The sequence below is a fragment of the Metarhizium robertsii genome (assembly GCF_000187425.2).
Source record: "Metarhizium robertsii ARSEF 23 chromosome Unknown MAA_Scf_5, whole genome shotgun sequence".
In the NCBI taxonomy this organism is placed as follows: Eukaryota; Fungi; Ascomycota; class Sordariomycetes; order Hypocreales; family Clavicipitaceae; genus Metarhizium; species Metarhizium robertsii.
Window position 1 is genome coordinate 3029439 of NW_011942193.1, and position 67543 is coordinate 3096981.

Genomic DNA, 67543 nt, shown 5'->3' on the forward strand with positions numbered 1-67543 from the left:
AAAGCGGGCTAATTTACTATTGACCTCCTGCCTCCTGCCTGGTACCGAGCAGCGAGTGCCGGGTACCACCGTCGACCCTTTGCCCGAACATCCGAACACTGGAAAGCAGAAGGCCTGGCATTGTTCCGTGCCGTTTCTAGCGCTTCACATGTGGATTCGCGGCGGAGCAACTGATCCAGCCATCTCAACATCCCAACCATTATCGGCCCAGCGACCTGCACGCTGCCTGCACCTTGCCTGCGACTTGTTCTCCCATAACACCAAACAGCTCATCACGGCCCATCACCACGCATGAACTTTTCCCGTCGCCCCGTCTTGTTCGACGTCATGTGGAGCAGATGAACAGCCTGGGAGCCTGGCCATGCCGCTGAGGACCAAATAGCGACCAGGTACTCCGTAAAGACCCTTTTCCCCCTTTCCCTTCTTCGTCTTAATAATTCCTGGCAATCTAGGGCTTTTTGAAAAGCTTCCTTCCATGGGCGACCTTTCCCTGGAATTATTGAAAGACGGTTCGGGTGGTTGATGGTCGGTGGTTGTCCGTCGCCAGTGAATCCACACAGCAGAGGACTATCAACGCCAAAGCAACATTACATTCATCACACGCCCCCCCCTTCCTCTCTCTGGCCCGTCGCGCAGTCATCGCCTAGTAATCATCTTCTGCCGACAATCTACGTACCTGGAGACTTTTTCTCTCCATCATCTCTCCTACGGCCCCGAATCCGTCTTGCCCCGCCGCAGCCTCCCAGCAAGCGGCTACGTACTAACTACAACACAGGGCAGCAGCCCGGACGGTCGCCGCCCATGGTGCAGTACGTCCTGACGCCTTGGTGGGACAGAAACGAGCTGCTCCTTGTACGGGATCAGTTCTACGCGGCAAGTAGCGACATCTCTTCGCGCCCGAGTCCCGCCCGCCGTTACGCGTCGCATCCTGAAGGCAGCGAGGTTTCGAATAAAGACCATCATGCAAGGAGCCAGCCCAGTCAAAGCGCAGACGGTGACGGTGACACTACCGACCAGCAAAGGCAGGCCGTGGCTCGCGTTTCCATGTGGATGCAGCGCGGGAACTGCCCCCATCTAGTGGAGGCCACCGCTCTCCTGACGGCAGCCGTCTTGAGCGATCATCTTGGGAGTGCTGACGCCGGGGGCAGTTATGCTGTGCGAGCAGCCTACTCAGCTGCCTTTAGTCGGTACGTGGGTTTTTTTTGCATGTGTTTTATACTCACGCGCATGATGCTTTTCTTCCTTCGTCTTTGCTTTCTCGACCCCCTTTCCGTGCCGTCTATGGTTGTTCATCTCGTGTTACTCCACCTTGGCGGTGTTGCATTGCGCCGTGCTGTAACATAAACTGCTTTATGTCCTTGCGCGCGCGATGATGGTCTTTGGTTGCTGGGTGTTGCTCGAGTGATGCTCTATAAACCAAAATACCCGATACTGTGGCGAAAAGGGACGCCATGTTTCTGCTGTTTTTGAACATGGCCCTTGCTTGACGAGGCCCTTTTAGCCTGCTGAACACATGAAACGTACACAAACAAGCGATCATGGCTAACGACGGGCAGCTTTGTCACCGGCCTCCTGGACGGGCACCAGGACAAGCAGCGCAAACAAAGCATGTACTCCATCGCCAAGACCATAGGCCTCCCTGCGACCTTTGTCGAACTACGTCACCAGGCTACCCACGAGCAGTTGCCGTCGTTAGCGAAACTACGTGCCGCGGCTCGCAAAGCGCTCGCTTGGATATGGGATTACTACTGGAAGGACCTGGCTGATGAAAGTAGGGGTTCGAAACATGATGCTTGTAGGGAGGCGGTGCTGGAATATCTCCGCGGAGAGGGGGATGATGCGCAGAGGGAGAAGACGATGCGTAGGTTGGGTGGGTTTGAGAAAGACAGAGTGTTGGCGGTCATTGCCGTCTTGCAGGCGGAATTGCCGGGGAACCAGGTGTATTTGAGATGCTTGAAGCTTTCGAAGGAAATTATGATGAGGGCGGATGAGGAAGAAAATGAGGATGAAGAGAAGGACGACGACGACGACGACGACGACAGAGGCAAGGGAGAAGCACAGAGTCTGGATGGTGCCGCTGCTGAGAGTAGCTGCGGATGGTGGCTGTATGAAGGCGAGTGGACGGCGAAGCCGATTGGCATGGTGTGATAGACAAATGATACCCCTTAGAGAGTTGAAGATGAAGCTCGTTTGGAGTTTTTGGATCTGTATGGATGCTTCATTACAAAGTTCCACTTGAACACAGCGATTCATGAAGAGGCACGAACTATTATCGTATTAGTGCTGTTAGACCAACGTATAGCTCATGCATTCTTTCATTCTACAGCCGCGGGTTTGACAGAGGTTCGCCTCCTCACCCATACACACTACAACATCTGATGATAGTTCTTCTATCGCGACTGACCAACGCCCAGCTCAGCAACCACACGTTCCAGCTTCGGACGCAACAAGTCCTCCGTCTGCTGCAGTACATCCTTCAGGCCCATCTGCAGGCCCCCGGGCAAGCCCGACTTGAGCAATAGTGACGGCGTGCTGTATCTGCTTGCATTCGCTACCCTGCGAATAACACAGACGCGGGTTAGATTGCCGAGTTCTGCGTACGTGACTATATCTATATTGTATTCCGGTCTGAGAACCCGCATGTTGGCTGCGGCAGTTTGAGAAGAAATCTTGGTCAAGTGTCTTTGCTAAAATTGCAGCTGTGCGAGCCCCGTACATACCTCTGATCATGTCCATGAGCACGACGGAATCTGAAAGTGAGGTGCTCATTACGTGCTCTTCTTCTCGGGGGACCCGCGGAATCGTGTCATCATAGAAGGGAAAACAGGACTGGGTGGAAGGGACGTGAATGTTGCCATGGGAGAGGAGCTGAAGCGGGATTTTGGGGAGTGGTGAGCCCAGCGTAGCTGAGGCCAATCATCCTGGCTGTCTATACCGAATATACCGCTTCACTGCACGCCATTGTCTACAGACGCGCTACGGCTAGTGCATAACGTGTGCAAGAAAATGGAGGAATAAGAAGCTTACAGTCGTGGGTATGGCTTCGGTTTGTCAAATCTGCCAACTGGGCATATCCAAGTGCTGAGTTGCCCATATCACGATCACGTGAAGCCATACATGTAACGCCATGCACAGCGGCGGAGTTTAACCTCCCGCCCAAGCCGCCGCCAGCCATTACAAAGCACGCCTTCAGGCTTCTCGCTTGGCATCTTTCTTCATGCTACAATTCATGCGTAGGGCGCCGATTACCAGGCACAAAGTGAGCTTTTATAATTCTGTATGGTGCAAATTCCTGCCTCTGTCAACAATGAGGTGGCTGCTGACTTGTTTGTCTAGTTCGTCCGGTACAACAAGTACAACAAGCGCAGCATGCATATCCAGTCGATCCCCATGTGTGCGTCTCACGCCAGTTGCATCTCCGTTGAGGGAGGGAGCTCTTTATGAAGAAAAAGCTGGCATGAATGGCTGATACTGTGTATTTAGGGGTCGGGAGTAGTAACAACTACGCTTACCTCGTTGTCGATGACAAATCCAAGGATGCCGTGATTATCGACCCTGCCAATCCGCCAGAGTGCGTATCATCTTTATGTATGACGAGGGGGTTGTTTTTTAAATGAATCCTCGCTGACAACGTTAGGGTTGCGCCTATTCTGAAGGAAGCCATCTCTTCAGGCAAAATCAACTTGACGGCCATTGTCAACACCCATCAGTTAGTAGCGGTAGGAGAGAGCGAGGGTGTATCGATTTTTTCCCCCCATGTTTCCAGTCTAATGAGTTTGTCTTTGTAGTCACTGGGATCATGCAGGCGGCAACAAGAAGCTGGTATGGTTGCGAGCCCGAAAATCAACCCCGTTGCAGAAAGCTAATGATGCATGGTAGCTGGCCGAGCTCGGGACGCCGCATTTACAAATTATCGGGGGCAAGAACTGCGAGGGCGTGACCAAGACGCCCGCACACGAGGAGACGTTCAAGCTGGGCGATATTCTGGTCAAGGGCGTTCATACGCCGTGCCACACGCAGGATAGCATCTGTTTCTTCATGGAAGACAACTCGGGCAAGGCCGTATTTACGGGCGACACGCTCTTTATCAGTGGTGCGTAGGATCGGAAAACTCTGGCAGATTGTGGCAGGAGACACTGACGGACGGACCCGGATGGGTTCCTGTGACAGGATGTGGCAAGTTCTTTGAAGGAAACGCCGCTGAGATGCACGAGGCATTGAACAAAAGACTGGGCGCGTTGCCGAACGACACAGTCGTCTATGTAAGATGGAGCCATTGAGCGATCAGACAAAGATTGAGAGAGTCGTGCTGCTAACACACTTCCAGCCCGGGCACGAATACACAAAGTCAAACGTCAAGTTTGCCATTTCTGTACTGCAAAGCGATCCCGTCAAGAAGTTGCAGGCCTTTGCAGATACCAACCAAGTCACCACGGGCAAGTTTACCATTGGCGACGAAAAGGTACGCATTGCATCCAGCAGGCATTTGACTCCGTACCGCAAACGCACAGCTAACTCCGGCCAGCAACACAATGTATTCATGCGTGTAAATGTAGGAACCCTCCCTTCTCCCGTTCATCAAAGGCCCAACTCACACACGAAACTAACACTCCCCAGGACCCCATTGTTCAAAAGGCCACAGGGGCAACAGACCCCGTCGATGTCATGGGCAAGCTCCGCGAGATGAAGAACAACTTCAAGTGAGGAATGCATCTTATACATCCTGCACTTGAAACGGGCCTGACAAATTCAGTCCCCCCCCATCCAAAATGTAACCTGAGACCATGTATCTACTACATTCATTCACACAAGGCACATAGCACATGAGAAAAGAAAGGCAGGGCACTTGAGCAAATATAAGAATGTCTCCAGGGACAGCTAGGCACCGTATGAACAGCACCAACAAGCTGAAACCCCAGGAAAATCAAAGTCGTAACAATGACCGTATTTCGCTATCGCTTCACTGTCCACACTTGCTCGCTCTGGGAAAAGATAGACTGCGGCAAGCTCTAGCAAATTTTGAAGCAAGCAACACTTGTCGCGATTCGTAACCAAGGGCGTCCATCGCAGCGCGAACGTACTCAACAACACGTCAATTGTCTGTTCACCGCAAGCAACGTCCTTGGCTGTCAACCCGGGGAAAAAAAAAAAAAAAAAAGAAAACCAGAAAATTCTCCATCCAACTCCAGCGGTTTAAGAAACCCGCCAATGTGGGGTTCTTACCGTGCGAAAAACTCACCATCCGCGCATCCGGCACTGTTCCGTGAAGCTCCTCACCCCCAAGTGACATCAACCACTCTGCACCACAACGCGCCTCAAAAATATCAAAAAAAATCACAATGGTAATAAAAATCAATCCCCTTCCCAAGGCTCCCCCCCAAAAACAAAAGCTAACAGCTCCCCTAGCCGAAGCGCAAAACAGCCCCATCATCAGCGGCGCGGCCGTCCAAACTCGCCAAGGAGCACAACATAACGGCCCAAGAAGAGGGCGAGATCAAGGAAGCATGGGGCCTGTTCGCGGAGCCCATGGACGGCGAGAAGAACGGCGTCCTGCCCATCGACGACGTCAAGTCCGCGCTCACGTATGTCTCTCTCTGTCTGCCAATGGCCAAACCACCAGACTTGACGCTAACGGCTTCTCGTTTACCATATCCAGGGCGCTGGGGGTGCCGCCGTCCCCGTCTGAACTCGCAGAGTTTGTGTCGATCCTGGACCCCGAGGAGGAAGGGTACGCCACGTACGAGCCCTTCTTCGCGATATGCGCGCTCAAGTTCCACGCGCGCGACGAGGACGACTCGGACGCCGCGCACCGGGCGCAGGTCGACGAGGCGTACCGGCTGTTTACCAACGGGACCGAGGGCCCTATTACGCTCGCGCACCTGCGGAGGGTGGCGGCCGTGCTGAAGGAGGAGGTGGACGAGGAGGTGCTCAAGGACATGATTCTGGAGGCGAACGGGGGCGCCGGCGTCGCGAGGGGCGTCAGGGAGGACGAGTTTGATGGGGTCATGAGGAGCGCTGGGGTTTGGAGGTGACAATTACTGACGCGGCCGTGACTTTTTGGCATCACGGACATGGTGAGAGGCAGGAATAGGGGGACGGGGAGGGTTGGTAAAGGACGTTGGGAGATTGCTGGCAGTGGTTACTTGGAGTGGATTGGTATTTACAAGGCGCGGAGTTGGGGCTATTGGCATCGTCATTGGCATCGTCGCCTTTGATTCGTTTTGGCGCATTGTTTCTTCTGTTGGGTTACGTGGGCTTTTGTGGTCACGGCCCTTGCATGGCTTGGAATCGGCGTAGGAAGCCAAGTCTTGTTATTTTCATTCAGCTAGCGGAATCATAATAGCCGCGTTGGTTTAGGGGGTATTTCCCCATCATGTTATATGAAAATACTGCAGTGTACCCTCTGAAACGCCATAAATCCATGCAAAATTCAATAGCCATCCTTCTTTTTTCACCCTAGGTTTTGACTGGGTGGGTCACATATGACAACTTGGCAGGATGCGGATATGTTTCCTCAAACATCCTGCTAATACCTGACTGAAATAACATATAGTTGGAGCACTGTCTGTGTTTCATTGCGCCGAGGGCGGATCGACTTTGACTACGGGCTGATTGGCCTCTGTGACAATTGACTCCTCTGCAGGTTGCCCCGATTCGAGGACGGCCTGCGCCTCTGGAGGCGTCTTGAATCCAGCGTGGTCGCGGTGTCGTTTGTAAAAGTAGTTTTCGGACTTGGGTAGAAGCTCCTGGGGCAGATTGTCCTTGATGCAGGCAAGTATGCCATCTACGGATTTTTGCTTGGATGACTCGCGGTGCCAGATGGTGATGAGATGTGCGCTGAAGCGGGCAGAAAAACCAACACCACATAGCTGGTCGTCTGTGATTATAGTCAGTATCAAGTATCGCGGCAATTCCCGTACACAGGCGGGAGCAACAGAAGTCCGTCAAGGCTTCAGGAGAGGGCATCTCACTTTCGTCTAAAGCTTCTTCCAATTTCTCGCCAATAGCCAACAACTGAACCTGGTTCCAGAACTCGGGACCAATCGACTTGGAGACTCGGAAGGTCCAGCTGCCACCGTGCATGTTTCGGCGATCCTCCCAAATGGGCTTGAAGCCCTCCTTGAAAAGATAGATGGACTCGCGCATCTTTAGCTTATCCACAGGCATATTATTGTTGTATCGCCAAAACGCCTGGACGCTTTCGATCTGGGAGCCGAGCTGCTGAAGCTGGACGTTGTATTCGCCATGGCCGGACTCGTCTTGGGGTGGCCTGAGGAGAGAGGGCTTGTTAGCTGTGTCGTGCTTGTGCTGGTAGTTGCAACGAGCTGCACATCATCTTGGGTGAGACGCAGCGGCTCTTTACTTGCCTAGCAAAGTACACCTTCCAGACATGATGGGTGGGCAGGTCCCGCATTGTCTTCAAGAAGTTCTTCTTGGCACTATCGCGCTGTTCAGCGGGAGACTGAGCGTCATTGGCCGAGGTGGCTTGCGACAAGCCAGACAGGCCATGGGTGAAGAGCTGCGGTCGTCTGGACATGGTATAATTGCGATTCAAGAAGGGCGCTTGGGCTGGGGGCGGGAGACGGTTGTTTTCGAAGGCAGGGTGAAGGAGAGAAGGCGAGCTGGTGCGGAGATGAAATAAATACGTTGGCTCGATGCCTTTGTGCAAAGCGCTGACTTGTCGCAGGGCGATGGGCGGCTATTGCGCTGCGGCGGGTGAGCAGGAAGCATCAATCAATGAATCAATGAATCGATGAATCAATGCATCAATGAACAGCCTCCAACAGTCGACAGCTTGGTCAAGTCGACATGGACATGGCCTTGAGATTGCGGCTCTCGAGTAAGCAGGATGGAGGAGGTCGCACAAGGTCGCCCGAGGAGGATCAATACTACCACATGGAGGGGTAAATGCTATTTGAAGTAAATTAACCCCCCCTTCCGTGTATGTCGGACGCGACGGCGGAAATTTGAGAATCAAAATCAAGACCAGTCGAATGCTGAGCCGGGCCAGCTGAAATGAGAAGCTGGGTGACCAGGATCAAGACCAGGGACAATGGCGTTGCATGACTGGCGGTAGCAGCAGTTCTCAGCAGCCAGTGAGTGAGTCGTCATGACTCCTTATCCAATACTTGAGTAGGCAGGTATGAGAGTCTAAGGAGACCAAGGCTGGAATGGCACGGCCTTCAAATGCAGTGATTGGGCGACAATGGCCAAGCCCGATACAATCGATAAAGCTGATACATTTAGTCTTGGCCCGCCCCTCGACGTGGCTTCTGCCCAGCTTCCATTGAATCTAGTAAATGCCCGCGTACCTGACGGCAAAGGCTCGGCTTCCATACATAATCGACCCGGTTTGGGAATTTTGGGGCCTTGGGGCGTCGGGACTTGCGCATGGGCGCTGCTTCGCTCCTTCCACGTCTTCGCGCCCGCTGATGCGTCAGTTTGCGTTTCAATCTTCCATCAATGTCGATGAATCCGATCCGTGCCGGCGTGCAGGCGAGTGTCGCATCTCCCAAAAGAAACCGCTTGTTTAGTTGCCCTTGCCAATCATTGCCATGCAACAAACACATGGCCTTCACAACTGTCTGAGTGGCTCATTGCATTGTGCAACAGTCTTTGTCGACAGGAAACCGCCCGCTTTGTTGTTGCCTTTCTTCCAGATGGAAACATGTGCATCCGTGCTGTTGACAAAGTGTGACAAAGCCGCTGGAGAAGAGTCAATGCAAGCGTCGAAACAAACCAGGCAGCCAATTGCGCCCTCAACGACGCTGCGCCTCTCAGTAATCGGGTTGTTCAACTTGGATTTAGCTGTGGCTGGCCCGTCCCGTGTAGGCATAGACTGGATGGATGCTCCAGAAGGTGTCGACTCGTAGAACCAGATGCGCAGCCGTCATCCAACCCGTGGTGTTGGGAATAGTAATCACGATTCGCGCCCATGATTTCGCGGAGCTCGGTGAAGAAACGCTCGACATTCCGCATGGCTTCCGGCTGATGACGCACAATGAATGTATCGACGTTACCTGTAGTCAACGCTCCATGGACAATGAGCAAATCAGGACGTGGACCTGTTCGCACTTCGGGCGCCGCGCCTTTCTCTTTTTGTCTTGCTCCATGTCCGTATTAATTCCCGTACGCCCACCATCTACTACTAGTTACTAGTACCAGACTACATACATACTGCACAATAGGCAGGATCCCACCCAACCGAGCTAACTCCTTCCTTGTACGGGGAATGCCATCTCTCACCGGGTCTACACGCATTGACTAAGCCAATCTCCTCGGTATCCTCACTTTTCTGCTCTTGCCCGTGCGATATATTGATGCAACCGCATGTCCATAGTCTCGGCCGACTCTGTATCGCTGCCAACAACATTTAGCATCGCGTTTGAGGTGTGTATATTGTATTCCGAAGTCGCCAGGCGCCGCTCAACTCAACGAGCCCCTTTCCTCGCCACGCCAAAACGTCTGTGGAATCCCATTCTCATGTCGGACCAAGTCACAGGACCAAGCAGGACAAAGGGACCTGAGCCGCCACCGCGCGCCCATGCTTCTGAACAATGCCAAGGGTAGTTTTGGAACCTTTGACTCGTACCTTGCGGCCTTGCGAATTGAAACACTAATACTCATCTAAACGCAGGTGGCATGACTTGATCTATTGTCTCTACCCGGGATGCCATTCACAAGGATTCCAACAAGGCATACATCTCGAAGAGCACTACAAATCGGAGCACGCACAGTCCGCCTCCATGTTGGGTGACGTGTCTCCGACAATGTCTACGGTGCTTGATCCATTTGATCGACTCGAGGTCTTTCTGGAGAGCTTGCAGAAGAGCGCCGATATTGATGAGAAGACGGTAGACAAGGAGAGTACCGAGAGCACAGACTCCTTACCGAAACCCATCAAGCGAACGGGACAGGCTGGCTGGAGGTGGAGATGTGCCGAATGTTCGCAAATCATCGATCTTGATTGTAACGGCTATGTCTGTCCGTTCTGCCGGCAGACTTGACGAGTGCCGACTGTTGGTTATTGATGCTGGCAAACGACGTGCAAGATGGGAGCTTCATAAAACAACAGGCGTTGGGATTTGGGATACCACTTATTAGAGAGATACACGCACTCACGAGCAACTAATTCGAATACGACGACACGAGCACACGAGCACACGAGGATATGCTGAAGTCATTTAGTTTAAGAAATACCTATTGTATACCACGAATAAAGTTTTATATGCTTCATCATTTGCGGCTTTGCATGCAAGTGCTCGCAAAGTTCATGTACTTCTGGACGCTTACTCTGCGGCAACCCCAAGCCATGGGACGAAAGACATGCACACAGCCTCGCATGTTTATGTACGCGCTACAACCACTTGTCACAGATGCCTTACTGCCAGGTTGCCATGCCACAATTCACACCCGCTCGGGCCAGTTCATGTCGGTCCAGCCCTGCGGCCAGCCGATCTTGACGGGATATATGTGGAGATTTGGTGCTCTGGCTACTGAATATAGGATCTGCTGTGCATGCATAGTACACCTTTGCGAAATCCCTTGATGGCTTTTCCCCAGGGCCAACAGCCGGGTGCCATCTGATGGCACGGAGCCACATGTAGGAACACGGCCTCCCTTTGCGGATGTTGGCAAAGACCAGGTAGCTAGGTAGCAGCCATGCCCGTCGTAGCTAAATGGACTCATGCTCTCCGAGCACTCCTGCTGGTGAAGTGTCTGAAAATTAAGCTCGGCCCTAATGTGATGTCTTCTGGAACTAAAGCCCGGCGGAACACTCGTGTAGCGATTATACTTTGCCAAAGCACGCGGTGGCTGTTGAGCGGAGGCTTTGAAGTTGGAACATGGCCTGTTTTGGGGCATGAAGACGTAAATTTGAGCATTCGGTGCGTGTCTGTGCCTGGAAATCTGCATGTATATGCGGGTTGATTCAAGATTTGTATGGATGCTGTAGTTTTTTTTTTGGTCAAGACCTGCTCTGGCAATGATGAACCATGTCACGATGTAGTCGTGGTGTAGTGTGTATTCGATTCCGCGCTTTATTTGCAGGACACTATGTACTTGCAGCGGCTATTCCTGGAGACTAAGAAATAGGCGTGACTAGTTACAATTACGAGAGCGTCTAGCTGCGGATGGCTGACTTGGACATCAGCCCGACTGTGCTTTTAGAATACAAGCTTTCATCAAGCGGCGTTCTTCTACGCGGCAGTTGCACGCCAAACCAAGTCCTAGGAAACTCAGACACGGGAAAGATGTTGAGTAGTAAAAGTATAATTTCTTTAGGTCTTTTTCTTTAAGCCGAATCATGATCAGAAACCCAACTGTATAGTATATTTAACAAACCTGTGCCCCCCTTTGTTCACCACCAGTTACCAGTCACCAGCCACCACTCATAGCACAAGTCCAACAACCAAATACAACACATCAGTTATATACTACTGCAAGCCATCACGGGGGCCACGGTCGAAAATGCCTTCCCTCTCGCGGCTAGACCGCTCGACCTTCACCCCCTTCAACCCAAGCCCATTGCTGGACCCTAACAACTTCATGTTAGCCATCACCGTCATCATCGACTACATCAACTTTGGCAACACGAGGCAAGAAGTAGTCCAGCTCCGCGACCTCGCCCAAGCCTGGTGCGAGAGATACTTCAGCACGCCGCAGTTCGCCCGACACAAGCTCAACAGGGTGCTCAAGCACCACCCCAACTTGTTCAACTTTTCCATCATATCCCGCGCGCGCCTGGACTCCCTCCCCGCCGTCGCCGCCGCCGCCGCCAACACCAACGACGACAACGACAACACCGCCATGGACGTCGACGGGTTCCCCACCTACATCGAGCCCAGCCTCTTTGAAGACCACGTCCTCTACGAAATGCTGGACATCGTGGCCGCGAGGCAGCAGCACCTACAGCAGATCCACAACGGCGACCCCTACGCCCACCTGCGCCCGCAGGTCTCGGCGGCGAGTCTGAAGAATACCCATATCATCTGGAACCTCCCCGAAGTCATGGCGAGCCTGGCGAGGCTCAACATCGCGGCCCTGGACGACGGCACCGGAACCCCCATGTTTGTCGACCCCCCTGCGCCGACGGCGGCGGACAGCTCCATGAACGCGGGCGCCGCGCCGGCGCAGCGGGCATCCGTGTCCGGATCCGACATGTCCCCGGATTGCAGCAGCGGCTGCGACTGCATGTCGCTGGATGGGACTCCCGACGAGGACGCAGAGGCAGAGGTGTTGGATGGGACTCCCGAAGAGGACGCAGAGCTGTTGAATGGGACTTCCGACGAGGACGCCGAGCTGTCGGATACTTCGTTCCTGACGGCCGAGTCCGACGGCACGTTTCAGACGGCGCGCACGTCTCCCGAGGCCGCCGACCTGGGGGCCCTCACCCGTGACACCTCCCGGATGGTCTTGACTGATTTCGAGGACGCTACGGCCGAGCAGGACGCTACGGCCGAGCAGGACGTCCCCGGGGAGGCCATGGAGGGCGTTGAGCAGCAAAGGCACCCCGTGCTCCGGGGGTACTTCGCCATGATTAGGAGAAAGATGGAGGAGGCCAGGTTGCGGCTCCTGAATGAGGATGCCGAGGACATGTCTTGAAGGATGGGTGTTGCCACGATGGCGTTGCGCTGAGCTGGGGTTTCATATGTATTGTATAACACTAGACATGTTTGGGTGACGATTCGGCGTCCGTGGTTGGGATTTTATGGTGAGAGAGACATTGATGGCAACTGCCAAGTGCCAACTGTAGTTCGAGCTTGAGGTCTGTACTACTAAAAGTGGGGAACTCTGCTCTTTATCTCTCTCTGTACGGAGTATCACAGGATTGTACAGCTAGACCGCAGATCCGCTCCTCCGATGAGAAGAGGACCCTGCATGTTTCTATGTACTAGCAGTTCTTGATAGAAAATTGCATATTTTGCACAAAGGAACAAGCTCTGTGCCCGTGATGCATGACGGTGTAAACCTCGGCCTTGGTCAACTCGCAAGCAAAACAACATTCTCGTCCAAGTACTACGTTGCCGCCGTCCGCACCACCTCTCTCGGCAGCAACTCGACCTGTTGAAATTTGGACTTCGTCGTCGTGGTTCGTATCAGCTGTCGTGTCTTCTGTTCTTACCTTTGGGCATTGAGCCCCAGAGCATGGTGGTTTATACCCCATTCATGACAACTATTGTCTTTGTTTACACAGCAGTCACTATTGAACCTCGCATGTCTGCTGATGAGTCGTATAAGTATTCCCATGTAACTCTTCACTACAATCTTTAAAACGAAAACGAGACCCAATAACACATGCTCCCAAACACCAGCGCTTATTCCGCGTGACATGCTGCTCAGCTATCCGCGCCCTTGTTCTCCTTCTCTCGAATCCGTTATATGCCAATCCTCCCCGTATCCTCTCCTTCACACATTCTCCCTAACTCCTAGCGGCATTCTCACACTCTCCTCGTTCTTGAATCGCGACAAGTCCCCCCCAATCAGCTTTCTCAGATTTCCCATATCCTGCAAGTACCGATGCATCTCCTCTTGCAAATCATCTACACCTGCAGTGCTTTCTGTGTCATATCCATCATCGTAGTAGTGATCGTCTCCGTCCTCGTCGTCCTCGTCCGAGAACTCGTCCAAATTCTCTCTTTCCGCCTCTCCCGCTGGCTGGGGCTTGATGCTGACTGCGGGAATAGGGTTCTTGAGGCTCTCAATGGCCAGCTTGAGGTGCAGCTTCAAGGCCTCATTTTCTGTCTGCAGTTTCTTGATTTTGCTCTCGGCCACCATGCTGCGTTCTTCCATCATGCGCTGCATAGTCGTCACGCGGGTCTGGTATTCTTCAAGCCTCTCTTCGGCTTCCTTGGCATTCTTCTCTCGCTGCCGTGAATCCGACACTGACAATTGCAGTTTTCGGATTTCCTCTGCCATGGCGGCAATCTGAGCATCCCTCTCCGCGGTGGAGATGTGGTCTTGATTGACCACAGCACGTGTGCGGATGCGCTTGGCCTGGTCAGCATATCGGAGGGTCGAGAGCGTCTCATCGTAGTCGGACGGCGCTATGCAAGCAATCATTGCTGTTTTGCTGTTGCCGCCAAGTGAATCCTTCAACAGCCATGTAAGGATGGAGTCTCGGTATGGCACGATATCCTTCCGCTTGCCAGATCGCAGAGCCTTGGGGTCGGCTAGAGCAGCAATCACCCGGCCAAGTGTCGTGAGCGACTTGTTGATGTTGCTGCCCTCACGGAGTCGAGCGCCGGTGGCCTCTGTTGACTTTGCCCTCTCACTTCCCGCCAAATCAACCAATCGAATCCGAGAGCTTCGCTCCGTTGTCTCATCCGTCTCCATATCGTGATGAATCTGCTTCAGCATAATTGTGAAAACGGCGTGACTTCGACTGCTGGTATCGTTCATTTTTGTGCTTGCCGTTGTTCGAGATTGGTCGCCATTCTTCATGTATCGCAGAATCTCGTTAATGCTCCGTACCGGAACCTCGGTCAGATCCTTTACGTACGGTCCCTCCGTTGGCGATTCCCGGATTTTGAGGTAGTGGGGAGGAGCGTTGGGGTTTACGGGGACCAGCAAGTCACGGACGTGTTCGTTGTAGACTTCAAAATACGAAACCCGGACGTTGTAGGCAATGTTGGAGTTTTCGTTGTGGGCAGCGTCGATACGCTCAAACAGGTCCTCGCAAGTCCGTGGAATGAGGCCTGGTTGGTCAGGAGTTCCCATCATTGTATAACTCTTTCCCGACCCTGTCTGGCCGTAGGCAAAAATGCAAGTATGATATCCCTCAAAATTGTGGTCGAGGAACTCTTCGCCCAGACTGTTGTATACATCTTCTTGGTGGGCGTAGTGAGGATCCTTGATATTGTGGCTCCAAAAGGAGTTGTCAAAGGTGAATTTCTTGTCCTCAATGACTTTTCGCGACTTGAGTATCGGGCTATCGAATGTGTCTTGATCTGGAGCACGCAAGGTGGTGAGTTGTGTAATGGGGTCCATTTGAATCAAGCACCGTGCCTGTCGATCGAGCTCTATCCGCGTCCACGACAAGGAAATCAGTACACCGTCACCATGGACTCATTGAAATGTCAAGCTGCAAAGCGAGGAGGCCGCCTACCTCTTTTCAAAAAGGCCCTCACGCGGACAACGACCCTTACATTTCCTCCTCCTTCCATCCTGGACAGCAGAGGTACATTCCCATCTCTAGAGCGAAGCGATGGCGTCGAGGCGGAAGAATGAACCTGGCGGTCAGGAGTTCCAGATGGCATCAACCGTGCATCAAGAGCCATGGTACGCAATATCTCGTGGATGTCAAGAACAGTTTCGTGGAGTCGCAGGCGGAGAATGCACTACATTATCCAGCCCCGGAACAGCACTAGACGGGGGTTCTGGGTAGCTCTTTTCTCCTCTGAATTTTTAAGTTTGCCAATTTCCAAGGTTGCAAGATGCCCAACTGCGCAGATGTGTTGGTGCTCAAAGGGATGGTTGGGCAGGAGCATTGTTTACTGGCGTCATGGCTGTTGCCAGGGCCAACATGGCGCACGTGTGGCTTGGGAAGGAGCGATCGAGAGTGGGGCAGATGAGCCAATGCGCTTCTGCCGCCGGTCCCTGCGTCCAACAACACCCATCACGCGTCTCCGCGCGACTGAGAAACCCAGAGACAAAATCAGCCACCCTCGTACTTGATGAATTACACAGCCAGGTGCTCTCTGATTTTGGCACCCTTCTGCCAACCTCTGTCGCGTCCAACCACGGCCAGTAATTCATCGATCGCAAAAGCAACTCACTGCTTCCTTCCATCAACCTCCCCCCTCTCCGTGATTTCTTTTCCATTTTCCAACCATTTTTCTTGGTTCCTTCTTACCTCTGAACACACAAAGCCAGGCCGACCGGCCTAGTCGTTTTCCCACGGCGTCGCAATAAATACGACACTCAAAACTTTGCGTTTCTCGGTCTATCCCAAACACACACACTCATTCGCCCACTCACCGCCTTGTCCTCTTGACCACCACAAGTATCATGGCTAGAACCAGAGAGGAGGCGACATCTGCTTCTGCAGACGTCCCTGCCCGAAGGTCATCCCGCGCCAGCGCCGATGGCATAAGCAAACCAGAGCCCAGTGGTCGAGGGCGTGGAAGACCTCGATCAAATAAACCACCAAGGGAGCCTACTGGCCGGCCGCGTGGAAGACCCAGGCTAAACAAGCCGCCAAAGGAACCTACTGGACGTCCAAGAGGCCGCCCCAAGGGTAGTGGCAAGAAAGCCGCGGAGAAGAAAACGCCAACCAAGACAACGGCTACGAGAGCCGGATCACGCGGTCGCCCGCGCAAGCTTGTCGGGGGGGAGGCGGCCGCAATAGCGAAGACTTCCACTCCCAAGGCCAAGAATGGACGGGGGCGGTCCAGGAAATCAGGCGACGCGACACTAGTCGCTGAAGTCGAGACAGTCGAGGAGGCGAAGCACGCGGCAGAGGAGCTGGAGGCAGCAGGGGAGGAGGGCATGGACGTGGACACGCCGGATGCCGATATCAGAGGAGACGTTGAGGATGTCGACGACTCCGAAGATGCTGAAGGCGATGACGCTCTCGACAGTGAGTAGAAATGCTCAACATCTCACGTCCTTCTTGCTCAATTTTCGACGTAGGCCCTTCAGGAATCGCCTCTTCGCCGGGGGAAGAGACTGGGCAACAATGGATTAGCAAGATTAAGGGTTACTTTGCGTGAAATTATGATTACTGCAGGTTTTAGGTTGTACATGTTAGGTGGTATTCTGCCAAATCAGGCGCTTAGGAGCATTATCCTGAGCACGGAATAGGATGGTGGGAAGACTTGTACTTTAGGAATCCACTGCTTTTTTGCTGCGACACATTGCTTAATGGACTGGTTGTTGTGCCTGACGAGATATACCTGTTCAAACTCGGGCTTCTAAAAATTGAAAAGCCGGTGTAAGTCGCATACCGAACGACATGTCGGTACAGCGGGAGCCCAAGAGCATGTTGCCTTTGTTTGAAGACTCCCAGTCTACTATCCCATGTTATATGCAAACGGCACGCCTCCCGCAGCCCAGCACTCCTCACTCAGCCCTCCATGTCACAAACTCCTCCTCCAAATGCTCCTTCAACCTCGTGAACCGATTCCCAAACCCCCTCCCACACCGCCAACACTTCAAATCCCGCCGCAAATACCCTTGTTCCTTGGGATCCAGCCGCTCGTCGCCCTCGCTCATGGGAAAATCACCCACATCAACCAAGAACGGGGTGTTGAACGAATTATAGTGCTTCCGGTGCCGCATGCTGCTCGAGTGCATGTCCCTCGACAGCACGTGTACATGCAGATGCGTCATGCTCGGCACCGCGTGCACACCGACCTTGACCTCGCTCTCCCAGTCTCTGCCCCCGGGCAGCTCTCCGTCCTCGCTGTCCTTGTCGCCGTTGAGCACTGCCTGCCGAGCCGCGTCCGCCTTGGAGTAGCGCCCCAGCCGGCGCTGTAGTTCCGCGGCAACGAGGGCTTTTAGCTTGGCGGCTTCCCTTTGGACTTTTGCTAGGAATGCCTCGTCCTTGAAGGCTTCGTAGGGGTGGAGGAGGTTGTGGGAGGGGGAGCGAGGGAGGAGAAGCGTGTGGATGGTGGACTTGGGGTACTTGTCGTGGATGGCGACAAAGTCGGCGTTTTGGTAGATGATGACAGAGGGCGGGAAGGACGACGGGGAGGATATGTAGGCGCCTAGCCCGAGGCGGTCTTTGAATGGGTTTGGGCGGGATGCCTGCGGTGCTAGGGATGTTGATGCTGCTGTTCGTGAAGGTGGTTTGGGCTTGGGTGCCATGAGAGCTGTGACTGGGGAGGCGTGTTAGTTGCGGTCATGATTAGGGGGGTGGAGGGGGGTCTTGCAGGCATTTTGGGGCAGAGGCGGCGCGGGGGCTGTGCTTTGGATTTCGTCCTTGGTGATTGCTTCGTCAGAGTCGGAGTCCATGGCTCGGTTGTGATGGCGATGCGTGCATGTTGGATGAGAGATCAATGATGAGTGAGAGACTGGGAGTGAAGCTGAGGTTGAACGCCCCGCTAATCGTCAACTTCTCACTTATCAGCCTTGGACCGCCGTTGAAAGAAACATCATACATTTAATAATGGCATATTTTGCAGCACAGACATGTCTGGAGAAGAAAAAAACCTCCAAATTTTCATCCTTCATCTCATTAAAGAATCATTTCCTCTCACACCACCGTTCTATCCGGCTTGGGCATCATGCATCCAGCCCGTTCAGCTCTATCAGTTTAATCACCAGTTTGATAACCTTGTCGTTGTCCAAATTCAAGCCCGGGTTCTCAACCTTTTGCGCAATCAAATCGTCTACCATTCCCCTCAGTCTAGCTACCAAGACGCCGATGCGAGCCCATCCGCGAAGTCTTAGCCATCCATCAACGAGCAGTCCCCGACCCAAGGTATCCAACTCGATTGGCCCAGAGAACAACAGCAGCGTAAACACATTGAATGCTAATCTCTCTTAGTACTCAAAATATAACTTCACAAGGTGTTCAAGTGGCAACTTACGTGTCAGGTCCCGGATAAAGATCTTAGTGGTAGAAATGATGCTAAAGTACGCCATGTACGCTGCATTTCCCGAGAATCCTTGACTATCAAATACTGTGCTGCTTGGGTGAACAAACACCCGTCCGTTCTCTTGATTAAAATACTTGATTGATCGTGCTTCGGGGTCAAGCTCCATCGCGCCGGACATGGAGCTTGCATACTTTTTGTCCGGATACTGAATCCTGGCGATCTGGGGTGTGAATGCAGAAGCGATTAATGCTCGTATGAGCTGAACATTACGAACTGGGTTGGAAGTCGCCGCGTCGCTCCTGAAACGAGGTGCAAGTCCAATCTCATTCAGAGCTTCGTAATATTGCGACCTGGTGTTGGAAATATCGGAGAGGGTTTGATAAGACAGGAAATTTTCGTCACAAAATGCTCTCACCTGTCTCTGCGGCAGACGATCTTTCATCATACTGTCCCATTCTCGGAACGCTTCCATATCTGTAATTAGATCGCCATTTCCGCTGAAAAACCGCATTCTCGCCTGTCTCGACTCCTCCCGCTTCTCTTGCGGAGAAACAAACGGGCTTCTAGTACTGAGAATCGCCGCAATGGTGACACAGTCGTCCAGGCAGCCGAAAATGGCTCCATATACCATGAGTTTGCCGCATCGTAAATCAGCCGGCAGCATGGCAAGCTGTTGACCCATGGCGGTAAGCTCATCGCCATCCAACGCACCCATCCGCCTTAGCAACTTGATGGCCCCTTCGATGGCTTTGGCATCTGGCGGAGTTGGTGATCGCCCCAAAAATCTAGCCACATCGCGCATGCCCATGGCTCGCACAGAAAGACAGAGCTGCTCAAGAGGCACTCGCCTGATTTCAGGTTCAGGCCGCTCAGCCATTTGTCGTTCCAAGTTTTCTGTGTATAGCTTGTAACATCTGCCTTCCTGAACACGGCCCGCACGTCCACGCCGTTGCTTACAGGCCGCCCGCGACGCCCAAGTCTCTTCGAGCTTCCTCATATTGTTTTGGGCGTCAAAGCTTGTTTCTTTAACCTTGCCACTGTCAATAACAGCTATGATATCATCGATTGTGATGGATGTTTCCGCTACATTAGTAGCTACTACAACCTTGCGCTTTCCTGGAGGAGGCTTGGAAAATACTCTTTTCTGCTCTCGAGTCTCCAATGACGCATGCAGCGGCAAGACATGCAGCGAGTTGATAGATCGCAAATGATTGCAGGCGTGGTTAATCTCGCCCACGCCAGGCAGAAATATGAGTATACCATCCGGCTTCTTCTCGTATGAAAGCTCGTAATCAATTGCTTTGACAGCGTCCACCAGTAAGGTGTAGTTGATCCGGTGGCCAAGCTTCTGAATAATTTTCCCCATGGACTCATCTGTGATAAAGCCAGCGTCTGGCTTCTCAACGTTAAATCCCGTCATCCGAACGACATCATCTAAATAGTACTCGTCCACCGGGAATGTTCTGCCCGCAATTTCAACGCAGCCCACACTCAGTCCTTCTGAAGCAAAGTAGTCCATAAACGTGGAAGCATCAAGCGTAGCAGACATGAGGATAAGCTTCAACATATCCTTCTTGGTTCTCATAACGTCGCGTATCAAGTTCAGCAAAAAGTCGGTGTCAAGACTGCGTTCATGCACTTCATCGATGATCACATGGCTGACATCGGCCAACGAAGCAACCACGTCTTCCACTCGCCCGCCAGATGTTTGCAACCGTCGCAGCAGCACGCCCGCTGTGACAAATGTGATCCTTGTGTCTTTTGATTGTCGAGATTCCCCGCGAATGATATAGCCAACCTCCCCTCCAACATTTGAGCATCGTTCTTCTGCCACGCGATCAGCCAGACCCAGTGCCGAAATTCGACGCGGCTGCGTAACAATCATGTTCGCACAGCCTCCCACGCCTTTGCCATACAAATCATCCAGAATAAACTGAACAGATTGAGTAGACTTGCCCGAACCCGTTTCACCACTTATGATAGTCACATGATTGTCGTTGACTGTCTTGACAATTTTTTCTCGCATCTGCCAGGCTGGAAGTCTCTGTCGTTTCGATAACATATCTTTCCATGCCGAGCTTTCTTGTCGCCGAAGCCACTCCTCCTTGGTTTTAGAATCGGATACCCAATTGATTGGCCGGACACTCCGAGTTCTCTTTGCCCGTCTCCCTTGTGCAACTGGACGGTTTTCTGAAGCTGCGGAGGAAACAGCAGAAATGTCAACTAAATTGCCAGGGCTGTCGATGATTCCGTTGATGTTCTGCTGAATCCAGTCCATAACAAGATAAATCTTCATTGGTTCATCCCGCAGAGAATTTTCCATGTATGCTAGGGCCTGTCTGACTATGCTGAGCTTAATGTAAGACGGCAGTTTTGCGATGATTGCTATGATCAGATGTTTCGGGTAGCTAGACGGTCTTCGAACTTGTAGGAATGTTTCAACCTCGCCTTTTTGACCACTCTGAGCGTTCTTTACTGATTCCAGCTTCAACTGGATCAAGTCGTTAGATTCGCGGCGGAAAGCGTCACCATACATGGCTTCTAGGCTAGCGATTTCATCGTCCCATTGCTCTTCTGGTGAGCCCATGTCCAGGAAGTCATCAGATTCACCCTGTTCTGCGTCGCTTGCAGGGCTAGATGAAAGCAAAATGTGCTGCAAGGCCTCGGCTGCTTTACTTTCATCTCCATCGTTTTCATCGAGAATGCGAGTACACAGCTCAACAGAGTATCCTGTTTCTGATAAAGATTTAATAATTCCCTCTCGCTTTAGATTTGTAGATCCAATAGAGACACCAGCAGAATAGCTTTCGGGTATAGCCCAGCGAGGCAAGTCATCTTCAGGTACATGAATCAACAACCATTCAAGGGCTTCTTCACGGTCTTTGCAGTATTCCACGGCCTCAATGACGTGGCTTCGTCTGAACCCCAATTTGCCAAGTTCCGTAACCAGGAAGCGCTGCTGATCTTGTTGCATTCGTACACCGTGCGGATTCCAGGAGATTCCGTTTCGAAGAAGTGCTTCAAGCTGCACTCTTGTCTGTCTGCCCATCTCAACCTTTGGTGCCGTGGTCCATCCCTTCATCGGGTTGAATGAAGCCCCTTTATCGTTTCCAGAGTTGCTCAACAACACCAAGCCTGATGCACCAGGCATTTCCTTGGCCTTGGCCTTGGCTTGCTCGAGCTCCCTTCGCTTCTTGTCCGCAGCAGCCTTGGCCTCCTGTCTTTCTTGAAGCGCTCTGAATGGATCCGCTTCATACATCCATGCCTTGCCATCCTTCACATCTTGCACTTTCAATGCTTGAAACTCTTTCCACAATGACTTGTGGTCTGGCGGCAGCACGGTATGCTTGTTTTGCATGCTGCAAACTCTGAACAAAGCATACGTAGCAGCGGCATGCTTGGCCTCCAGGGCTGTGTCCCTCAAAATCAAATGTTTATGACTGAGAGGTATCTTGAATGGGTCCAACTTGGTCAACTGCTGAGTCTTGGGATCCTTTGCGCTCAAAGTGACCCATACTGAGAATCCTTCAGGTGTCTTTCGGGTGTCGTATTCTGGCTTTTCCCAACGCTGTTTCTGGCAGTATTCACTTAAAAGGTTGACTGGGAGCTTACCCGTCCATGACGAGCCTCCAATTATTTGTTTGACGGTTGGCTTGGGCGGGCCTGCTGGCGGAACAATGGGCGTCGAAGACTCGGCCTTTTGGCCCCTTTTCGCCTTTGTCCCATTATTACCAGCAGACTCTATAGCCTGTGTCGGCGGCTCAGCCTTCGCTTTGCCCTTCTTCACCATGACAGATGTATGTATTGGCGTTACCGCGCGGCTTTGCGGTGCTTGAGTTCATCTGGCGGCAAAAGTGGACTATGGATGCAAATTGCAACCTCCAACAGTATATATAATAATCGCACAGTGTAACCAACGCGCTGCAGGCGCGGTCATGACCGTGTGACTTACTGTATGGACAAACACAACCAGAAAAGGGGCCTGGAGTAGGCAAACATTCAACATGGAACAAATCTCTTCCAAGTAATACGTCAGGGAATTATAGACACTAATTCACTGGTCCACAGAATTGCACATGGTCGTCATTTGGGGGCGAGATTTTTTATTTCACTACGTTGGTGTACCTACCGTGATATATAACCACTTGGTTATGACTTCCACGCTGGAGCGACATCTCCCGTGGGGTAATCAAGGCGCAGAGGGACCAGTCGCTGCATGAAAACAATTATTAAGTGCCTGTGCCTTGACTTGACCGTCCTTGCGCTTCTTGAAAGACGCCCGTAAAACTCGCTGGGTGGGACTGCTCCTCCGCCAATGTCCTACATCGCTTTGAGCCTGCGCACCGCCAGCGCGGGCTGCCCGTAAGGCAGTTCCGATTTTTTTCGGTATTCTCCTGCTTCATTTCATTCATCTCTCAGGTTGGAGCTTTCAAGCTACCATAGGACCTGAATCATATCCTGCAACCGTTTACCTTGCTCTCCTCCTACGAAGATTCTTCATACCAGATTAAAAAAGAAAATAGAGACGGTGGACTGTTGTGACGATGTTGGGGGGGAGGGATCAAACGTAAAGCTCTACTTGAGCTAGAACGTGATTGTGTGAGGGTAAATGTGGCTGTGAAAGGGGGTATTGATTGGAAAATTCAATGTAGTGTTTCCAGAGAATTTTGGCTCTGGCCAGAAGGAAAGGGATGCATCCTTGTCTTCTGTTGCTTTACATGTCCATGGAGTCACCGCCGTTGGCAAAATTGAAACCACCAGACTGGGCGGCACCGTTAGTGCCAAAGCCGAAAGTGCCATTAGGACCAGCGGGCTGAGCCATGCCCTCATCCGCATTCTCCTCATCATCAGAGAAGTACTTCTCGATAATGTTGTAAGCCTTCATGTAAATGTCTTCGTTCGCATTGTTCTGGCAGTCGTGAATCTTTTCCATACCACCACATTCCTCAATGAAGAGGGCAAATCGGTTGATGGTATCAGCACTTTCACCAGCCGCTTGCTTATCAAGATCGCCAATTTTCAGGATATTCTCGAGGCCGTCTAGCGCAACCTGGATGATTTTATTATCAGGGCAAGTCAACAAGTCGCACAGAGGCTTGATGCAACCCTGGGCGACGAGGTAGCGAATTTGCTCGGGTTTCTGAAGAGCTCCAGAAGTGGCGTTGCTAATGGCCCAGCAGGCCTCCTTCCGGGTCTTCAAGTCGCCGTTCTGAAGAAGGTGGATCAGCGGAGGAATGATGTTGGCATCAATGACGGCCTGGATCTGAGAAGTGTTGCCAGCAGTGATATTGGAGATAGTCCAGCAAGCCTCTTTGCGAATGCCGTCCTTGGTTGAACTCAGGAGAGACAAAAGGCAAGGCAAGGCACCGCAGTTAATGATGACCTGTGTTTGAATATCATCACCGGTGACAATGTTACCGACAGATCGGAGCGCAGGGGTCTGGACCGAGGTAGAAGCGTGCATCAGAAGCTCCACCAAGCGACGTGGAATGCCAGCCTCGATAACGGCTTGGATTTTGTCGTTGGAACCATCTGAGAGATACGAGATAGCCCAGCAGGCATCAATCAAAACCTCATCGTCCAAGGAGTAAACAAGCTTCGACAGAACAGGAAGAGCGGGAGCAATCTGGTAGAATTTGTTAGTCTAGAGTTCCAGCGTGGATAGACTGTGGCATGTGTAAACTCACGGTATTCCAGTCAGGCTGGGGCATCTTGCCACGGCAGAAGTTGCTCAAGGTCCAGGTAGCGTTGCGCAGCATGCTGAGCTTGCGGCTGTCGCCAAGCAAGTTCAGAAGGGGCTTGAGAGCACCGCAGCTAAGCACATAGTCGCGGCACTGAGGGCTGTCACCGGCAATGTTACCCAAAGCCCAGACCGCTTGTTCCCTAACATCAGGCTCAGTGCTAGCCAACAGCTCAACAAAGATAGGAACAGCACCAGCTTCAATGACGACCTGAGTCTGAGTAGCGGAACCGGAGGCGATATTGGTCAAGGCCCAAGCAGCCTCAAACTGTACAAGAGTATGACGAGATCGCAAGAATTCAACGAAGCGACTAACAACGCCAGTCTTGATGACCTCTTCGATCGGAGGATTGCGCTCCTTTGACAGAAGCTTACGGAATTTCGTTGTGGCTTGAATCTGCAAATCGACTTGGTCTGAGAAAACGCCTTCGACCATTTGAGGAAGGTCCTCGTTCAACTATGACGAAGATGTGTTAGCAGTCATGATTTGATAATTTCAAAACCAACCAGGCAAAAGAGAAAACTTTTCGAACGCCGTCATGCAGTGACAAAATGCTGGCTTTGAGCTTGCAAAACCCGTCATGAGCTTGGAAGCCAGGGTGCAAGCGCTGATGTGGGGTCGGGCAACCACATGCCAGACCCCCACATCACAGGTAAAACAATCATCTACTTTTCCAGCAAGGAAATGCTAGAAAGAAAAGGCCCTTCCTGGTGCCATGGTGGTCTGGAGACGGGGGACAGATGGTATTCAAAATTTCAGAAACCCCTTAGAGTCAAAATAAATGAGTCGCACATACCTGAGATTCTGTGGGGGCAGACTCATCGTCACTGTCGGGAGCGGCACCAAGCGAGGCGCCAGGACGATTTTCACCAGTCCCAATACCTCGACGTTTTGCAAGGTTCTCTTCTCTCTTGGCCTTCCGAATTTCAACCTGCTGTTCCTCGCGGCGGCGACGCAGCTCCTCAGGCTTGAAGGTGTTCTTCGCCTTGAACTGAGTCCGACGGTGCTCGGGGATGTATCGCTCCGCCATTGTGATGCAGCTTGCACGGTATCCGGGGGTCGACGAAGTGGGCGAGAGCACGTAGTGCGGGGGTTATTGTTGACCGCAAGGACAATGCCCCAAAGAAAGGCTGGTGTTGAACGAAAAGCGAAACTCTTGCTACGTCTCTTGATGGAAGTGCGGCTACGCAGCTGCACGAGACGGAGTCTCCGAAGAAGATTGGAAAAGGTCTGGGATGATGAGAGAAATGGGGGATGGGGGATGGCAAAAAGAAATGAAGCCAGTCTTTTTTGCTTGTTGCGTTGCCAGAGAGGCTAAGCCCGAGTACCCGCAACCGCCTCATTTGGGTTGGCGGGCTGCCTGAGGCACCAATATATCGGTGTGCCGTGTCCACCCTGGTGCCGGTCAAACTGAGAGTACACACTCCGCCACCTGGCTTTGCCAGAGCGAGCAGTACTGAATGTTAGGGGCAACCAACATCTGCCTTGGCAAAACTCGGCCAATCTGTACTTAAGTACTCTGTAAACTTCGACAGTTTACAGTGCTAGTTCCAACCGTAGCTGTTTGTGCTCGAGTTTTCGCCCCAGTGCCTTTTCTCTGGCGCGTTAGAACAGACCGTTCCTCCCCGTCGTGAAACATTGGGCTGACTTTCTTGCCCGCCTCCTGATCCTCGCTCCATTTTGAATTGATCACGTGTGGCCGCGTCGTGATACTGTTTCTAACAATCGTCACACGCGTGTACCGCGTCATAGTGACTTTAGTAAATTAATCATCAGTTCATGCATCAAAAGTTGCCAGAAGCTGTCTCATTGATTCGCGCCGACATTTGCAACTCTTTTTCTCTTCTTTCGAACTTGTGGGAAGAAATGCGCGCAAATGGCAGCCACGCGGTCCTTAACAAGGCAAGGCAAGCTGCCATCCGGATTTGCAACAGTTGGAGATGTCCTCGAGGGCAAGATCAGTGCAGGATCTAGAATCGATTTAATTGGGATTCTAACGGACTTTCGAGCTCCAATTCCCACGAGAGGAGAGGGTATGCATCCCATCTTTATATATTAATTAACTCTTTCCGCCATCTTTTGCTAAATGTGCTAGATTGGAAATGTTCGATGCGCATCTATGATCAGTCAGTCGAAGACGAGCCTGAGGGATCTATTCTGCTCAACATTTTTTGGCCACAAACCGATATGCCGGATGCTAGCTGCGGTGACGTGATCATCGTATTTTCAGTCAAGGTAAGTTTGACCTTGACAATGTACAACGCTCACCCACGTAACCAGAGTCTAGGTTCAACGCTATGAAGATTCAATTTCACTATGCACCCACAAGACAACTGATTTACACATATACGAGTCTATTAAAATACCCAAATATCGCACCGATGCGTCCAATGCCCGTCGGCTGCCAACCAGAACGAAGATCAATCGTCAACCAAACAAGATTGAGAATGAGTTCGTCAGTGTCCTATATAACACCATCAACAAAGAGAGAGTCCCGTCACATTCTGAGTTCGATATCATGAGAAAAAATTCGACCAACTTGAATAAGAAGTTTTATGAGCTAAAAGACTTGCAGATCGGAAAGTTTGCTGATACGGTGGTGCAAATCGTCAAGGAGCCGTACGATTTGGGTGACAAATTCACCTTGTGGGTTTCAGATTACACGGAACATCGGCTATTCCACCATTACAAGTTTATGGAGGGTGGCTCTTTCGAGGGACGAGACGATAGGCCGAATGATTACATGAGCAAATATTCTGGCTCTTCACAGAAGTCTGGTTGGCCAGGCCCGTTTGGGAAGATGAGCATGCAAATCACCTGTTTTGAGCCACACGCGGGAGCAATCCGAGATCAACACCTTTCAATAGGCACCTGGGTCTCTTTGCGTAATCTGCAAATCAAATTAGGCCACAATGCAACCAATTTGGAAGGTTACCTCAGAGAAGAACGAGGTGTCCAGGGAAACAAGGTCAATATATTAAAATTAGACCACCTTGCCAGCGACACGCTGAGTCCAGAGCTGAAAAATGCCCTTAGGCGAAAGCGGGCATACGAAAAGAAAGTGCAGGAAGCTCTCAAAGATCTTAGTGAAGCCACCAACGCAGGACTGAAACGCAAGGCCCAGCTCGGCTTGAGTTCGGAAACGGATGTCAAGGCCCGTAAAAACTCAAAACAGAGAAGAATCGAAAATCGACTGTCTAAACAACGAGGATATAAACAACAAAACGGCCAGGCAGACAATGCTTTGCCGCCTGATAACATCACCACAGAAAATGTCCCGGAAGAAAATGTCCCGGAAGACCTCAACAGACAAAGTAAGCCTCTAAACACCCAGCGTAACCGCCAATATAGCTAACAAATTCCCAGTAAGGTGCGAAAACGAACTTAAGACAGTTACGTCCATCGCAGACATCCTAGCACCCACATATCATGAAACTACAATACAAGGAGACACCATCAAGCTCCAACTGCCGTTCATAAATTCCAATTACCGCACATACGTTCGTGTAACCGACTTCATGCCCCCTTGTCTCGAAGACTTTGCGCGTCGTACAAGAAGAGCATCTGAATATGCTGGTCTCTCAGACAACGAAGAGTCGGACTCCGACACAACTTCAGACTCGGACAACGATGCACATCCGCTCTCAGCACTCGCTAATGTCGTTACGGGATGGGAGTGGCGCTTCTGTTTAAAACTAGAAAATGCGCAGTCCAAAGAAAGCTCCAAGGACTCCATCTGGGTGGTGGTCAATAACCAATCTGCCCAAATGCTTTTGGGCCTAGATGCATCCGATTTGAGAAACGACGAAAAAAACCTCAGTGATTTACGCCTGAGGCTGTGGTCGCTATGGGGAAACTTGGAAGAGCAAAAAGCCGAAATGGAAGACCGAGTATTAAAAGCAAGACATTCAAACAATAGAAGTGTCCCTCCAGCGCACTCCGATGATGAAGAATCCGATACAAAGAAACCCGCACGGCCAGAGGTTTCTAACCGCCCCTTTGGGTGTTGTATTCGCCAATATGGTGTAACAGTCCCGGAAGATGATGAAACAAAGGCTGACGCTGGAAACGGCAAGCGTTGGGAAAGAATATTCGGTCTGTTTGGGACTAGAATAACCGGCTTCAGACATTGAACGTTCCAATATCCACCCCTCGCAGGCGCCGTCTTATATTATGCACAGTTCACCCATTAGATTGCTCCAATACCAAAACGACCCAACAGGAGGAACCTTTGCATCACAAATCTTGCAGTTTCAGCCCATAAAGTAGTACAAACGGAAAAACATGGCCGATCTGAATATTATGTACCTAGTCATCAAAAAAACGCCGGGCAAAAAAATATAAAAAAAAACAAACATTTTTTGCCCAAGTCCCTTCATAACCCACCTCGCCCACTTTCCATCGCCCAGTCCTACGCTCTGCCCATTTCGCCTCCTCAACCCTCCCTACGCAAGACACGTATAAAATGGGCACAAATAACAACCAGCAAGAAATCAAGTTCCAGAAAAGGAATTAAAACAAAAAAAATAATCCAGATAAAGTGCCGACATGAGATAAGCTTGCAAAGCAGACCATCCTCCAGTCCTTTTTCGTAACCCATTTGCTTAATAGATGTTTCTAGTCGCCTAATCCATCGTCATCCGCGTCATTATGCCCGCCTTCGTTATCCTCGCCCTCGTCGATAGGCTCATCCTCCAGTAGCTCTCTCCTTCGTAAATCCTCTCGCGAGCCCTCCTCCGGCTCGACGTCATCAAAAACGTGGTCATCGTCGTCCACGACTTCCAGGCTCAGGCCTGGTTTGTCTGACTTGGCAGGCTGCTTGGTAGCCTTCTTATGCCGTCTAGCCATCTTCTCCTCATCCAGATGGGCGACGATTTCTTTGAAGTTGTGTCCGAGCTTTGTTTCGTTGCGGAGAATTCTGCGACGGAGCTTAGCAGCTTGTGAGCCGCGGTCTTCGATGAGACCGGCGGATAGGGCGAGGACGTATTTGCCAGTGAGCTCACAGAAGGCTCTTTCAGCCTTGAGTTCGGCAGCGTAGCGTTCCTCCTTGGACAGGTCTTCGTCTTCGTCGTCTTCGTCGAGCTCTTCGTCGTCGGCCATGGGGTCTTCATCTTCAGCGGGATCGTTGAGCAACTTGTCCTTTTTGGACCTTTTAGCGTACTGACGCTCTGCCCCTTCGAAGATGGAGATGAGTTCAGGGACGAGGCCAGGCTCGATGTCTTGGAGGAGAACTTTGAGCTTGTCACCTCGGCCAGCGGCTGCAGCAGATGAAGGGTGGAAGTTTTTGATGGCGGGACGGAGGGTGGCGAATGTGAGATGGAGGTCGCAGAGACTGCCGGTGGAAAAGAGGCGGAGCTGGTCAATGGCAGCGCGGGATGAGAAGGTTTCGATGAGGTGTCTTCGGTAGGATTGCCGCAGAACGGAGAGTGTATCCAAGGCTGCGTCCGACAAGCTTGTGCCGGCCGCCAGGAGCTTGGCGATACTTCTAGCCTTCCACATAAAGTAGAACTGGCATGTCTTGATGGCAAATGTGACTACTTCGTCCTCCAAGTCATCAATCTCGTCCTCCTGTGGCTCGTATTTGCCGCGGTGGACAATATGGCTCAGAATATCAATGGCAGGTGATGTAGAGGAGTCCTTGGACTTGGACTTTGCTTCAAGGGCGTCGACACAGTCAGATATGCTTGCAAGCTTACTGATCTTCATCAAGATGGTAGACAAGTTGCGCAATGCTTCCAAGGGTAGATTACCACGAACGGACAGCTCGCAAGACTTGTCAAAGTTGCGGAGCGCATCGATAGCATTATCCCATAACAGGGACAGCCTGCTGTCTGTTAGTTCCTCAAGCTCCTCGTACTGGCGAGCATGTAAGAGAGCAGCGGTGGCCTCGGACAAGACTCTCTTATCATCGTGTCTGTTGAATTGGGTGCTTATCTCATCGAGCAGCCTTTCGTACTTGCTAGAGTCCTGACGCAGCTGTTGGAAAGTGTCCAGACTCAAGAATCGCTCGAGTCGCAACACAATTGCTGCCGTCTCAGGCTCTGCGCCAAACTTGTTCAGCAGCTTGGGGATTACTGTAGTCAATTCGAGAGCAACCTCCTCTTGAGCCTCAGCCGCCTCTGATCGGCCCAGTTTTCTCCTGCCCTTGTCATGGTCGCTAGTCAGGGTGAGACTAGACTTGACTGCTGAGCTCAAGACATCAAGAAGGATAGACTCCTCCTCTGAATTTGGCGCAATAGCCTTCTTAAAGGCCGCTTCTGGAGAAGTAGCCTTGGATTTTGATCTCGACTTTGACTTGGCACTTGTGGTGTGGTCAAAGAGAAGGTAGCCCGAAATCATTTCCCATCTAGTGACCTCAGGTACTTTGTCATACAACACCTGGGCTGCAAGAGAGATTCTGGTATCCGGGTTCGAGCCATCTAGCAGCTCTGTGGCAGCATCTAAGCTTGATGAAACACCATTCTGATGCGATTCCTCGATTTGAGCGTCGTAAATGGCCAGCATCTCTGCTAGACACTTGATATTAATCCACTCTTTTCGTGGGGATTCGTATTCATCCTCCTCTACGTCATCCAACTCTTCCAAAACCTCAGCGCCGCCAATCTCTTCCAGCTTGCCTTCATAAACGTCGTCGATACAAGCAACAAAGAAATTGACAACAGCCTTGCGAATTCGTATTTCGGTGTCAAAGATGAGCTTGGCAATGGCGTCGATCTCACTTGGCTCCAAGAGCGCTGCGGATCGTAGCGTATCGATGACGGAGATTGCCGTCACCCGCACAGAAACTTCAGAGTCGAGTGTTGCCATTTCGATTAAGCGCGGTCGAAATCTATCGATAAAGTGTCCCAGCTGCGAAGCATCGCGCCTGAACACCTTGAGAAGCTGTTTCAGCACCTCCTGGCGAGTTGTAGCATTCGTATCTGAAAGCATCCAACCGAGGTAGCGAAGATAGCCAGGCTCCATGAAGACGGTCGGAAGATCCCAAATCCATGCGCCCAACGCATCGACACATTCTGCTCGAATCTTGGGGTCCACATCGCGGTATCGGTGGACAAACACTGTGTCAAAAAACGACTGAATGCCGTCGCTGCAAATTTTGCGATACCCATTTGCCTCATTCAAGCTGCGTTGCACTTCTGAAGCCTTGGTTTTGTTCCTGCTTCTCTTGGCAGCCGCGAGCTGCTGATCTATGTTTGCTATTCTCCGGTCGAGTACGCTTGCTATGAGGACTAGACCTGTTTGAACGGCTAGGGATATCGTGGTTGCTGTGTGGCGGAAAGGTCGCAGAGACGACGACGACATACTTGCCAGCCACGCATGCAAGTTGTCCATCAGATCCGTGTTCTTGTAGAGCACATCCGTCTCGTGGAGTAGACTAATCAAAGAGTGAAAGAAACCCACCAACATGTCGCGGAATGACTTTGTACCCTTTGCTCTTGATATTAAAGGGTAGTCGATAATTTGTTGCTATGCAAAGGTTAGCATAATGGCATTGGCACACTGAGTCACAGTTTTGTCAAACCTCTTGGTACACATTCTGTAGATCAACCAGTCTGTTGGGGATATTCTCAGGGTCGCGTATATCATCAGTCGTAACTTCCAGATCGCAGCCGGCACATTGAAGAATACAGTTGATAAGGTCAGCTAATGCCGACGCGTCATCTTCTTTATATTTTTCTAGCCATTGTTTCGCGACACTATCGGAAGCGTCTCCAGAGCCAAATACATCGGCTGTAGGAAATGGTTAGTATTGAAGGCAAATAGACGCTTCAGGGGATAGGAGGCTCTTGTCAACCTACCAAAGAGACCTGTCCCCTTCTCTCCCGCTTCAATGCGGACGGTCTTTTTGGGCCGGCTGGGTATTCGAGAAACTTGGGCCGGTCCCAACGGCTGTGCTCCATTGATCTTGGGCTTTTTGCTCGAAGGCTTCTTGCTGCGGCCGCCTGCCTTTCGCGATCTAGGAGCGGGGTGTTCTTCGTCGCTGGCATCGTCCTCGTCACTCACGTCCTCATCCGAGTCCACCTCCTCATCGTCCACTTCCTCTCCATCCTGTGCACCTCTCTTGCGCTTCGGCGCAGCGGTGTTGGTGGGCTCCGGCGCGTACTTGGCCGGCAACTTAACGACGCGTCCGGAGCGGCGACGCGAATCCGCATCCGGTTCGGGGGTTGCGCTGGCACTGGCATTTGCGTCCATGATGTGTCGTCGCAATTGCAGGCGATGGTTTACTCGGAAAGCATTTGCAAAAACCCAAGATGAGAGGTTGGCGGTGGGCGGTTGGCAACCCTGAATCGCGACTGATGATTTTGGCGATCAAGGCGCGCGTTGGCGTGGAGCGGCTGTCGAGCTGGGGTCGACCGGTTATTTTGGCAAGTGGGCAGGCTCAACTTGTCTCATGGCAAAACACCGGCGATTATGCCCCTTCGGCCAATGAGATTACCGCCTTCTCTCCTGAGCTGTGGCTTATCTGTGGCTTGGTGGCCTCGGCTTCCTGTAGTCTCCAATCACGGGGCACCCACCCAGGTACACAGTACTCCGTACTTGGGGACAAACTCCCAGCCTGCTCAGAGTCCCGTCGAGCTCTTCTCCTCGTTTTATCGGCCAATTCCCTTCCGCACCTCGGCCAAAACGGGCGACGAGCAACCAAAAAGTTGTGGCGTTCAACACCATGTCCGGAGCGCAAGAAACCAGCTAAATCAACCCGTTGGCAGGTTCTACTACTTTCTCCCATGTCAAATCCATTGATTCTACGGGGCTGGCCGCTGCAGGAATAGGATCAGCTAAGAGCTTCAATCATTGCCCACGCATGAGGTCATGATCCAGGCATGGAGCCTGCCGTTTCCAAAGTCATCTTCGGTGCCTGGTGAGGGCCGAATCAACGCCAAGATACTTCCTGGGGGAGGCAATGGACTCGAGTCTATCTCGTATCAGTATCCATTGAAACTGATCTCTCCGACTTCGCCCAGTGGTGGCCAAAAAAGTGTCCTGGTCTTCCTTCTGTCATATGGGGGCGGTTTGGTTGCAGGGGATTCAGTCAATCTCTCCATTCATGTCCAACCGGGCGCCAACCTCAGTCTTGTCACACAAGGTCACACCAAGATCTTCAAATCACCGTCTCCAGATGTCGTCACCAGTCAGCTTATGACTGTCCAGGTGGACAAAGGGGCCGCTGTGTGTCTGCTACCAGATCCTGTCCAACCTTTTGAAGACAGTGTTTATACGCAAACTCAACTATTCCATCTCTCCCCGGGGTCATCTCTATGTCTACTAGACTGGGTAACGGCAGGTCGAACTGCGCGAGGAGAAAATTGGAGCTTCACCAGTTGGACAGGTCGGAATGAAGTTTGGTTTCGAGCTGAACAAGGTGGGCGAGATCGTCTCTTGGTAAGGGACACGGTTATACTTTCTCAACAAGGAACACAAGCTATTGAGCAACAACTTCGCGGCACAATGCACAAAATGAGCTTATTTGGCACCTTGATTCTACGAGGCCACGCTATGGAGGAGTTGGGGTCATTCTTCCTTTCCGAGTTCGACGCCCTCCCGCGACTAGGGTCCCGTGACTTCCGCACAGAGCAAGACCGTGAGGACGAGGCAGAGAGGATGACAGATTTCGAACGATGGAGAGCGAGAAGGATTGAAAGTGAAGCTAGAGAAGGTGTCTTATGGTCCGCTGCTCGTGTGCGGGGTTGCGTTGTGGTCAAGTTTGGAACGCCAACAGTTGAGTCAGGCCGGGGATGGCTTGGATCCATGTTGGCCAAGGAAGGGAGCATATATACCCACTTTGGCGAGGAAGCGCTGATGTGTGTACGATGACATATTATCTTGTTACGATGTACTCTATAGCAAAGATACCCCATGTGATAAGATTGACCTCAGCCAAGCCGATGTGTGTTTCTAGCGATGCCAATCCTGCCAACTATTGATCTGGCAGATTTGGCAGGCCACACAGGCAAGGCCTATTTTTGGTCGCAACACAAGTCCAGGGTCCTGCAATTAACCCCAAAACCCAAAGACGTAGATAAGGAATCAATGGCAGTGTACGGAGTGAACCAAGATGGTGTTGGCTGAGGCTGCCCCACGTTGAGATGGACGTTGACAGTGGGGGACATGGCAGAATATCGTCCCCCACCATGAAGATTTGCCCACCGCCCAAATTTTCTGGAGCTTGTCAAGACCGCGAAGGATTGTCCATTGACATCATTTTTATGTCTCAATAACACAACCCATTTCGCACTGCCCGCCTCAGTACGCGATCATCAAAATGGTACGAGGTAGGGCGGCAGGCAGAGGGATCCGTCGCGGAAGCGCCACGTCTGCTGGTGGGCGAGCTGCTCCGCCAGAGGAAAGCGAAGCACCCGACAACAGCGGAGCGTCGAATGAGCCCACGACAGCGACTCCCGCAACATTGGACGAAGCAGTAGCCTCATCTTCGAGCACAACTAGAATCTCTACGCGCCGAGGAGGCACAGCTGCTGGAGCTCGCACGACTACGGGAGGGCGACTCAAGCCAAAGATCCTACGAAGAGATGAAGCGGATAGAGACAAGCTAGCCCGAGAAGAGGAGCGGAAAGCCCATGAAAGAGCAGCCGCTGAGAGGAGGGCACGTGGTCGCTCACGAAATCGAAGCAAGAGGAGTCGAGGCGATGCAATGGGTGCCAGGGGAGGCAGAGGAGCTTCCACTGCCAGTGGCCCGTTCTCTAGCGGCTTTTCCGGAGCTGGTATGTCGCCAGTCACGTTCAAAAAACACACATCGCTCAATTCTAATGATGAATGCAGGTGGTTCAGCAGGCGGTGGGTGGTTTGGTGGCGGTAGCGGCGCTGCTGCAGGAGGAGGCTTTTATGGCGGCAGAGGAAAATCCGAATCGAAGGGCAAAGGATTTGCTGAAGCCGATGTTCGAATGCGCGAGGCAAGAATCAATGCAGACAAACTTCACGTCATGACACCAGAGGAGGAGCTCGATAGCGACGATGAGGCAATGATGGCAGCGCTGAGCGGTCGTACTGCCATCACAATGCCCATGGGTATATACCGACGAGAACACAAAGAACAAGGGGTTATTGTGGCCACAACGGCGGAGCTGGAAGCTGCCGAAAATGCTACTGGAGAAGAAGAAAGTTTATGGGTTGATGGAGATGGGTCTGGCAACTTGCCACCCATGGATCAACCAGAAGAGGGCGTGTGGGAGACAGATGGAAAGAAGATATTGATCAAGAAGGAGCCAGATACTGAAGACCCGATGGATCTAGACACAGCGATTGAGGTTGCGTCAGCCGAGGAAGAGAAGCAGGCAACTCTGGCTACGAAGCCCAAGAAGGAGCTACCAAAAGACCCCGAGGAGAGAGCCATTCAAACAGACTTGGATCTACTAGCCGGTGAACTCGGGGCCATCACAGTCACAGACGAAGCGGGAGAAGCACGAACTGAGGGGCCATCTAACAAAGACGGACGTCTATATCTGTTCCAATTTCCACCACTGATCCCTCCTTTGAGGGAAGTAGGACAGCCTCGACCCAAGACCAAAGTCAAGGCAGAAGGCGATGATTTCAATATCATGGACACTCCAAGCGCTAACGACGCCGCGGTCGACTTGACCCAGGACGATTCTAGCAGAGACACAGACGATGATGACGTTGGTGACGAGCACGAGACAGAGGGCTTCCGCTCCCAATTTTTATCTCATGGAGGCATGATTGGCAAACTCAACGTTCGCAAGTCAGGCAAGGTAGAGCTTGACTGGGGCGGTATAACACTAGAGATGAGTCCAGCAGCGGGTATGAACTTCTTAACAACGGCGGTTATTGTCGAAGAAAATGATGAAAAGCCGCAACAAGGCGTTGTAGGCGGGGATGGTGTTGGCATGGGCAAGATTATGGGACGGTTCGTCCTCGCTCCTATATGGAGCGAAGAAGAGGACTGGAACGTTGCACCTCAGGAGTTACTCACTGAATGAGAACTGGGCAGAAAGACAAGGAGAAAGAACCAGATGCCCGTTTTGGAATGTCCCTTACCTTGAGGCCCACATTACACAAGTTTCTGGTTCAGGTTCATGCAAGTCAACACAAGGAGCAAGGTCTGGCCGAAATGGGCACAACCCATCCTTCACCAACTATTCATTTCTTGCACGGCACCCGCATTTCACCGGGCTTCATTGACGCATGTGAGCTTCCCTGGTCCCTTTCCGTCGTATAAGTCAGCGGACGCTGTGTCACCAAGTCAATATGCAAGCAACGATTCCCAAGGAACCAATCGCAACAAGCCGCAAACCTTCAATCACACGTCCCACACCAGACACACAGTCAGTTTAACCAGAGGTTGATAATCAAGATCAAGATCCAGAAACTCTAATAATTCCTATCCATCAACTTTGAAACCCCCGCTAGCAGCACCACGGCGGTACAACGGACCCAGCCCAACCCGGCCGGATAACCGGTTTGGAAGCCTCTGGTCCCTCGAACATGGCATCCAGAGGCCTTCTTTCTTCACCAGGACACTCATCTCTTTTTTGGGTATTCTCCTCCGTCACGTAACCGCCCCTGAGCGCTACTCGACAGGCTTGCATGAACGGGACCCATCTCAGCTACCCAAACTCGAATGTGATAGGAGCGGAACATGGGGCCGTGAGAGGGGGGGGACGCGCATGAACAGGGTCCTGGCTTGTGTTTTACTTTGCCGCAAAAACCTTGCGCCTGAGAAGCTTCCGTGGAGTAGGTAGAAGCCCTAGAAATCCAGTTATAATAAAAAAAAGGCAAAGTCGCAAGAGTGCCAAGCGCCAGAAAGGGTAAAAAGACGCATGTTGCCGTCGCATTTCCAGGTCCCAAGGATCTCATGCAAATCACCAATCACCCCGGAGCAAGGGTAGAGGATCCATGCCCCAGCCACGAGACGACCATGTCAAGAACCATCCAGAAGAACACAAAGGTCGGCAAAGATCGCCACAGAAAAGAAAAAAAAAGAAAACGAAAACGAAAGGCAAAAAAGAAAAAAAGGGAAAAAAAGTGACATGACGACGGGATAGCCTGGTTTTCTCCACACTGCGTCTTGAAATTGTTCAGGCTGTTTTGCGAAAATGGGATGGCATGGTGAATACGGGCTGCGGCAATGTCTCTGGAGGGAAAGGTGGAGGGGCCCTGCCGGAATGTGTGTTTCAGATATAGTACATATGTACGACATGTGGCTGTTGGATCTTGAATAATACACTACGTCTCATATCAAGTTTGCACTTTAGCCAAAGGTATTTGGTGTTGATCGGATGGAAATAGTGTATTCATTGCTCTTTTAAGGCGTGTCTCATGCCCGAATTAAAAACTATGCCCGTAGGCAGAACCCCAAACTCCAGCTATCCTATCCTATTCTATCCGGCTGGGATGCTTCAACCAGTCAGTACAGTAGAGTACATGAAACGTCTGTCCGATTCCCAAAGTATACTGCGCATGTTGTAGAAAAAAAAGAACTGCAATTGTCTATTGAACGCCCCATCCCTTTTTTAACTGGTATTCCCGTCCGTGGGACTCCAAATCAGCAAGCTCGTCCACCGGCCGCAAATCATGCGTGCTCAACGTGGGCGAATTTTCGGTGCCTTCAATGACAAAAGTTTCGCTCCTGGCGTCGCTGGGCGCGTCGCCACTATTCTGGCTAGTCGTTGGGATCTCTTCGTGAGATTCGTCAATGGTGAAACCGACATATTTGGGCCGGATTTCGCTCTTTTTGGTCACGCTGTGGAGAGACACGTCGGTCGGGCCTTGGCCCGGCATGGACCCGCGCGTATTCCGGCTTCCACGTCCATAGCGTGCTGCTCCTGAAATGCCGCTGCTGGGGTACTTGTCGGTCGACAGGAAGCCTCGAATTTTCAGGGCCCGGAGGAGAGGCCGGATAGTTGCCAGGCTGGATGCGATAATGGCGACACCTGGTTCCACCAGACTCCAGATCATGGCGTCTGTAACTGAGACTGCGTGGGTATTAGCCCAGGTTTCATGTCTTCCGTCAGAGGAAAATGAAAAGGGGGGAGTAGGGAGAGCAGCCACAACATACACATGAAATCGTCAGTCATTTCGAGACCCGCTAGAAATTTGAGCCTGATGAGCGTGGCGATACTGGCGCTAGAGATGGAATTAGCACCATGCAAGGTGAAGAAAATGCAGAGGGACGAAAGCAAAGACATACAAGACACCGAGACCAAGAATGACAATGACTGTGGCCTTAGCTTGTTTGGTCATCTTGACACCCCAAAGCATGGGAATAGGAATGAGTGCCTGGATATGTACAGTTAGAATACCGCACATTTGAGAAGCGGAATCATGACTTGCTGCCCGACTCACGAAGAACCAGTCCGATAGAACTGTCATGACACTAAGAGCATAAGCTGCTGAAATGATCTCATTCGGCCCGGCACAGTGACCTGTCGTGATCCTAAAGTCCCATTGCTTCGCCACTGGCGTGCATTGAAAGATATCCCATATGAAGATGCCCAAACTCCAGAGGGTGACAATGACCAAGGATCCTCGAATTATCCAAATGTAAAGCTTTTTCGTGGCCAGCCGTAACAAAAATACGCCAATACTGAGTTTAATAAGCATCATGTCGATGATATAAATCGCAATGGTTAAAGCTTGCCACTGTCAAGTCACGCGAGTTAGCCGCCATGAGAAAAATGCGACATGGGCGACAATGGGAGGAATCCGCTTACCATAAGAGCAGCCACCCGATCGTCTTCATTAGGAACTGCGGCATTGTGCTTGCCCAGTCCCCGTCGTACACCTTCGAGAGTAAAGGCGCACGTCACGGTGAAGAGCAACTGCATTGGGAGATGAGTTAGAGAACCACACCAGACTTTCCCTCGCGTTTTGAGACTAACCTGCGCTACCAGCATAAGCCAGTCGTCTGCTTGGTAACTCTTCATCAAGAACACTCTTGTATAGGATCGTAGTCCAACGGCAAACCAGCTCATAATCAACAACACCGTACATGCCGCGATTAGTGAACCTCCATTATACTCCGTCAGGTCGACTGTCGTCTCGTCGGCCATGGCTGTTGCGGCGCTACGGCTTTCTTTCTACAAGGCCCAACTGCTGATCATGACCCGGTCGTTTTGTCTCGTCGAATCGAGGTACGAGTCCAGTTGGACAAGTCAAATTCAAGGCCGTAGGGGAATTTTCGACGGGCAAGCAAGTGAACGCCGCTTGCTATATACAGCCTCCCAGAAAATGCGCTACAAGTCGCAAAGAGAGTCAAGGTGTGGTGTACTAGCTTTCTCACAAGATCTATGCATGGAAGGACGGGGTATCCAAGAAAAGCAAACAACCAAAAAGTAAGAAGAAAACGCAAACGTCCAATATTCAACACCCATGAAGTGGCGCGCGGCGACAGCCCTCCATTTAAGAAAGGTGTCGCAACCCGGACCCAACAGGGGACAGCCGGCAGGGTAGTAGCAACACCTCAATGCTACAACTTCGACGGAAGCTTTGGAGGGCCGGTGGTTGGCCAAGGCTATCTATCCGGTCCCGTCAATACCACGCAGCCATGCAGAAGCTGTGGTTGGGCCTTTGTGTTACTAGCTAGCAGCACTTGTCGAGGCAGACGGGGCAACTTGAAAGACAAGGCCGTATCTGCAGCACTCCAAGTGGACCTGCGTGGATGGTAAGTAAAGGACCCGATCTATCTCAGTCTGTGCTCCGCATTCGGGAAGGGCTAGCATGTACATTGCGGAAATGAAACAAAGCATATACATACAGGGTTACATAGCAAAGACCTCTGTTGTGACGAATCAAACGCAAGGCCTAATAGTTTCAAAAGACGCAACTTCATGCTGCTGTCGCCCTCCCAGGATTCTACCATCGAGTCAGCTTTTTTGTACGTCAAGTGCAGCCTCTCCAAAGAGACATCCTTAACCCTGTGGCAAAACGCCGCAGCCGCCCATTGACCAAGGGCGAACTTGCTCTTATGCAGGGGAACTCCAGGCCAATCGAAGCAGATTACGCCCTCTCTGTGAAATATTTCAAGGAGGCGAAAATCAATATTTGACAAGAGCCTGCCTTCGAGTCATGCTGGGCATTCCGGTAACAGCGGAACTCCCGAGCCGTCAAGATCGAAATGATGCATACGGCTGAATGATGACCGGGGTGAAGACGAGTGGACAGGCCCTCCTTACTGGTCGTTCCTGAAGCAAGCCATCGTTCGCTATGGAGTGAATTATGCTCTGCGAACTCGCTCTTTTTGCTAGGCGCGCTCACGCCCCACCGGGTACCTGGCTATCAGTTGAGGCTTTATTATAATATACTGCTGTATATTGTACATACGGTAGGTAAGTATATTCTGCCCCAGATCAGTACTTGGGTATATATATGGGGAGAGTTTAAACACAATAAATAGGTACCTAGGTAGGTAGTGAGAGATGGGCGCACCTAGCAAAAAGAGCGAGCCCGCCGAGCAATTCACGCTATGGAGTACAGAGTATTATGTATGCAATACATAATAACACGAGGCATGCCCATCGGCGCCCACCTGGTCCCCTGCCAAAGTCTGAAGCAGCCATTGTGACTGGCCCTTGAGAATGTCTCGGGACACGGCAATTCCAGAAGGTACCTAGGTAGTTGGCCTTGGCCGCTCAGCAAAATTTCTCCAGTCTCGAAGAGTGTTGCCAGTTGCAAGGCGGATGTTCCACGTTGTTTCGATGCAGGGGTGAAACTTCCGCCAACTCGTGCGGCTGATCATTGTGCATTTTGGAACTTCAACGGGTTCCGAGTACACCACCGAGTTAAGTTTGTCCTTTGGAACCCCAAAATTGGTGTCCAGGAGCCTATTGCCAACCGGAAGCGCTAGAGGCAAGGGCAAATGATCGATTGACCGAGCTTTGGTGGCGGAAGCTTAAGTGTCGACCACTGTAACGCCATTGACGAGTTGCGGCGCCAATTTGGCCGCATTGGCGCGCTGGGATAGTTGGCGCTCGGGTATCAGTAATCTCGACAAAATCCCGGGCACGCATCTGCCGCATGGGATGAGTCGTAGGGGGAACAAAGATTGGCGAAATCGACATGAAGGGCGTTTTGATTCAGTCGGACTCCTCACGTGTCGAGGCACCTGGGGCACTTGGGAACATGCAAACCAGACATGCTTTGAAGCCGGTGGAAGGAGCAACAGGCACTGGCCAAGGCGACTTGCCTTTTTCAGGCAACTACATACATCACATAAGCACCATCAATTGATGAGGTCAGGACGACGAAATGTCTGGTAGAAGACGCCTTTCTCATGCGGAAGCCTCCCAGAGCTTTCAACAGTCCGCAATCTCCGTATTATCAAAGTCAAAGGAAGTGAGACACACCGGCGCCGACACAACTAGGACAGGGTTGTCTGATCTCGCTGGCCCAGGTTACATCCGCGCGACTCGAGTCACCGCCGAGGCTGTAATGCATGTCCCGTGGCGTTTCGGGGTCATGACACAACACCGCGCCTATGGGTAGGACAGAACCGGTGCAATTGCCAACTTGGTCGACATTCCTCGCCTTCAGTTGTTTGTTCGACGCAGAGTCGAGCATCCAAGCTGAATATTTCAATAATCCAGACTCTGTAAGTGGATTGATGCCTCCAGTCCAGTCCGCCGTCACCAGCTACGCCTATTCTGCGGCGCATTCTCATGTTTACTCGTGGTAGTTGCGCCTCGCGAATTGTCCCGGAGTCCTCCAAGCCACAAGCAGGGCCTTGCAATGAGTTCCCATCTATTGTGGGGTTCGTCCCCTCAGAATATCAAGATTGGCCAAGACCGAGAGCGCCATCTGACAGGATACTCTGCCAGTGCGCCGTCCAAACATGCGGAATTGTCAACCGCACAGGCAGCTCAGACATCGATTTTGTCTCTAGCTTGCAGAGATCTTCCGGCAGGCGGGTGGTGACAGGACAGAAATGCCGACACGTGCGTTTGTCAATCAATGACCGGGCTGTTGCAGCGGCGAGTGATCCAGCGTCGACGTGACATTGCTTGGACAACAGACCAATTCCATCACACATTCGTTGCACGGCCTCTCGACTCCAATTCACACATCGACCGCGCGTATCATTGGGTGCGCTTTATCAAGTCTTCCGGGCGCCAAAAGCTGCCAAGGTTACCATGAGAACCAGGCCAACCCACGGATCATCTCATCTCAACCCGGAATTATCTCAAACATAATCTAATTGATTTCGGTGGCTTCTCCCTTATGCGTTTCCGAGTGGGATGGCCGGCGTCCCACGTTGAAGGACGTTCAAAACCAGCAAATTTATGTACATCAACGGTCGGCGAGATCAACAAAATCCCGCTCGCCAGCACTTAAAATTCGAGCTTCGGGAGATCGATCCACGCTACTGCCGATAACGCACGTCTTACAACTCGAGACGAACCAGCCCGCGCACCATTCGAAGGCCTAATCCAAGGACAGATAGCGTGGCACTGACGCCTTGGCAACAGCCAAATTTGACGCCGCTGCATGAAATGTGCCTCGACATCAAACTATTCGATACCGTCTTGAGACTAGGAAACCACTCACAACGGCCCTCAGTCGTGAAATTATATTGGGAACATGGCTGACGACGCCTCTATTCACGGCCAATCAAGAGTGTCTGTCGACCCCATTGGTGAAACTTGCGACATCTTCTAGAATAGCTATCCCCAATAATGCAATGTCGAGTCATATACCTGGACCGGCTACAACAGTCTGCCACCAGCCATGCCAGCACTGGCCTGCGTGTTCTATCTACGAGGCTCGTCACAAGCCACTAATATGGCGGCGGGCTGCTAAGTCAAATAGTTATTTATAGTGCTACGCAAAAAGGGCGGGATACTTTATAATGTAAGTCTGGATAAATGTGAATACGAAACTGAAGTAATACCCATGTATCTCTTTGGTTTCTACAAACAGACAAAGGCTAACAATGAAAACAGCCCAATCCACTGAGGTCCTTGGTGTGGTCCACGAACCACCTCGAAAGTCCTCGTCCCTTCATCTGTAAGATGTTGCTGGGGCACATGGAAGGAATGGAACTCTGTGGCATTGCGAACGTTGATTATCGGCCGTAACCAAGCCCTGGAGATGCTCAAGACTCTGCAGCTCTATAGGTGCGGAGTCCCACATAGAAGACATCCGAACCACATGCCAGACATTGTACGTAGCTCTATTTCCCCAGAGAGGGGAATGTTAACGCCTGAATAACTTTTTTGCAGTTGTAGACTTGGTTGTTGCGACATGAATTACCTAATTGCTCGTCATGGGTGGTCATCAAATCCTTTTTTTTAAGGGAGAGCATTGTTTCGCTCATTAGTCAAGTGATATTACAAGCATGATGCGAGTATCGTGCAAGCATAACATCTTCATCAAATCCTTTACTTGGCTTCTTTGGCGGTAGCTGTTGTTGCTACCGCCAGTATACACGGCCTTGGGGCCCCTAATTACGTAGTATGGTGCCAAACGTCACGGAGAGCATATCCGTTTCATTGAAAGCGTCAAGGGGGGGGGTAGGGTATTCGCCTGGGTGTCATCATCATCTATCACCCCCGGGAGACTTCAAGGAGAGCTGAGTCAAGTTTCCGTATGCTGTGATGACGCCCCTCCCACCGCTTGGCATTGACGCGTCTCTTGACCAACAGGGACCTAGTTGATAAGCACAATTCTACATGACAAGACGGCACTCAGATTCCCATCTTTACTTGTGTTTATCACGACTACCCATGGTTCACGGACTACTAGGACGTTGTCCGGGTTTTATCACGTACAGAAACGTTGGGACATGTATTTGCAAAAAAATTATGTCCATCTATATTCATACTACAAGAGTGTGTATTAAATGCTACGTATTATTAATATGCTATGCGAGAATTCTTCCCATCTATGGACGTCAATTGTGTACTACGTTATTTCCCGGCCGTCATATCCTGACTTTGAAACTCTTAGGTTCCTCAAATCTCAAGCATTCTTTAGACTCAGAATTACGATGTTTTTATATCAGCGTTTTAAAAGAAAAGGCTGCTTCCTTGTGTCTTTTTAAATTGTGACTTTCCACTTCCATCCTGTCGCAGCGATTCGAGATGCCACAATAATAAGAGAAGCAGCTAGCATGACCGAGCCTCCCCAAATCTGGGCCCAAACATACTCGCCGCCCGAGCGATCAATGATGGCTCCGGCGGTGGGAGGGCCTGCGAGCGTGGCAAAGGAACAGAGTGTCTCAACCATGCCGAACCGAATTCCCATCTTCTGGGGATCTTTCGTCAGGCTCGCCAAACAAGGGACAAATATGCCCTGGTTAGTGCCGATAGCCACTCCAAAGCAGGCGCTGAAGATGTACATGCTTGTGCGCGTCGAGATGCCAACCCAAGCAAACAGCATGATACCTACAAAGGCAGTGGCCATAATAAAGACATTGATTGGGCCGAAATAATTATCTGCCAGGTATCCCACCATAGGTCTAATAGGAATGCCCACGGCATTGCTCAGGAGGAGCAGGTTGACGGATTCGAGGGACGAAAACCCAACAATGTTGCGGGCGAAGCTGTTGATCTGTAGCAACATAGTAAGTTCAACTGTCCATTCTCTCTGTTCCAATGGCTCAGAAGTGGGTTTTGGGGGGAAACAGCATGCGCATGTGTGTACGTGTGCTTACATAGAATTGCCCAAAGTAGATGCCATAGAAGTTCAGAAATGACGCAGCGGCAAACAACGAGTACGGAAGCTCCTTGAAGGCCGCCCACTCAATCAGACAACCTGCCCTTCGGCCAGGGATATATGGCCTCAACAGAGCACACGCGCCACCGCAAATAGTAAGAGCAACAAGCGCCGCACATCGGGCAGCCCATCGGAACCCTATGCGGGGGATCAAGTATTGCACCGTGGAAGGAAACACAAGGCCTCCCAGCGAGGTGCCTCCAGCTGCAATAGACAGTGCAAGGGATCTGTTCTTCTTGAAATATGAGCTTGCCACGGATATAGCTGGCGCAAAGATGGTTCCCAGGCCTAGCCCGGTACACACTCCCTGGGCGAGGAATATCTGCCAATACTCTGAGCAAAAGCTCGTCATGTAAGAGCCCAGCACGGCGAAGAAGGAGCCTAATATGACTGTTTCTCGAGCGTACCCGGCGTCGGCAAGACGGCCGGAGAAGGCACAGGTACCAAAGGTCAGAAACACTTGACAAGAGCCGATCCATGAGACTTTGGCAGAGGGCAGACCAAGGGTATCGACGTAGTAGAGTTGGTACACGCCGAATGAGGCGGCATATCCCCACGACATTGCATTGACGAGATGGGCGGCAAGAACTTGAGACCAGGCTCGCCATCCACCATCCGGGGGAACAAAATCATGTTCAAGTGATGCATCAGGGTCAGGGGTTGAGCTGGGGGCTGGCGAACGAGGCTCATGGGTAATGGGAGCCGTGGCCAAGCAAGACGACGGAGGAGATGTTTTCGTATCATCCATGAGGTGTACCTCTTGGACAGTGCAGACTTGTTTCTCGACATCGATCGCCTTTGACGAGTCCATGGGTCTTTCCACCAAGGAGATGGACTTGGGATCAGGGCTGGAGGAAAGGGGGAACTGGACCAGGAGGGTGAGAAAACACAGTGCTCAACTGGAAGCAGAAATGTCGGCTTTGTTGTTTCTAATCGTCTCTGGTCAGATATATTCACTCTCTGGTCCGCCACGTACTACTTATACTTTTTGTTTCAGTCTATAGGGAGAGCAAGGCCGATCAGGCAGTCAACTACTCGGGCCATCCCAAACGCCAGCTCTCGGGTGATGGCCCAGGGGAAAAGTTTTCCCCTGTGCATACGGCGGTCACTCTCGAGTCTCGACCATGTACTATCTCTGCGCGTCGCATCCGCCTCGCAGCCTCGAGAGTAATGACATTCCTTGGCGCACCTGCATTCCCACGCCGCCAGCAACCCGATGTGAGGTAGCCGGCAGGCGAAATCGGACAACCACAGCTCTCAAGCAACAGAAACACGTCCGGTCCGAAGGTAGCACAGTGTTCTCAAGCAGGCGAGCAGGCGAGCAGGCGGTGCATGATGGGGGGGCGGTGGACAGTAGTGGTGAACCGTGATGGCTCCCTCCCGTGGCCGACTTACACGCTCCCAACCAAGTTCGTGTACAAAGGAGCCATGGCCTATTTCCTGAATCCTCACCCCCAGACGCCACGGTCTCGTGATACTTTGAAAGCGGCCGAATCTGTGGGGTCAACACACCGGCCCGTACGTCCTCATTACGTACCGCCAACACAGCACACAGGCTGGCAGGGCGTCCGCCGACGTCTTATCGCTCTGCGTCGCCGCAGTGGCGTCCGGGGTAGATGGGTGTTTGGTGTTGTGCTGCCCATCCAACACAAGTCAACCGTACACACCGGACTCCACCCGAGCGAGGATGGGAAAATTTTCCCCTGCAAACAAGGCCACCTACGTGGATGTCGGCAGCCGGTGCAGAAGCCGGCATAGGATCATGGGAGAAAGAGATGCCAATTTAAAGCCGACTGCAAAGGGAAAGAAGCAGTGCGAGAGCAAACGTTTCCAGCCAAGGTGCCGATAGGGCTGTAGGGTAGCCCTACATGAAATAGTTATTCTCCTTCAAGCCGCGAAGAAAAACCAACCCCGTCTTATTACCGGCGGCCTATCCCCGCCCCGACTACCGGACACCACCACCACCACCGTCGGCAAGTGCAAGGCACTTTTTCGCTGGTCCCCCGCGCCGCAACAACCCCCACCCCACCCTTCAAGCGGACCGTCTTTCATGCGCCCGTCTTCAAAACACCGGTTCTAGGCCCCTTTGCACCCAGCCCTCCAGCCCAACCTAGTCTCTTCCCACTCGCTGCCCCAAGTTGGGCATGTAGAAAACGGCAACCATTTTCGACAGTAAAAAGAAGCCTCACCCCCAAAAAAAAAACAAACCCGCGCCCAATCCTCCTTGAGCTTGCGCACGAAACCTAGAAAACCCCGCAGCAGGTAAATGGCGGGGTACCATTTGCCAACCAATGACGTCAAAACTTTCAAATCAGGCATCTCCCCAGCAGAAGCCCTTCCCGTGAAAAGTCACGTGTCTGTCACACCGGCCAATCGGTTTATTTCCCTGGTGCTCTGACTACCCCTGCAACGGCTTTTCCCGAAAAAGGTCTACGCTAGACCCGTCAAGGAATAGCGCATCCAAACTCCATTCAAGATGCGATGAATTTGCGATATGCGCCGAGTTGCGCACCGCGATTTTGCGCCGAGAATAGAAAAACAGCCTCCTTGGCAGAATTCGCCAAGGAGCAGTGACCAGTGCAGGCGCGCGAGCGGGTTGAAGCGCATGGCCTATTTATTCTTCTTTTCCCGCCGCGGCGCGCGAACACGTGTGCCAGTCGGGCGGGCGCTTGTGGTTTCACGTTGTTGTTGTTTTTTTTGGCTGTCGCAGCCAAGTCACGACAATTGGCTCCTTTGGCGCCCAGGCCAATTCTCGTCGCACAAGTCTCGAGTCGCAAGAGGGCCAGGACGGAACTGAACAATCAAAATCAATTCGCATGTGCGCTGCTACCCCTTTTTGCTATCCCCAACATTTCCTTCCCATCCCGGCCGAAACTAACACGGTCGCAAATTCACTAAAAATCATATAAAAAAAAAGAAAAGAAAAGAGAGAGAGAGAGAGAGAGACGCGATTAAAACGCAACGAAGAAAATCAACATGTCAAAAAAGCCACACGCACAAAACGGCCAAAAACCTTCCCTGCTGACCTGAACCCTGTGCAACATCGCAGTCCATCCTCGCCAGATAAAATAGGACAAGGGCCACAAAATCGAAAGCAAAAAAAATAACAAAAAACAACTGGCCTCCGCGTGTTGCCCCTGTCCGTAGTCCCCTCTTATCCCCCAAGCCCGTTTACTCGCAAATATTGAGGGCAAGCGCATGAGACCTGGGCGCTCTCAATCTTTGGTTGCACACAACGCGTACATCAAAACATGCGGTGTAGCTGGATCAAGATTATTTCCAATCGCACCATTCTGTTGGCTGTTTTTTTTTGGTCTTCTTCTCGTCTCCTTGCCCCGGCACTTTATCCGCAGAATTCTTTTCATCTGCGCAGCCAGCCGAAAAAAAAGAATAAGTAATCACACACGAGTGATGCAAGAAACAAAATAAGTAAAATGGCCGACGTAAACAATACAGAAATCCATTTTCTGCCGAGGAAAAGAAAACAAGAAAAAAAGAAAAGAGAAACTCAAACTCCAACAAATCCTCTTTCCTAACGCCAATGAAGGAGCGTAATGGTCTTGCAAAAAGATTCGACCGTCATAATTACATCCTCCCCCCTGAGAGTCATAAATGTTGGGGGTGCCATTCCCGGAAGAAATCCAGTCAAAGGACAGCAGTAAAATGCTCTGCGCATCAATTTGTCCCCTTGTCCCGGCGATTTCCTGCTCCAAAAAGTAGAGACAAGGCCCACCATGATTCCAGAATAAAACACACCATTCTGCCCGCCGTTTGGTAGTTGCAAGTCCAGTAAGGACTGTAGGGAGAATCTAAGAGAAACAAGGGAACCGCTTTTGCGCTCCTATCGCGCGCGTCTTCTTAACAGAGGTAAGCCAGGCTGTAATGCTCAGATTGTTATACAAACGTATCGAGATCGCAACATGGTCGCGCTCGACAACTCATGTTGTGGAAAAGCGTTCGCGGCTTACGACAACACTACCTCTTGCGCTTCTTGACCTTGTCAGCCGTCATGGCAGCTGTCGTGATGGGAGCCGCCGGCAACAGAGCAGGCTGCAGCGGAGTGGTTACTTCCTCTTTCTTGATCGGCACGCCCATATGGCGACCATATCGCCCTTTGCGGCCGTTGCCTTCGTCCTCGCTGATGCACTGATCAGCAGAAAGTCCCGCATCTCGGCATCGTCCGCACGGACGCTGACGATCGCATCCCTTCTTGCTCTTGCGGCAGCGTTGGCAGCGAGGCTTGGTGGAGAGATCAGGCTGTTCGTCCTCGCCAGGCTGGGGAATCTGTCCAACCGATGCAACCGATGGTTTCCTTGAGTGAGTGGTTGAGGCAGGAGACATTGGGCCGGGGACTGTAGCAGTAGCAGGCAGTTTCTTCGTCTTGATGCTGTTGACGGGGCGGGGAGCTTTGGGAGCCTTTTGGACCGATGCTGCCTTTGATACAGAAGGGGTGGGACGGTGCTTGGTAACTGCCGGCTTGCTCTTTGCCTGGATGGGCTTGCGGCTGCCTGCATGCGCTCCAGAGGTGCCGTCTTCATATACAGCGTCATCGCCGCTGGCATCAGGAGCCTCAGTAGCAGCAGGGTTGAAACCTGTTTCAGTAGACGGATAGATTAGCCTGGCAGTTCCAGAGGCATCCAGTCTTTGCCGGCGCGACGCCGGCAACTCGTCCTCGCTATCACTCTCGCCATCACTAGTGGCTCCCGTGGACGACGCGGCGTCAGCTCGGCCGCTAAAGGTATCATCCAGCGTTGATGCTGACGTGCGACCGTGAGAAATATTGGACATGTCGCCCAGTCGCATGAGTTGAATGGCGACATCCTTGTCTTCCTCAGACATGCAACTCCCAACTGTGGGGTCGGGTGTGGGCAGGATTCCCATTCCAGAGCCTACACCACTGCCGTTGCTGGCGTACCCGATGCTGTCGCGGGAACGATGGCCATGCGCAGGCGTAGCATACATGCTAGGCTGAACATTGTTATAGCTTTGAGGAGATTGCATCGGCCGGGGGTTTGCAAATGGATGTTGCCCAGGATGCACAAAGGGAAGCGACGGGCGCTGGTGCTCCGCACGGCGAGCGGGCGAAACCGAAGGATTGGAGGTTGCCGCTGGCATCTGGGGTGGTGCAAACAAGGGCAATTCCTATACGGAATTGCAAGATTAGCAAAAAGGACTCTCCTGTGTACAAGGACTGATAGCCAGGCGTGGCCGTGGCACTGCATTGCTGGAGGCATTCCTTACCGAACTCTCAAACTTGGCTCGTTTGCGACGGCCACCTTCGACAATATTCTCGACACTAATATCCGTAGTCCCAAGCTGCTCCTTGCTCTTGCCAGAAGTGCTGCTGGGGGCGCCATCTCCACTGCTGTACCCGTTCATGCTGTCACTATAAGCATCGGAGTGTGCGTGGTTGAAGGCTCTACGATCCTTGGCAGATCTAGACCGCCCTTGCTTTTCATTTGTGCCTGTGGAATCGCTCCTCCGGCCACGACTACCACTCGGAGACGGGCTGCGCCTCCGTGAGGCTGTAGACCCGGGCCGGGCGACATCCTGAGCATAGCACGGAGCATGCATCTGTTGAGGCTGGTAGTTGTCCTGCTCATAATAGGACTCTGCAGCACCAATGGACTGTTGGTGGAATGCATGTTGGCTATAGCCAGTCGAGGCAGCAGGAGACTCCTCAATTACTCGAACGTAGACAACCATGTTGTTTCGGAAGTTCTCATATCGAGCAATGAGCGTATTTCCGTGCTCGTCCTCGAAACTGACGCCTTTGGAGCCTGTGGGACCAGAGTACAAGCCGTAAAAGTTCTTGACGGTTGTGACTATTGAGTCTGTAGTGTCATGTGGGTAAATCTGCACTCGCATGGGCAAGCGCGCCCGGTATTGAGGCGATTCCAAGAAGAGAAGCTCAAATGCGACATTCTTGGGAGTTGCACTCTGCCTTGGTGAGACACTGCCCCCATTGGACGAGTCTCCCGACACAGGCACAGAGGTATTGATGGGCGACATGGAAGCCATGGCGCCAAATTAATTTTCCTTTGTTTACAGTTTTGTGTAGATGTAATTATCGGGCGAAGCGACCGGACGATCGAGGCGGTAATGTTGCTTGATTGCGTGAGGCAGTCCGGCTGGTGCGGGTTTTGGCTTTAGCCTGTGGCAGAGGCAGAGCGAGGGTGTGGGTTGACGCAGCCAGGCGCCAGACGAGAGTAAAGAAAGGAGTCGCTCAATGAGGCCCTCAACAATCTCCTGTTTGCGACTTGATATGGATTGTATGATTGTCGTGTCGGCTACTCCCTCGTCGAAAGTGTGCTTCTTTGAGGACAAGCCAGGGACAACACCGCCGTCAAGGCCGTGGGCGGTAAGCGCCAACTCGGTCGTTGACTCCGGGCTTGCGCGGCGGCTGCGATGACTGCTGGGCAAGTTGCGACGACGATAGGAATAGTGCCTAAATAGTGGTTTGGGACGATTAGCAAAGGGGACGGGCAAAGGCATTCATCACTGTGAAAGACAAGTCGACGGAGGCTCCCACCGCCCAAGCTGGCCAACTACCTCAGGCTGGGGGAATCGGGGCCCTGAGTACTGCACATGCGCAGCGCCTCCGCGGCAAGACGGATTTGGATACTTGAAATTGAGGCCAGGCGGTGATCGCGCATGACGGTAGAGACGATGGGACTTACCACAGATACCAGGAGTTGCTTGGATGGTTGTTGATGGCGGCCAAGACGGAAGAATGTGTGCTTGAGGAAAAGAGGAGTTGGCTGGCGAAGTCGAACGATTTTGTCGCCGCCGCATGGGCGTACCGAGTTGGGGGACAGGGCCTGTAGCGAGTTCTTGGAGAGGGGGGGAGGGTTTTAGGACACCTAGGATAACTGTTGAACAGCGGGGAAACTCCCTGAGAAGGTGAACTTAGTGCTGGTCAGGCCTTCTGCGGAATAGCCATTGCCCAGTAAAAACGTCGAGTAGAGGCCTGGCCGCTGGGCGCCTGGCGCCAGACCGTTGGAACAGGGCCTGGCCACATGCGCAGTCGGGGCCTGATGAAACGACCCAAGCTCCAAGCTGGCCTTGCCGCCGAACAGCGAACGACTCGTTGGCGCCGAGGTCGACTGTCTACTCCGTACCGTCAACGTCCATTGAAACACACGGCGGCTTTGGCGCCAACAATGTTGTGTCTGTTGCTAATAATGACTGTTTGCTCTAGCTACGGCATGTTCGAGTACGAAACTGCCGCGAGCCGTTTAACATGACATGAAAAGTGCACGGCAGATCTGTCCGTCGAGTCGCTGTGCCTCCGCCTCAAGTACTGGAGTTCCAAACTCAAACTCCAGTTGGTCTCATCTTACCCGACCTGCACCTACTTGATACCTGGCCATCCAATGCCAATTACCGTCCCCGTTCGTGCCCTCCAGCTTTCCAGCCGTCCCCGGATCGGAATGAATGTGTGTGAACTGTACATATGAGGAGAAGACAAGAGGGTGGGATTTGCCAGCCCATCCGTCGATCCTGGGCCTGGGTCGTAGGCCATTGGCCATGCGAGCCCATGGTCACCCGCCGTCGCCCGCGGTGGCCCATGGGATGGTGGTGGGCAAACAGGCAGGCACAATGGTGTGCTGTGGCGTAGCGTACCTTCCGCGAAACTCCTACGGTAACCCAGTCTCCCGTCTCCAGTCGCACCTGCTTCGTGGTTTGACCTGAAAGGTGCGCACCGGCACAAGCCTCGAGCTCCAGTGCCTACTTGCGATCCAATGCGCCTCCGTCCCTACGTACATATTCTTGCACGTCTTGGTCCCAGATGGACAGTCCCAACGTATCTCGTACAATCCCTCCTGCATTTCTCGCATATCTGTGAAGATGCCGAATTTCTACGTGCAAATTCTCCGTTCCCGACTTGTGTCTCCATCGCGGGAAGCCGATACAATATGCGGACCCTCTCCTCGATAATAACCACTTTGCCAGCGTGCCGATGGGAATTAGCGGGGGCCTCGCTCTGAACCGAATGGCCGCTTCAGTCAAGGTCACCGACACGAAAAACCAACAACACCAGGCAAGGAACTCAAGGAACACCCTTGAGCTGTTTCTGCAGTCGATGGTTCCGAGCAGGCAACCAGGAACAGGCACATACCACACCAAAACCAGGTTCAACAAGCATACATCATAACTACGCGCACTCATTCAAGAGCCTCTAGCTCGAAGCACCCTTCTAATACTGAGATGCTGCTGGCTTAAGTGGTCCCACTCATCCCAGGTCTGGTGACTCAACCCCAGCCATACATCCACAGACGCACTTGCCACAGATCACTAGTAGTCAAGCTCAACAAATATCCAAGACTTCCTTGCTGGCCACCCAGAGGGCAACGCAATACGCCACTGGGCCCCTCGCTTGGCGATACAGATGAGATTATCAACTCTTGCAGTTGGATGGCTGTTCCCCGATTAGTCTCTCGCTGTACGGAATATTCACGTTGGGGTTTTACATTCAAGCACGCTCTCAGCCCATGGAGCCTGTACGGATGGGCAACCTTGAAAAGGGTGCAGCAAGGGTACTCCGTAAAGCGTAAAGCACTGTAGGTACGGAGTACGTACAGTGGAACAACGCAGAGAACGACTCGTTCCTCTGCAAGCCTGTTAGAGCCATGCATGTCGCTTGGTTGTGTTGCCTTGGCCTGCTGCATAGTCGCATTCCCGAGCTCACCGCACCATGGGCTAGTTGACCTCGCCCATCGTGGACATGGATGGATACCAACTGGCCGTGTCCAACCTCATAGTAAGTTTGTCACTTCACCTTTCCCCTCAACTTTCTGACACTGAGAAGGTAATAGGAGGGGGAATCGGAGCAAACAACATTTTGCGAGCCATATGCTTCCCCTTCCATCCAAGATGGAGAGCTATCCGGAGCCAATCGAAGACCTTTTGCCCACCTCATCAGAGCCGCCCGTTTGCCTGGCTGGCAGGGATTCGAGTGACAAGCGGAGTCAATATGCCTTGAGAGTGTGGTGAGTGTGGTGGGGACCATGTCTGCTGCCCAAACATGGCTGGCGGCTGTGGGAGCGGCTGTGGAAAAGCCTGTGCTGGACAAAATAATGTGTTCAGGTCGCAAGAGCCGGTACGGTTTGCCTGATGAATAATGCTCCGTCACCGTTTATTCTACGTTGGCAAGTGTGAGTTGCGCCTTGAAGGTCTGTCTCTCAAAGACAAGCGCAATGAAACATGAGCTCCATTATTCTCCAAACGGTGTCGGATCGCTTACTTCGCCAGTTGGTCAGTGCTTGCTACGATGATATAAGCGACCAGGAGGCCCCGATGTACGGAGTAGTGCGGTATTGGTACCGTGGATAACTAATATGGGCTAGCGATGAATAAGTTCGTCCGATTTCGAATGTTCAATCACAATCATCTTTGATTCAGCTAGGCCCCGTCGCAAACAAGAAATCGCAAATGCACATAAAAAATACCATGCTGACGATTAGGAAAATGCTCAGACGGTCGGTATCTTTGCTGGCTGTCATCACTCAAGACGGCTGGTGACTTGTACGGAGTACGCCTTGGAGCTTACTGATTTGCGATGTGCCCTCGTGGCACAGGATTCACCCATATCTGGCGCACGCATGGTCTAGGTAACGGGCCATCTTCCAGCCTGGTTCCTGACCCGCGGTTTCAGGGCGCATTCAAAAACCATGGCTGATTTGTGTCGCATCACATTCTTCCGTTGTTTCCATCCTTCAAAATTGCGCTTGGCCTCTTGCCGGGCTATGGCGACGCTGTATTTCTCACAAGGGTCCGGCCGTCTAACCCGTGAACGGTCGCCACCATGAGCGCTATATAAAGGGCCTTCTCCAGAAGCATTCTCTGTCAAGGATGTAGGGTCTCTGCATCAGATCGAGTTTGGAGGGACTATAGTGTAGGGGTTGCCTCGGTTTAGTACATGCGAACAAAGCACGAGACGGCACTGTGAAGCATGTCGATAAATTCGTCAATGGCAGAGATGAATATGGAATTGTACAGTCGTCCCCACTCTGACTCTCGTCACAACGCTCTATGAGAGTTGAATTCCAACCGCGACAAGAAGGGCTCTACGAATGAATGCATGTAGCAAGCGTGCTAATTGCAATAGATACGACGAGAGCCCGTAAGCACCGACATGCCACAAAGCATTTCTTTACTTAGCACGATTTACTTTGTCTATTGACGCACCGGCCACTTCTGAGGGCCAGCCCGACTTCAATGGGTCCAATCGGCGCATCTCTATGGTGCCAGCGAAGGCACTTACTTATTCAACCCGGCATTTCCACTTGTTTGACCCGGATCCTGGCAGATAGAAATGGGATGCAACCAGCGCGACTCGTCTGCCAATAGGATTATGTCCAGAGGCACACAGAGTTACGGTGTGCGAAGGGGGAGGGGGGTTATCTTGTCTTTATGCGACTCGAGACAGATGGCCACATACCCGACCTCTTACCTTACCTATGGACGATGCCGATTAACAGAAATTCTCAATACTAATGATAGCTTCCTGTTTATGAGCAAGATAAGCTCAGTGGCTGGCGTCGCGGCTCCTGCCCATGACCTGGCTCAATTTTGCTGCCCATCCGAGCCATTTTTCTAGTCGTTTGGTTCTCTGGTGCCCATTGTGTTTTCTTCCTTCTTTCATTTGACAGTGTTCGACCATAAAGTATTAGGAATCCGCTTCGAAGGGAGGCGTCCTGTTGCTTCCCTGAGGGTGATGCTGGCATCAGGCCTTTACGGGTAGCAACCACGGGTCACCAGTCTATACACAAGCATTTCCATTTCGGAGTGAGCGGAGTATGGATATATATTCATACGAGAAGACAAAATATCAGAGTATTTTCTCAAGTCCCCAAAAGCAGTCACAGTCTAAAGGTTTGGTGTCAGAATTGGAGTTGGTGCGGAGTAAAACAGACCGCTGGCACACCCTAGATCGGATTCTGTCAAGGATTATGAATTCATGACTCTCTACACACGACGCAGTTTAAGACCGGTGACTCCACGACCCGCTCTTCCGCCGTGAAAACTCATCAAGGGACTTGGAGCCGACAAAGCTTCGGTGAACCCATAGATCTATTGTCAAAAGGTGGGTTTTGGAAGAGGCGAGACTGTTTAGAGTGACGCGCGCTGGACTTCACGATTTCTTTTCGAGGATAGCAAGCGTCTCCCAACAATTTGGTCAGGATCAGTGCCGAAAGTCTGGCGTTACAAAAGTGCTCCAATGCGGTGGAGGTTGACATAAAAGATCCGCATCAGCATAACATTCACTTGACTGCACTTACCTCTCACAACCGAACTCCTATTTTGCATAAATACATGACGTCGCGGGGAGTACGGCGCATGGAGGAACCAGGGATGAAGACACGGCCAGCACATGCAACAAGCTAGTACTATTCAAAGGTGATTCGAGGCGCAAGTGATATAGACTAGGGCTGGCGCAAAAATAAAATGGCCTAGAATAGCCCAGGGATGCTTCGTGAGTAATGCCTCTCGTCAGCGCAGAGCGGTGGCACTTGAAATGACAACTGGAACAGGAAAGCCCCTGGAAAAGGAGTCCTTGGAGAGGGCACTGGGGACTTTGGATGATGCCGTTGCTGTGCGGCGATGACACCCTAACGGCGGCACATGTTCGCGATTGCACATGGCCGGTTAAGAGGAGCGTTGAATAGGCGAGGGCGTCAGTCGTCAGTCAATCACCAAATCCGCACCGCGCAAATTTTCGATAATTCGTAACCGCCATTGCGATGCTTGGGTACCAAAATTGCAACTACTAAAGCAATGCGACAATTGTATGTACGGGGCGATGCGACCCTGGCAGGCGCGCCATTGCCGCCAGATATACATACATGTGTCACTGTTCGAAGGCGTCCTCGAGTAGGCACGGCTCTGAGCGAGTGAGCGGCAGAGACACAAGCGATGATGAAACGATGGGCTGGAGTAAAGACGACGAGGCGCTAGGGCGACCATTCGGCGCGTACCAAACTTTTTTCAAAAGGATGCTAGGTGCAATACGGCGCTCACTTTGAAAGGATGGGGCAGTTTTTGTGTTGTTTGGGAGGTGATTTGAAATGAATTTATAACTCTATCGAGTGCGCTGGTGCAATTTGGATCTTTCCCAGGCCATCTTGGCCGTCGATTGGTATTATCCCTGGTCCTGGTGTCCCTCTCAACGCCCGGTTTCAAGCGGAATCGCGGATCATTTAGGCGACAAGAAGGATCACGTGCTGTCGCGTACCGTTGGTGCTGCGGCACCTGAAGTGTCGACGCGCTAGGTTATGAGAATATTTACAGCTGCGCTAACCGCGCTTGACAGAATTTTATCGCTTTAAATAGCTACAGGTATTCAGGGAAAAACAGAGAGTAATTTTGACAGGGATTTGTTTCTTCTTCTAAAGGTTCCCGTCGATATTGTCAAGTTTCTGCTTCTGTAAGGTCGAGATTTAGATGTTTGTGAGACGCGACAACGTGGGGAATAACCCGATTGGGATTAGCGCCCTTGTATTGACTTTTCGGTATTTTGCCAGAACAGATTGGACAATCGTCATCGTCTGGACAACGGGTGGACAGGCTAGTCTGAAGCTGTCTTGTTTCGAGAGGGACGAACGTGCCGCAATCTGGTCTGTGCACCATGTGCCACAGCCACGGTTCTGCAGATGGAATGGATTTGTGCAATGGAAAAAAGGTCGACGCGCTCAGCAGGCTTGGTGCGCTCCGGCGAACGTGGCCGCGAATTTGCTGTATTTTCGCGTATGGTTGGTCATTTGGGCTACAGAGCAGATGCGATCTGGTTCGGACAAGGCAGCGCGTTCTGTGGACTCCATTTTGGTGTTGAAGTGCCTGGCTGGGGTGCGGACAACGGAGTAGCTGGTGGTCACTGCCTCCATAACCTCCTCCACACATATGTTGTACAACAGTCAATATGCACTCCGTAAACAAACAAACAACAGCCTGGCCGAAGGCTCCACGTTTCCGGCTGCACCCAAAGACCGTCGCGGTGGAGCGCGGGTCTGGGTATTCAATGTCGACGAGCCCATGCAGTCGCCGTCTGTACATACCTGGTACATACTTTACCCAGGTACATAGTACTACTAGTAAGTAGTAGCAGTAGTAATCGACGTCTTTGTCCATCGCATGTTATGCATGCATGCGGTTGCGCTTTGTGCAAAAATAGTACGGCGCCGTGCCAAGTAGTACTCCGGAGAGGCAGACACAGACGCAGACGCAGACGTACCCGTGGCGACGGGCGATGGAGCTCTGTTTTGCTTGAGCAACATCCCCAAAATCATCGTCTTCTATTTTTGTTGTCATTTTATCTCTCACCTTGGACTCACTGTTTCTTAAGTGTTCAAAAGCTCTTCTCCCCGAGCACTTGCGCTGTTAGATTGCGACCGTTTTGCCCTGCCCCCGGCCCGTCGCCCAATTTCCCCTTCTCTTGTGCAGGGTCTTGGTAAATGAATCAATTCCGTCGCCGGCTGCCTTTATTCCAACCTGGCTTATTTCATTCTTCTTCATCTTAATTTTTCGGCCGCCCGACTACCGCACCCCGGGCGATCTGAGCTGGATACTGCGTCGGCGTCATCCCTTTTTACATCCCTTCACTCCTGTCTGGCCACCTTCAACACGCCATCCTTCCCAAAGCTGTAACGAGGCGTGTATATCCGTACCCTTGCATTGGGGATGCAAAACGGCTCTACATCATCCTGTCGGCTATTTCTGTCTTGACCTCTGTGACGACGACATTTGTTTCTTCATTCTCTTCCTCGCCTCTGTTGTCTGCTTTCTTGTCGGCATTTTAGGCAGGGACGTCGCTTTCAATTGTCCACACCTTCTCGTCAGCTAGTCAGTCATCTTGGCGCAATCTGCTCTGGCTGAGACACGTCTTGGAGTCTCGCGTCTTTTGAACGCTCCCGTCGACGCCAATCAAAGAACAACACAGCCCGAGCGTGCCGCCAAAATTCGAATATTATTCCCGCACCGAAGTTACTCGTTTCTTTGTGCATGATAACCTCGACGCGATCGGTTGCCAGTCGTTACGAAGACGGGTGGGCTTACGCTTGCCCCTGCGCTCTGCCTTCCTCGAGAAAGGCGTTGTTTGATACCCTCACGAATTTGTTGGTCTTTGTTTATTTCTGCATTTAGTTTGTCTGGACATCATGGACGCAAGGGTATGCATTATTCCCACGCCGATTGGGTCCCTCTCTTTTCGTTGGCAGCTGACAAAAGCTTGGTCCTCATGCTGTCTATGGAATTCCCTTTGGAAATCCGACTTGGCTAACTTTTCTCTTCGCGCTAGCCCTTTCGATCTCGCGGTGCCGAAAATATTGTTCCTCCTCTGCATCAACGGCACAAATCGACCGGTAACCTTGCCGTTATGGCTGCTGGTGCTGCCGCCGCCGTAGGCTTCCGAGGCCCTGCCAAGCGCGCAGCCTTTGGCGACGTGACCAACATGTCAAAGAACGGAGTCGGCAGCCGCGATGATGCGAAGATGGCTAAGCTGCAGGCGGTGACGGGTGCTTCGGTCGCTGCCTCAATAAATAAGGAGAATGCCCCTTATCATGTCAACGGCAAGGACTCTTTTGCCCGCCCTGCACAGAGGTTATCCAACGGAATGTCGAGCAAACCCAAGGTCCTAGTCGCGTCTGATGCGGCCAAAAAGTCGACTACCAGCACTGTTCAAGAGGTGGCTGCTACTGCCTCAACTGCCGTTGTGGCCAGCAGTTCACGTCCTACTGGTGTTGCACGGCCCCGAGCAGCACATGAATCAGAGAGGGAGGTAATTTTACCTTCTTTCCGCGGCTCTTTCGATGTCCCTCCCTTGCAGCCGCGCCATCATAAGAGTCAGCCTCAACTCAAGCAGCAGAATCAGCCTACGCTTCGCAGAACCCAGAGCAAGCAATTTGAGAGAGCAGACTTTGCCTCTGACAAGGCTGCGCGAGTTTCAGGCTCCGACTTGGTTGGCATGCCTTCTCGGATTGTTGAGGAGCAAACTTGCGCTGATCTTCCGTATACTGTTGCTCCGCATCCACCGATTGAGGAAGTGAATCACGCTGCCTCGGAAGAATATGTTGAACTTGCCCCTTCCAAACTTTCTCACATCTCTGAAGAGCCTCCCATCCCTTCTAGAGAATCACACACACAGCCACTTTCAGAAGCCGAGGAATACTGGGACGAGGAGGAAGATGAAGATTACGACGACCAGGATCAAGCCTACACTACTGCGCATTCTTTCCGATCCCAAAACCTCACTACAGGAGGCGTGACAACTATTCTCGCTCCTCGTCTGACCTCCAAGATCCAGCGTGAGCTGGAAGATGCCAAGCTTGAAGTTCAACAGACTCGCTCGCTGAACGATATCGAAGAGGAGATGTGGGATGTCAGCATGGTTGCCGAGTATGGAGAGGAGATATTCGAGTATCTGCGTGAGCTGGAGGTACGTTGTTTTGCTTACTTTAAATTGCACTTGATGTCCCCGTGCTAACGCCTATGGCATCTGTAGATCAAAATGCAGCCAAACCCGCACTATATGGAAATGCAGACCGAAATTCAGTGGTCGATGCGTTCTGTCCTGATGGATTGGCTGGTCCAGGTTCACAACCGATTCAGCTTATTGCCCGAGACGCTGTTTCTGACTGTCAACTATATTGACCGATTCCTTTCTTGCAAGATTGTCTCGATCGGCAAGTTGCAGCTGGTTGGCGCCACCGCCATCCTCATAGCCTCCAAGTACGAAGAAATCAACTGCCCATCTCTGGAAGAGATTGTCTACATGGTGGATCGCGGGTACAGCCCCGAAGAGATCCTCAAGGCTGAACGTTTCATGCTCAGCATGCTCAGTTTCGAGCTTGGTTGGCCCGGGCCCATGAGCTTCCTCCGTCGAGTTAGCAAGGCCGACGACTACGATCTCGACACCCGCACGCTGGCCAAGTATTTCCTTGAGCTGACCATTATGGACGAGCGGTTCGTCGCGTCTCCCCCCAGCTTCTTGGCTGCTGGCGCTCATTGTTTATCGCGATTGATTTTGAAGAAAGGCGATTGGGTATGTTTCTCTGCCCCATGCAGGATTCTATTGTAGTGCTGTTGCTAACGCCGTGTTTTAGACCAAGGCACATGTCCACTACTCTGGATATACTTGGGCTCAATTAAAGCCTTTGGTTACAATGATGATTGAGTGTTGTGAACAGCCAGCTCTACATCATAGTGCTGTGTATGAGAAATACCAGGAGAAGAGATTCAAGGAGGCCGCGACTGTCGTTCAGCACGCGCTGGATGCCGGTTTCACTCTGCCGCATCACTCAGCTCCCATTCGCCCTGTGCGCGGACAGACAGACGACTTGTCAGATATGCTGCCGTACTCAAACAGCTTGTTGGTTTCCACCGAGGGCTAAATTGATATGTATGTCGTGACGTGTCAAGTCACCCCGCCACACAGTCTTAGCTTGCCAGCAAGCTATGCACAGATTGGCGGATATAAATCGCCTTCACACACTGCGCCTGAACGGTCGATCAATCAGACGGCCTATGCGGAGGTTTTCACAAACAAATCCACGTCTACGATTTGTTTGTCATTACGAGATTCATGACTTATTCCACAAACTTCATTCTCGAGAGCAGGCCACCACACTCCTCGGCCTGTTGTTCTCGTCCTCTTGATCTTTTTTTGCTTTCCCCTTTTTCCTTCCCTCTTACTCATTTTCGGCGTTTGCGGGCTGCTTCTAGACGTGGCTGGATTGTTAATCAGGGATATACCGCATCAGGGCGACGGAGTAATTTTTGGCACATTTGGCGGATGGTGCTGCTTTTTATCGTCTTTTCATTGTTTGTTCGTTGCGCGGAACAGGCATTAGAGGGATAATGCGTGTTTGAAATGAAAAGCTTGCCGGACTCTGGATTGAGGGCAGGGAGGAATGCATGCCTGGTCTGTGGAGGGAACATTATTTTTGTATGGTTAATTTTGCGAGGGGCATTTATTTGTTTGTAGAGGTTAATGAGCTGGCATACTGCGCTGCACGAGTTTTGCCCGATGCGATGTGCTTGAAGCTGTGAGTGAGGCATGGGCGAGATGGCGACGACGTCGCGTTTATATGCATGGTCTAAATGAGCCGTGCCAGTGTAGGTTTTATTTGTTGCCTTTACTCTTTGTGAAGTAGATGTCACTTGAATGATGCGATAAAGGTATGACAAAGTATTTTGACACGATATAAAACACTGCAACTGGAGCTGACGAGGTTGACAGTCTTGATGTCAGGATACGAGAAGAAAGACTGGCGCGGGCTGGAGCTACGACAACGAACGCAGGGAACTATCTACCTACATAGACACCGGGTACTGTAGACTCTTTCGGTCAAGCGCCGTACTACTAGATACATACAGACATTTAATGATGGGAAAATGCCGCGCATGCAGAGCAACCTACGGAGTACTCGGTACGGGACGAACGGGCAAGCATAGCATCGAGCAGCTGCCAACATGCAGGATACGCCCGGATGACGCCGCAAAGTCGGTGTACAGAGTACGCCCTGCAGCAGTATTGCCCTCGTGACCCCCTTGATGGCTTGTGGAGATGGGCCACGGAGTAATGCTGCTGGGGTTTCTCATCTCCGAGTTATGGGAGTTGTGGAGCCGCACATGCCGAGTGTTGACCGGGACCGCCCGCGAGAGCTGGGCCATGGTGAGGTTTTGCATTGATTGAGACGGAGGATGTACTGTACGTCGTGTGTTGAAGGTGCGAGGGCGGGGATTTTTGGCGATGCAGTGGCTCGATGGGTGCGCGGCCAACAAGGTGGGTTGCTCTTTTTTATATGGTCTTTTATTTCGGGTTTTTTTTTTCAGTTTATCTGATCTGTGCTGCTGCGGGCGGCCACACCTTGTCGCGCGGTCCTGCATCTGCATCTGCATCTGCACCGGGACGGGACCGGGACAAAATGGACATCAGGGCCCCTGATTTAGTCGGATACAAGAGAGGAATTGAGATGAACCATGTGGTGCAAAGGGCCCAAGGTACTAGTAGCTGCAGGTTGAATGTCCTCCGTGCCCGACCCTCGGCCTGCCCATTGTCGGCCGCGTCACATGGAGCCCGCGGACCGCCCTACCGCCACGGCGTTGTACATACATATGATACAGGTAAGCGGCGGCTTTTGCGTGCCTGGAGAAATGTTGACCCGGAACACGCAGGGTGCCGGGGAATGGGGGTGGGATGGCAGGAACGGCCGTCTGCGAACCCCCCTGGCGCTTGCCGCTGTGGCCGAGAGCGCAGGCCCAATCGCGGGTGGCGGTCCTGCTAAAGGGACTAGCCAGTCATGTCTGGCCGCCGACGCCGCATCTTGAATTGAGTCAAGCAGGCTGAGGCGAGACTGAAGACGGCAAACTTTTTTTTTCGGTCGCCCCAGGTTTTGCGACGTCGAGATTCGGGCCTGCAGCATTGCACAACAGCACGAGTTTTTCAGTCAACAACAGACTCCCTGTTGCGTTGGGAATCCTCCAGTCTCTTTTGACCTTTTTTTTTTTTGGTGCCTTTCTCGTAACGAGCTCGGGGTCCGCAGAGCGCCCCAGTTTCTGGAAACAACGAATTGTGGACGTGACCCGTGTCCTCCCGAATCCGCACCAGCCAGAGACTATCAAGGCACCACAGGCCACCACTGGACCAGGACTACTGGGCCAGCCCCCCCTTGGCCGACGATTAAACGAAACGGGTGCCCGTTGATCTTTTAGTTTCGCAAAGCACGCGCGCCTTTTTGTGTTTTGTCTCGTGCAACCTCGTTATCTGGTGACTCGGCGAGGTTTGATCAAACCGAGTGTTTTGGTGTCCAACTGGACCTCTGTGCCCTCTTGCTGTCTCTATCCCTTTCCGTCTTTTTTTTTTTTTTTTTGGCCCGTCCTCCTCCCCAACGGCGGCGATCTGCGATATATCCTCGGCCGAAGCGGATGCTTTTTTTGTTTGGCTTGTGGTTCTCGAATATATACAACAAACATACACATTTTAATACTTCACCATGTCGAGTCCCTCCACTCTAGTGAAGGAGGCTGTCAAGGAGACCCTCAAGGGCAGCGGTGCTCCCGAAGATCCCTCGCACCAGTTGTCGGCGCAGAGCAAGGCGCGCTTCAATGCCCATGCCGCCAAGGACCCCGAGACCGGCGAACTGTACATGGGGCCCGAGGAGTTCACCAACGCTATTGCGCCAGTGACGGAGGACTATGTGAGTATCGAGGAAGCTTGTCTCCACGCCATTGGCCGGGTTTGCTGACACGAAGCTTTTGCACAGCACAAAATCAAAAGAGACCAGTATTCAATTCTCTTCCGCGTCGCAGACAACAAGGACCGTGGACGTCTGAGTCTGGCGGACTGGGGCGTCTTTGAGAACCTCCTCATGAAGCCCGATGCCGAATACGAAATCGCATTCCGCCTCTTTGATGTTGACCGCACCGGCGACGTCAAGTACCACGACTTCCGCAGACTCTACGAGCTCAACAAGGGCCCCGACAACATCCCCTTTGACTGGGACTGCGAGTGGGCGAAGCTGTACATTGGCAGCAAGAAGAAGCGCCACAACCTGAGCTACCCTCAGTTTTCACAAATGCTGCGCGGTCTCCAGGGCGAGCGCATCCGACAAGCTTTCCAGCTGCTTGACAGGGACGGCGACGGTTACATTGAGCCCGAGGAGTTTGCGCGCATCATTCTCGAGACCTCCAAGCACAAGCTTTCCGACCACCTCCTCGCCAATCTGCACACTCTTTGCAACATTACCACGGGCAGCAAGATCTCCTACGCCAACGTTCGCGCCTTTCAGAACATGATCAAGGAGATGGATCTCGTCGAGCTCATTGTGCGACGGGCCATCTCGAGGAGCTCAGACGGCAAAATCACCCGTGCCGAGTTTGTCAACGAGGCGTCCAAGGTTACACGCTTCTCTCTCTTTACGCCCATGGAGGCCGATATCCTCTTCCACTTTGCCAGTCTTGACGAGCCCTCGGGTCGCCTGGGCTTGAGAGACTTTGCCAAGGTTCTCGACCCCTCGTGGAGAAGTCCCATGTACGACGTGGATGAGTCGGCCGTCCCCGTGACCAAAAAGGCCTCCATCTTCCATGGCATTCTGGAGTCGACCTACAACTTTGCGCTGGGCAGTGTGGCTGGTGCCTTTGGTGCCTTTATGGTGTACCCGATTGACTTGGTCAAGACTCGTCTTCAGAACCAGCGTGGCGCACAGCCTGGCCAGCGGCTGTACAAGAACTCGATTGACTGCTTCCAAAAGGTGTTTCGCAATGAGGGTATCCGGGGCTTGTACTCGGGTGTTTTGCCGCAGCTTGTCGGCGTGGCTCCCGAGAAGGCTATCAAGCTGACTGTCAACGATCTTGTGCGGCGTCATTTCACAGACAAGCAGGGCCGTATTTCCTTGAGTGCTGAGATTTTGGCTGGTGCTAGTGCTGGTGGATGCCAAGTTGTAAGTTTTTCACATCCCCTCAAGCACGAAGTGGTTTCGGCCAAAATAAAGAATAATAACAAGAAAGCTAATATTGTCCTAGGTTTTCACCAACCCCCTCGAGATTGTCAAGATTCGACTGCAAGTACAGGGCGAGGTTGCCAAGTCTGTCGAAGGCACGCCCAAGCGATCGGCCATGTGGATTGTACGCAACCTGGGTCTGGTCGGCCTGTACAAGGGAGCATCGGCGTGTCTGCTGCGCGACGTTCCCTTTTCAGCCATCTACTTCCCCACGTACAGCCACCTGAAGAAGGACTTTTTCGGCGAGACACCGGCCAACAAGCTGGGCGTCCTGCAGCTCCTGACGGCGGGCGCCATTGCCGGCATGCCGGCGGCCTACCTCACCACGCCGTGCGACGTCATCAAGACGCGCCTGCAGGTGGAGGCCCGCAAGGGCGAGGCGTCGTACACGGGTCTCCGGCACGCTGCCTCGACCATCTGGAAGGAGGAGGGCTTCACGGCCTTCTTCAAGGGCGGCCCGGCTCGAATCTTCCGGTCGTCGCCCCAGTTCGGCTTCACCCTCGCCGCCTACGAAGTCCTGCAGACGCTGCTGCCCATGCCCGGCGGCAAGAAGGAGGAGACGATGGCTGGCGTGGGCGACGTCGTGTCCGCCGTGACCAAGGGCCGGGCCCTCGACACGTCGCCGTTTGCCCGGAGCCGCAACGCCCTCAAGATTATCCTGGATCTGGACGAGGACTTTGGCCGGTCCAAGATTCCCGATGCGAACCGCTGGAAGTCGTTGCCCAAGGTGATGGGCGGTGGCGGCGCAGCTCAGTAAAAAGACAAAAAGTACAAAAACAAGCATAGCTAGCTGTTTACTTGGGCGTCAGCACCGGGTGGACTTTGGAAAAGAACTCGCTTCAATATTGAGTTTTTCTTTCTTTCTGGCAGACTCGAAACGGGTGTCGAGTTCGAGTTCCCTACGGGGAAAGTATTTGATCGGCATTGCATCAGCCGAGGCGTTTGGGCGGAGCACAGGCATCGTGGCGCATCTTGCGTTTTTTTTTTTTTCACCAGCTTTCAAGCACAATTCTTGTTTTTTGTGTAGTTTTCTTCTTCTTCTTTTCTTTTTTGGCATCTCCTATGTCGACGGATATGTTGGACAGGCGGAGCGAGGAAATCAGGGACGTTTTTGCTAGTTGCGCACTGGAGAGATGAAGCTTGTCGCGGATTCTTTCTGGATGTCGGCTAGTTTGCATGGGTTAGATAAAAAGAGGGAAGGGGGCGGGGAGCCCGCGCTCTTTGCTAGATGATACAGGATAGACTAGATGTTCTTTTATGTCTTGTGCGTCTTTTGCGTCTGGCCTGGTGATTTGTGTGTGTGGACAGTGCTTCGATGTCTTGGCTGTTTTGACGAGCTGGCGTTGCGGTCTTGCCCTTGGGGCACTTGCCCCTGCTTGCTGGGCTTTGTTTGCATCTCTTACATCGTGGCCCTTGTGTTTGGTGTTTTGGATCGGCCTTGGGCAAGCTGGGTTGTCTGGGCGCGGGGTCTCTGTGCCTATTTCACCATGTCATCTCTGTGAATTATGGCAAATTAGCAATCACCTGCTGATATGAATGTGAGTGCTGGTCGTGGGCTCCGAAGTCGTTCGCCATGGTCCCACGCACGGCCGTCTTCCGCGACGACGTCGAGCGACCTGCCGCGAAATCCAGCAACCTAGATGTCTTCTTCTTCGACTAGTCGTCTTCCTTTTGCATCGAAGAGCCAGGTGTAAGAACTTGCCAAAGGGCCAGTGAGTCGGCGCCGCATGTGCGTGTGCATGGCCGTCAAGACAAAACGTAGGCCGGACGTCTCATGCCATTGTGGCCGGCACATCGTGGCCCCCCGAGACGGTTCGGCATGGTGTTGCGAGACGAGCAAGTTACAGTCACGCGCTCGGTCGGATTGTGTAGGGAACACATGACCGGGCGATGAATAGAATGAAGCATCTTCACGGGACTGCCAGCACCCCCTCGTCCCCAACACAATGCGTCGAGATTCCTCGAAAGAGACACTTGACTCGTCGGGCATTCACACCCAGCGTCTGAGAGTCCCGGATTAAACGTCAACTGGTGCCTTTTTGTGCGTTTTAGGCCTCGCTAGTGAGTATATTTGGTGACG

The 67543-nt window shown here is 52.1% G+C and overlaps 19 protein-coding genes across 19 annotated transcripts; 10 read left to right on the forward strand and 9 right to left on the reverse strand.

Moving 5' to 3' along the window:
- Positions 1 to 801: 801 nt before the first annotated feature.
- On the forward strand, positions 802 to 2148 carry MAA_07298 (Las1-like protein; the record flags this gene model as incomplete). Its single annotated transcript, XM_007825296.1, has 2 exons — positions 802 to 1187; positions 1557 to 2148. The coding sequence occupies 2 exons, from the start codon at positions 802 to 804 to the stop codon at positions 2146 to 2148; spliced, it is 978 nt and encodes a 325-aa protein (XP_007823487.1).
- Positions 2149 to 3369: 1221 nt separating this feature from the next.
- Positions 3370 to 4704, forward strand: MAA_07299 (Las1-like protein; the record flags this gene model as incomplete). Its single annotated transcript, XM_007825297.2, has 9 exons — positions 3370 to 3394; positions 3484 to 3571; positions 3638 to 3709; positions 3789 to 3822; positions 3880 to 4093; positions 4171 to 4262; positions 4328 to 4462; positions 4526 to 4552; positions 4618 to 4704. 9 exons carry the CDS (start codon positions 3370 to 3372, stop codon positions 4702 to 4704), a joined length of 774 nt encoding a protein of 257 aa, XP_007823488.2.
- Positions 4705 to 5339: 635 nt separating this feature from the next.
- On the forward strand, positions 5340 to 6032 carry MAA_07300 (Las1-like protein; the record flags this gene model as incomplete). The annotated part of the gene is made up of 3 exons (XM_007825298.1): positions 5340 to 5342; positions 5407 to 5582; positions 5657 to 6032. The coding sequence occupies 3 exons, from the start codon at positions 5340 to 5342 to the stop codon at positions 6030 to 6032; spliced, it is 555 nt and encodes a 184-aa protein (XP_007823489.1).
- Positions 6033 to 6572: 540 nt separating this feature from the next.
- On the reverse strand, positions 6573 to 7537 carry MAA_07301 (eukaryotic initiation factor 4E; the record flags this gene model as incomplete). The annotated part of the gene is made up of 3 exons (XM_007825299.1): positions 6573 to 6877; positions 6921 to 7302; positions 7364 to 7537. 3 exons carry the CDS (start codon positions 7535 to 7537, stop codon positions 6573 to 6575), a joined length of 861 nt encoding a protein of 286 aa, XP_007823490.1.
- Positions 7538 to 11469: 3932 nt separating this feature from the next.
- MAA_07302 (uncharacterized protein) lies at positions 11470 to 12603 on the forward strand (the record flags this gene model as incomplete). Its single annotated transcript, XM_007825300.1, has 1 exon — positions 11470 to 12603. The coding sequence occupies one exon, from the start codon at positions 11470 to 11472 to the stop codon at positions 12601 to 12603; it is 1134 nt and encodes a 377-aa protein (XP_007823491.1).
- An 804-nt stretch (positions 12604 to 13407) lies between these two features.
- Positions 13408 to 15278, reverse strand: MAA_07303 (kinesin; the record flags this gene model as incomplete). Its single annotated transcript, XM_007825301.2, has 2 exons — positions 13408 to 15020; positions 15107 to 15278. The coding sequence occupies 2 exons, from the start codon at positions 15276 to 15278 to the stop codon at positions 13408 to 13410; spliced, it is 1785 nt and encodes a 594-aa protein (XP_007823492.2).
- A 730-nt stretch (positions 15279 to 16008) lies between these two features.
- On the forward strand, positions 16009 to 16587 carry MAA_11257 (DNA repair protein RAD51; the record flags this gene model as incomplete). The annotated part of the gene is made up of 1 exon (XM_011413237.1): positions 16009 to 16587. One exon carries the CDS (start codon positions 16009 to 16011, stop codon positions 16585 to 16587), a length of 579 nt encoding a protein of 192 aa, XP_011411539.1.
- Positions 16588 to 17061: 474 nt separating this feature from the next.
- MAA_07304 (DEAD/DEAH box helicase) lies at positions 17062 to 17808 on the reverse strand (the record flags this gene model as incomplete). The annotated part of the gene is made up of 1 exon (XM_007825302.2): positions 17062 to 17808. One exon carries the CDS (start codon positions 17806 to 17808, stop codon positions 17062 to 17064), a length of 747 nt encoding a protein of 248 aa, XP_007823493.2.
- A 417-nt stretch (positions 17809 to 18225) lies between these two features.
- Positions 18226 to 22332, reverse strand: MAA_11258 (Helicase-associated domain protein; the record flags this gene model as incomplete). Its single annotated transcript, XM_011413238.1, has 2 exons — positions 18226 to 18476; positions 18534 to 22332. 2 exons carry the CDS (start codon positions 22330 to 22332, stop codon positions 18226 to 18228), a joined length of 4050 nt encoding a protein of 1349 aa, XP_011411540.1.
- A 924-nt stretch (positions 22333 to 23256) lies between these two features.
- Positions 23257 to 25313, reverse strand: MAA_07305 (importin subunit alpha-1; the record flags this gene model as incomplete). The annotated part of the gene is made up of 3 exons (XM_007825303.1): positions 23257 to 24168; positions 24230 to 24739; positions 25080 to 25313. The coding sequence occupies 3 exons, from the start codon at positions 25311 to 25313 to the stop codon at positions 23257 to 23259; spliced, it is 1656 nt and encodes a 551-aa protein (XP_007823494.1).
- An 846-nt stretch (positions 25314 to 26159) lies between these two features.
- On the forward strand, positions 26160 to 28416 carry MAA_07306 (telomere-binding alpha subunit central domain protein; the record flags this gene model as incomplete). The annotated part of the gene is made up of 4 exons (XM_007825304.2): positions 26160 to 26316; positions 26379 to 26518; positions 26571 to 27597; positions 27650 to 28416. 4 exons carry the CDS (start codon positions 26160 to 26162, stop codon positions 28414 to 28416), a joined length of 2091 nt encoding a protein of 696 aa, XP_007823495.2.
- Positions 28417 to 28900: 484 nt separating this feature from the next.
- MAA_07307 (Stromalin conservative domain protein) lies at positions 28901 to 32476 on the reverse strand (the record flags this gene model as incomplete). The annotated part of the gene is made up of 3 exons (XM_007825305.1): positions 28901 to 31750; positions 31806 to 32014; positions 32083 to 32476. The coding sequence occupies 3 exons, from the start codon at positions 32474 to 32476 to the stop codon at positions 28901 to 28903; spliced, it is 3453 nt and encodes a 1150-aa protein (XP_007823496.1).
- A 618-nt stretch (positions 32477 to 33094) lies between these two features.
- Positions 33095 to 34096, forward strand: MAA_07308 (UreD urease accessory protein; the record flags this gene model as incomplete). The annotated part of the gene is made up of 1 exon (XM_007825306.1): positions 33095 to 34096. The coding sequence occupies one exon, from the start codon at positions 33095 to 33097 to the stop codon at positions 34094 to 34096; it is 1002 nt and encodes a 333-aa protein (XP_007823497.1).
- A 448-nt stretch (positions 34097 to 34544) lies between these two features.
- MAA_07309 (RNA polymerase III Rpc4) lies at positions 34545 to 36234 on the forward strand (the record flags this gene model as incomplete). The annotated part of the gene is made up of 2 exons (XM_007825307.1): positions 34545 to 35001; positions 35060 to 36234. 2 exons carry the CDS (start codon positions 34545 to 34547, stop codon positions 36232 to 36234), a joined length of 1632 nt encoding a protein of 543 aa, XP_007823498.1.
- A 1510-nt stretch (positions 36235 to 37744) lies between these two features.
- On the reverse strand, positions 37745 to 39306 carry MAA_07310 (integral membrane family protein; the record flags this gene model as incomplete). The annotated part of the gene is made up of 6 exons (XM_007825308.2): positions 37745 to 38229; positions 38313 to 38380; positions 38445 to 38533; positions 38600 to 38896; positions 38968 to 39075; positions 39136 to 39306. 6 exons carry the CDS (start codon positions 39304 to 39306, stop codon positions 37745 to 37747), a joined length of 1218 nt encoding a protein of 405 aa, XP_007823499.2.
- Positions 39307 to 44287: 4981 nt separating this feature from the next.
- Positions 44288 to 45776, reverse strand: MAA_07311 (major facilitator superfamily transporter; the record flags this gene model as incomplete). Its single annotated transcript, XM_007825309.2, has 2 exons — positions 44288 to 44800; positions 44904 to 45776. The coding sequence occupies 2 exons, from the start codon at positions 45774 to 45776 to the stop codon at positions 44288 to 44290; spliced, it is 1386 nt and encodes a 461-aa protein (XP_007823500.2).
- A 3164-nt stretch (positions 45777 to 48940) lies between these two features.
- Positions 48941 to 50986, reverse strand: MAA_07312 (Zn(2)-C6 fungal-type DNA-binding domain protein; the record flags this gene model as incomplete). Its single annotated transcript, XM_007825310.1, has 2 exons — positions 48941 to 50107; positions 50207 to 50986. The coding sequence occupies 2 exons, from the start codon at positions 50984 to 50986 to the stop codon at positions 48941 to 48943; spliced, it is 1947 nt and encodes a 648-aa protein (XP_007823501.1).
- Positions 50987 to 59121: 8135 nt separating this feature from the next.
- On the forward strand, positions 59122 to 61353 carry MAA_07313 (Cyclin B, G2/mitotic-specific; the record flags this gene model as incomplete). The annotated part of the gene is made up of 4 exons (XM_007825311.2): positions 59122 to 59133; positions 59262 to 60398; positions 60465 to 61004; positions 61066 to 61353. 4 exons carry the CDS (start codon positions 59122 to 59124, stop codon positions 61351 to 61353), a joined length of 1977 nt encoding a protein of 658 aa, XP_007823502.2.
- A 2604-nt stretch (positions 61354 to 63957) lies between these two features.
- Positions 63958 to 66220, forward strand: MAA_07314 (mitochondrial carrier protein; the record flags this gene model as incomplete). The annotated part of the gene is made up of 3 exons (XM_007825312.1): positions 63958 to 64200; positions 64249 to 65403; positions 65486 to 66220. The coding sequence occupies 3 exons, from the start codon at positions 63958 to 63960 to the stop codon at positions 66218 to 66220; spliced, it is 2133 nt and encodes a 710-aa protein (XP_007823503.1).
- Between the last annotated feature and the right edge of the window lie 1323 nt (positions 66221 to 67543).